The sequence below is a fragment of the Canis lupus genome, chromosome 11 (assembly GCF_048164855.1).
Source record: "Canis lupus baileyi chromosome 11, mCanLup2.hap1, whole genome shotgun sequence".
NCBI classification, from domain to species: domain Eukaryota; kingdom Metazoa; phylum Chordata; class Mammalia; order Carnivora; family Canidae; genus Canis; species Canis lupus.
Genome location: NC_132848.1, coordinates 39,852,357 through 39,924,445, shown reverse-complemented (window position 1 = coordinate 39,924,445; position 72,089 = coordinate 39,852,357). Strand labels below are relative to the sequence as shown.

The window sequence follows — 72,089 nt, the reverse complement described above, 5'->3', positions numbered from 1 at the left end:
ACATAGCTAGAGGAAATCATAATTCCTCCTCCATCTTTATTATTATTATTATTTTAAGTAAGCTTTATGCCCAGCGTGGGGCTTGAATTCATGGCCTTGAGATCAAGAGTCACATGCTCCACTGACTGAGCCAGCCTCCTCTACCCTGGTGCAGGGGACCAGCAGCAGCTCTTTGGGGCAGTGGCCCCATCTTCAGTGAAGTTGATCCTTAACTCTTGCTCATCTTTTCTCCTCTTGGGCCTGTGATTTTACCCCTTAGGATGTTTTAAAAGCTGCAGTAGTTAAGTAATTAAACATCTCACTATCCTGTATTTAGGACTAGTAATTCACTCTTGATTGAAGTTAGTGTTTCAGACCATGACATCAGAATTTCTAGAAACGCGATAAAATAACAAGAGTGATTTTCCACTTTTTTTTCACAACGGGTTTGCTGCCAGAAAACAGGTGTCATGAAAACCACCGCTAAACCTAAACCAAAATGGGAAAGGAAAAGACTCACATCAACATCGATGTCATTGGACACGTAGATTCGGGCAAGTCTACCACTACTGGCCATCTGATCTACAAATATGGTGGGATCGACAAAAGAACTATTGAAAAATTTGAGAAGGAGGCTACTGAGATGGGAAAAGGCTCCTTCAAGTATGCCTGAGTCTTGGATGAACTGAAAGCTGAACGTGAACGTGATATCACCATTGATATCTCCCTGGGGAAATTTGAGACCAGCAAGTATTACGTGACCATCATTGATGCCCCAGGACACAGAGACTTTATCAAAAACATGATTACAGGCACATCTCAGGCTGACTGTGCTGTCCTGATTGTTGCTGCTGGCGTTGGTGAATTTGAAGCAGGTATCTCCAAGAATGGGCAGCCCCGTGAGCATGCCCTTCTGGCTTACACACTGGGTGTAAAACAATTAATTGTTGGTGTTAACAAAATGGAGTCCACTGAACCACCCTACAGCCAGAAGAGATACGAGGAAATCATTAAGGAAGTCAGCACCTACATTAAGAAAATTGGCTACAAACCCGACACAGTAGCATTTGTGCCAATTTCTGGTTTGAATGGTGACAACATGCTGGAGCCAAGTGCTAACATGCCTTGGTTCAAGGGATGGAAAGTCACCCATAAAGATGGGAATGCCAGTGGAGCCACTGCTTGAAGCTCTGGATTGCATTCTGCCACCAACTTGTCCAACTGATAAGCCCTTGCATCTGCTTCTCCAGGACGTCTACAAAATTTGTGGTATTGGTACTGTCCCAGTGGGTTGAGTGGAGACTGGTGTTCTTAAGCCTGGCATGGTGGTCACTTTGCTCCAGTCAATGCTACAACTGAAGTAAAGTCTGTTGAAATGCACCATGAAGCTTTGAGTGAGGCTCTTCCTGGGGACAATGTGGGCTTCAATGTCAAGAACGTATCTGTCAAAGATGTTCGTCATGGCAACATGGCTGGTGACAGCAAAAATGACCCACCAATGGAAGCAGCTGGCTTCACGGCTCAGGTAATTATCCTGAACCATCCCGGCCAAATCAGTGCTGGATATGCACCTGTGCTGGATTGTCACACAGCTCACATTGCTTGCAAGTTTGCTGAGCTGAAGGAAAAGATAGATCGTCATTCTGGAAAGAAGCTGGAAGATGGTCCCAAGTTCTTGAAATCTGGGGATGCTGCCATTGTTGTTATGGTTCCTGGCAAACCTATGTGTGTTGAGAGCTTCTCTGACTATCCTCCTCTGGGCCATTTTGCTGTTCATGACATGAGACAGACGGTTGCTGTGAGTGTCATCAAAGCAGTGGACAAGAAGGCAGGTGGAGCTGGCAAAGTCACCAAGTCTGCTCAGAAAGCTCAGAAGGTTAAATGAATATAATCCCCAATACCTGCCACCCCAGTCTTAATCAGTGGTGGAAGAACAGTCTCAGAACTGTTTGTGTCGGGATCCCTGGGTGGCGCAGCGGTTTAGCGCCTGCCTTTGACCCAGGGCGCGATCCTGGAGACCCGGGATCGAATCCCACGTCAGGCTCCCGGTGCATGGAGCCTGCTTCTCTCTCTGCCTGTGTCTCTGCCTCTCTCTCTCTGTGTCTATCATGAATAAATAAATAAAATCTTTAAAAAAAAAAAAAAAGAACTGTTTGTGTCAATTGGCCATTTAACTTTAATAGTAAAAGACTGGTTAATGATAACAATGCATCGTAAAACCTTCAGAAGGAAAGGAGAATGTTTTGTGGACCATTTGTTGTTGTTTTTGTTTTGTTTTGTTTTGTTTTGTTTTGTTTTGTTTTTTGGTGCGTGTGTGGCAGTTTTAAGTTATTAGTTTTTAAAATCAGCACTTTTTAATGGAAACAACTTGACCAAAAATCTGTCACAGAATTCTGAGACCCATTAAAACAAAAGTTTAATGAGAGAAAAAAAAAAAGAGTGATTTTCCAATAATATGTGCTCAAAGATATTCTAATAACATATGCTCAAAGATATCCCAATAATAAAGTGCCAGAAGCAGAGCCGTGTCTGCAAGTGAAGCATAAGTTAACAATTCCCAGGGAACATGAATCACCAGTTAAATCAAATTCAAATTCAAGTTACAAAGTTCAAAATCAAGTTCTTTTTCCCTTGTGAGTCCAATGTCCAAAGGCATCGCAGTGAAAAGGCACTGTTCTTAATTCCTTATTCTGTTCCATCTTAGTGGAGGGGTTCTTGATGCTGGCAGAGCCAGGTCCAGGCTCCTGTCAGCAGCTGCTGCCTGGCTGGCTTCTCAAGGATTCCTCTGGAATCTTAAAGTTGAGTTGATTCAATCCCAGGACTCCGATGTCCTCACTCTTGAAGGGGCCCAGGAGCCACTGGGACCCACATGTCACAGCACCAGCCTTGATCAAAATGGCCTTATATGAAATGAGCCAAAACATGTTCTGTACCAAAACATCAAGACTGGGTGGCCTGTAAACAACAGATACTTACCTCTCACAGTTCTGGAAGCTGGAATTCTGAGATGAGTGTGCCAGCATGGCCAGGTTCTGGTAAGAACCCTCTTCCTGTTACAGGCTAACTTCTTGTTGTGGCCCCACATGGCGGAAGGGGCAGGGAGTTCAGCAGGGTCTCTTTTACGATCAGGGTGCTGATCCCTTCCATGAGGGCTGCTTTCCCATGACCCAGCCACCTCTCACTGGTCCCACCTCCAAATACCATCACACTGGGGATTAGGATTTCTGAATTATGAATTCTGGGAGGACACAAGCATTCAGTGCATAGCATATTCCCTATACAGTTAATTCAGGTAAAATCATGTACTGAGGTTTGCAAAGACCAGAGCAGAGATGGAGTGACATGAATGAGAGGGGCATCTCGCTCGGGCCCTACTGGATCCTGGGCAGTCTACAACAGGTGCTCAAAGTCCACTGTCCAGGGCATGCAAACCCCAGTTTATCAGGAACTTAGAGGCACACGTGGCTTCAAGCTCTGTTATTGCTCCCTTAAATTCTTAATGATTTTAAAAAAGATTTTATTTATTCATGAGAGACACAGAGAGAGATAGAGACATAGGCAGAGGGAGAAGCAGGCTCCCTGAAGGGACCCCAATGTGGAACTTGATCCCAGGATCCCGGGATCACGCCCTGATCCAAAGGCAGATGCTCAACCACTGAGACACCCAGGTGCCCCCGTCCTTTTTCTTTTTTATTGTGATCAAATACATATAACATAAAAATCAGCATTTTAGCCATTTTAAGTACACAATTCAGCGACAGGTAACACATTCACAATATTGTACAACTATCACCACCATCTACTTCCAGATATTTGTATTACCTTCAAAGGAAACCCCATGCCCATTAGCAGTCCTACCTGTTGCCCTTCCCTAGTTTCTGGCAAACACCAATCTTCTTTCTGTCTCTATAGAATCACCTGTTCCAGAGTCAGCAGATTCCCAAGCCAGGGTGTTTCAAAGTACTTCCCTGGCCTTTGAGTTTGCATTAATTGCATTGATGCAGAAGATGGCATGTTCTCTGCACAATAAGAGGTCTGACAACTTTTTATTTGTGTGTTAATAAAGCCGATAGCATTTCACTGCATGAAACTGTAATTTGGCTTCTGTAATCTAAGAGTCAAGGTCTCAACTCATCTAACAAATTTGAAAGAGGACTTCAACTACCTCCATTTTAACCTCAAACTTTCTAATTGAGTTCTCTTTCCAGCTTACATCAACTCAGGCAAAAGACCCTGCAGGCTAAGTATCCCCTGATGGGAACGGAAACTGCCCCAAGTAGTAATGATCATCCTGAACCTCGAGACCTGCATGACTGACCCCAGGATAATGGACAATCTGACCTGTACTGCCCACCTGCAGGTCCTCACTGGCCTTGGTCCTAGATTCGTCTTACATAAACCTAGAAGTATTTTCAGCACTTTGGAGAGGGTCTTTGAGACACAAGTCTTCCCAGTGTCAGCCTCACTAAAATACTTTTCTTGAAACAGCTGGCTTCTCTCTGCCTTTGGATTTTATCATCAGCAAGTGGCCAAACCTGATCTGTTTGGGATTCCTCACACCAGCTGCTTTGCACCTTGGAACCCCAGCTACGAAGTTAGAACCAACTTGAGGCCACATCAGAGGGCAGCCCTTAAGGGCCATGAATAAACCCCATAGGCCCCAGAGTCTGAGCCTTCTAGATCCTTTATAGGATCTGAATATATTTGAAAGCAACACAGAAAGAAAGGAAGCCCATCTACACTGTTCCCCTGGACCCAGCACTTAAAATGTCAAGTTGGCATCCTAGACTTAGTGTTCTGTAGCAAACACAGGACTTGGCTTCTGTAGAAAGATTTGGACTAGAAACCTGATCGAAAACACAGTGAGATGCAGCCAGTAAGCTTTGCAACCTTCTTGTGCTCAAAGGCTTGAAAGCAGAAAGATAATCTATTTTTTAAATTGAATCTTGGCTCAGTGTTAGTGTGTCTAATTGGTGTCCGTATTTGGTTCTGGAGGAGGGATTTGTGTCCTCACTGCCTTTAGGAAAGAGGAGATCCTCCAACAAATGGGGTTTGTTTAGAAGCATGAGGGATATGGTTGTTGACTGGCTGCTCTGCTCAGAGGGAGAAATGAATTAAAAAAAATCAAAACAGTAAGTCTACAATTACTGTGTGTGATAAGTCATATAAAAATTTGGATGTGGGGGTGAGAAAAGCCCTGGATCTGAAGGACAAGTGAGAACGAGCATATGGTGAATAAAGGGAAAGGCACTCAGGCTGATGTGTTAAAAATCATGTTTATTAAGATTTCAATAGGACATTTGCTGCATCTGGGGAGGGGAAGTGGTTCAGAAAGTGAAACGACAGTGTCATATCCTCTCAGAAAGCCAGGTAGGACCTGGAAAGGGGCGGGGGGTAGTGGGGAACCTACCCTCCTCTGCATTGGGCTCCTTGGGCTCCAACAGGGGGATCTGCCTTGGGCAGGACTAGGCATCCATGAGTGCCAAGGGGTGGCACGAGGTCCCCCAGGAGACTAATGCTCAGTGAAGCTGAGCTCATTGTCCAGCAAACCGAGTCATGCTGCCTGCACCAATGCTTGGTGATGATGATCCAAACAGATTAATCAATGATCCTTTATTGCATGGGGGTTAGAAGCTGAGAATAGGAGCTGAGATTACAAAACAACAGCCCTCCCATGTGTTACACATCACACCTGGCAAGGTTAGATGTGGTAACTTCACGGTGGGGGGTAACTTTTTGCTACAATATAATGATAATTATTAGTTGCAACTGACATGTCTTTTTGATTTGTACTATTAATTTTTGGTTCTTGTAAAACTTATTTACTTTCCCATGTGACTTTATTTGCCAAATAGATAAAATATAAAAGAACATATTTAGTTAAATTTCATCCTCTGGTTTTTCATGCTGCTTGCTGTAAATGTGCCCCTTTCTATGTCACAATATGTGGATAGGACTGGTCTGAGCCAGAACTCCAAATTGGGAAGGTTTGTCTGTTTTGCCCTTAACACAAACTCCTCCAGTTTCTGTCAGAATTTCCCTGGTATTTCCCGTGGCAAGGCTTGTCTCCCTGGAAATGACCCTGTTCAGATTCTGAATAGAAAAAGATACTTTGTCATGAGCAAGAAGGACAGCTTCCTAACTGACCAGAGGCCTTGTGGGAGAGCATTAATTAGGTGACACCTTGGCCCATGGAACTCTTTCAGGATGGCAGTCTCCGATACCGGATTTTGGTAGTAGACAGAGATGATTTACCTCTATCAGGATAGGGCTCCCATTACAGATGACAAAAACCTAACCAAAACTTAAAGTAGAGCAAAAAAGGTAACTTTTGGGCCCATGCAACTTCCACCCAAGGTGGGTGGAGTTGTTCAAACTATATCCAGGAGCTCTGGATCTCAGTTGCTCTGGATCCACTCACCTCTGTTGGGTTTAATTAATTCTACTGGCAAGTTCTGTGCAGGAGGTAAGATGTCTGGTGGCAGCTCCTTCAGAGATTAGCTATAACGTACATCCTTAACTTACCATATCTGAAGTTAACTTGTTTATTTTAGAACACATTTACCTGCCTCCTGATTTCTATACTGCGTATATTTGTAAACCCCATAACATATGATCACTATAATTTATAGAGAACATTAGATAGTTATTTTCTTTCAGGACACTGAGAATACCATTCCCCTGTCTCTGGCTTCTGTTCTTTTTTCTTTTCTTTTTTTTATTTATGATAGGCACACAGTGAGAGAGAGAGAGAGAGAGGCTGAGACACAGGCAGAGGGAGAAGCAGGCTCCATGCACCGGAAGCCCGACGTGGGATTCGATACCGGGTCTCCAGGATCGCGCCCTGGGCCAAAGGCAGGCGCCAAACCGCTGCGCCACCCAGGGATCCCTGGCTTCTGTTCTATAGTCAGATTTTTTTTTTAAAGTAGTTTATCTTCTTTCTCTGGCTGCATATAATATTTTCTCTTTGTCCTTGGTTTTCTGAAGTTTCCCTGTGATGCTTCCATAGATAAATTTCACTTTACTTATCCACTTAGGATGTGTTAGGATTTTTTTAAAGATTTTATTTATTTATTCATGAGAGAGAGAATAAAACCATACTTAGAGGCAGAGACACAGACAGAGGGAGAAGCAGGCTCCATGCAGGGAGCCTCTTGTGGGACTCGATTCCGGGTCTCCAGGATCACGCCCTGGGTCGAAGGTGGCATTAAACCGCTAAGCCACTGGGGCTGCCTGGATTTTTGAATCTATGGATTGTTATCTTTCATTACTTCTGAAAAATTCTTAGAGTTTCCTCCTTAAATAATGTCTCTGTCCCATACTCTCTCACATCTGCTTCCTGGGTGAAATTAAATGTAAATTAGATCTTATCATTCTTCTCTCTGTGTTTTTTGCTCTCCCATCATTATTATCTATTTTATTTTTATTTTAAAAGGTATTTTTGTAAATTTCTTTTGACTATTACTATTCAATATTCTATTTCAATATTTACAATATTCTATTTACTAATTAACTTTTAATTGAAATTAATACAGGGACACCTGGGTAGCTCAGTCAGGTAAGCATCTGCCTTTGGCTCAGGTCATGATCCCACAGTCCTGGGATCAAGCACCATGTTGGATTTCCTGCTCAGCACAGAGCCTGCTTCTCCATCTGCCCCTACACCCACTCGGGCACTTTTGCTTTCTCTCAAATAAATAAATAAATAAAATCTTTAAAAAGAAATTAATTCCAAACTCATTAAGTATAGTGAATATAATTATTTTATAATCCAAGTCTAATCCAATATTTTGAAATACAGATCTTTCTTGACTTACGTTGGGAGTTATGTCCCAATAAACCCATTGTAGGTTGAAGATAACATAAATTAAAATAAGTTTAACACACCTAATCTATCAAACATCACAGCTTAGCCTAGCCTACGTTACAGGTGCTCAGAACACTTATATTAGCCTGTAGTTGAGCAAAATCATCTAACACAGAGCCTATTTATAATAAAGGGTTGAATATCTCATGTAACTAATAGAAAACCGTCCTGAGGGTGAAAAACAGAATGGCTGTATGGGTACAAAATGGTTGTGTGTTGGTTGTTTATTCCATGATTGTGTGGCTGACTGGGAGCTGCAGCTGCCCGCTGCCCAGCATCATGAGTAAGTATACTGCCTCTCACTAGCCTAGGAAAAGATCCAAATTCAAAAGTTGAAGTATGGTTTCTACTAAATGCTATTGCTTTCACATCATCATAAAGTCAAAAAATCTTAAGCTGAATCATTGTAGGCTGGGGACCATCTGTATATGCAATTCTGTTTGTTTCTCTCCTGGTTTTTGCTTGTTTCTGTTTCCTTGTGCACTTGGTTATATTTGTATACTGGTCATTGTATTTGAAGATGTTTATACAGAAATAATTTAAGACCCAGCTTGAAGAACTATTTCTGCATAGGGAATTTGTGTGTATTTTCTGTAGGCTTAATTAAGCCAAGGTCAAGCCTTGAGACTTCCTGGATGATTCAAATCCAGGCTGAAATTCTGAATGAAGATATTTGAGTTCTGGTTCCATCTAATTCTGGGGTTTGGTCCTTTAGGAACATTAGTTTATTTTAGAAAATTTCCTTTTATATGGATGTAGACTATAATATTTGTCCATTTCATTCTTCAAGCTGTTAGAAGTTCAAAATCTTTTAGATCTTCAAGGCTATAGAAATTACAAATGTAGTTTAAATATGCAAGAATACGGGGATCCCTGGGTTGCTCAGCGGTTTGGAGCCTGCCTTTGGCCCAGGGCACGATCCTGGAGTCCCGGGATCGAGTCCCACGTCGGGCTCCCGGCATGGAGCCTGCTTCTCCCTCCTCCTGTGTCTCTGCCTCTCTCTTTCTCTCTGTGTCTATCATAAATAAAAATAAGTAAATAAATCTTAAAAAAATAAATATGCAAGAATACTGTACTCATGAGCTTTTATGAAGAGTATCGTAGAAGATGAACTTCTATAACCAATAGATAGCTGGGCAAAAGGACAGATGATGAACATTAAACATATTTAATAGTAGATCTGAGACCAAATGAAGTAGGGACTAGTGTAGAATAATAAATAATAAAACAATAAAATGGTGCATACCATGACAAAGCAGATATAACTCAACTGAAAATTTGTAGGAAAAAAAGAGAGAGGAAAGTTGAAGAAATTCATTGATGGTTACTTAGGCAATAAAAGGGAAGTCAAAGGATATCCTTAAAAATAAACAACCCAGGGACACCTGGCTGGCTCAGTCAGTAGAGCATGTGACTCTTAATTATAGGGTCCTGAATTCAAGTCCCATGTTGGGTATGGAGCCTATGTAGAATTTAAAAAAACAAAACAAAACAAAACAACTAAAACAAACAAAAAACCCCAATAGTCCAGAAGGTAAAACATTATGTAAGAAAACAAGGGACTAAGGGCATTATATAAGGTATAAATACAAAGATTATTACTAGAACAAAAATTAGCTTTTGAGGGATCCCTGGGTGGCACAGTGATTTAGCGCCTGCCTTTGGCCCAGGGTGCGATCCCGGAGACACGGGATCGAGTCCCGCGTCGGGCTCCCTGCATGGAGCCTGCTTCTCCCTCTGCCTGTGTCTCTGCCTCTCTCTCTCTCTGTGTGTGACTATCATGAATAAATAAATAAAATATTTTTTTAAAAATTAGCTTTTGGAATGTTTCTATTGCTTTGAAATGAAGCTTCTTTGTTCTAGTTGATTTTTCAGGGCAGAGAATTTGTCACCTGATTTGTTTGTATATATAATTCCAAATACTTTAAAATATTATTCCATTAAAAAATAGCTCTATTGAAATATAATTTACATACTGTACAACTCACCTATTTAAAGTATACAATTCAATGACTTTTAGTATATTCACAGAATTGTACTGCCAGTGCAATAATTAACTTTTCAACTTTCGGACATTTTAACTACCCCAAAATAAAACCCCATACCCATTAACATTTATCACTGTGTACTCTCAACATCCCTGTCCCTTCTCCCTCTGGTCTCAGAAAACCAATAATCTACTTTCCATCTCTCTCTATTCGCATATTCTAGACATTTCATATACATTGAACCTTACAATATGTGGTCTTTTGTTCTTTTGTGTTTGACCTCTTTCACTTTTCGAGGTACATTCATATTATAGCATCTCTCAGTATTTAACTTCTTTTTCTTTCCGTTCTATGGATATGCCATATTTTATTTATCCTTTCATCAATGAATGGACATTTGAATTGTTTCTACTTTTGTGCTATTATGAATAATGCTACTATAAACATTTATTTGTGTACAAAATTTTCACCACTCGAAGATATACACCTAGCAGTGGGACTGCAGGGTGAGATGGATCTCTATGTTTAATGTTTTGAAGGACTGCCAGCCTGTTTTCCCAAGTGGCTGCACCATTTTACATACTTAGCAGCAATGCAAAAGGCTTCTAGTTTTCACACATCCTTGCCAAACACATGTTTTTATCTGTGTGTTTAATCATAGCCACCCAAGTGAGTATGAAGCCATATCTCACTGAGATTTGAGTTTGAATTTCCTAATGGCTAAGGATTCTGAACATATTTTCATGTTTCATGTGCTTATTGGCCATTTGTATATTTCCTGTGGAGAAATATCTATTCAGATCTTTTGACTCTTTTTAAAATTGATTTGTCTTTCATTGTTGTTGACTTGTAAGAGTTGTAACTGAGACTTTTAAGTATATATATATTCATATATATTCATATATATATATATTCTGACTTTTTTTTTAATATTCTGACTTTATTTTTTTTTATTTATGTATGATAGTCACACAGAGAGAAAGAGAGAGAGGCAGAGACACAGGCAGAGGGAGAAGCAGGCTCCATGCACCGGGAGCCCGATGTGGGATTCGATCCCGGGTCTCCAGGATCGCGCCCCGGGCCAAAGGCAGGCGCCAAACCGCTGCGCCACCCAGGGATCCCCATATTCTGACTTTAAAGAGTGTATGTATATATATTTTGGATACAATCCCTTAGCATATATATGACTTACTAATATTTTTTCCTATTCTGTGAGTTATCTTTTCGTTTTCTTGATGGTATCCTTTGAAGCACAAAATAATTTAATTGATGAATTCTATTTTTTCTTTTCTATTTTTATTCTTTCTTTTCCTTCCTTCCTTCCTCCCTTCTCCTTCTGTGTTTGTCCTGTTAGTGTCATATCTAAGAAATGTTTGCCTACCCCAAAGTTATGAGGATCTACTCCTATGTTTTCTTCTAGGATAAAAAAAAAATTAGCTCTTACATTTAGGTTTATACCCATTTGCAGTTAACTTATGTGTATGGTGTAAGAAAGTGTAGCAACTTATTCCTTTTGCATGTGGCTGTCTAGTTGTCCCAGGACCATTTGTTAAAAAGAAATGTGTTATTTTCCTTTGCCGGGAGTAGAAGAGATCATACACATTTGATGAGCTCAAAGGAGAAGCTGGCAGTCTGTTCAATGGAAATCTAGGTCAAGACTTAAGAATAGTGAACATAATATAATGAAGAAGCATAGTTAATGAATTATTAAATGATTTATATTTTATTTTCTTTAACTATTGATGAATGTTTACTTTGTATCAATGAATTATGTAGCAGGTACTCTGGGTCCCTCAGTTACAACTCTTCCCAACTTCCTTCAAGCATTCAGCAGGTTGGAAGGCTCTGAGAGATAATGTTTCCAAGTCATTGAGGTTCTACCAATCAGACGCATATGCATGAGACTTTGGTTCAGAAATAAACCAAGGTGAAGAGCTACAGGGCAGATTGTGGCAGAAAACAGTATCATTCTGGAACCCAGAGCTGAAAGTATTGATGCCTGGCTTTTATTTTTATTTATTTTTTTTTAGGCAGAGAGATTGAGTGTGCACGCACATGAGTAGTGGGAGGGGGCCGAAGGAGAGAGTGACAGAGAGACAGAGAGAGAGAGAGAGAGAGAGAGAGAACCTTAAGCAAGCTGCTCGCACACCATGGAGCCCAATACTGGGGCTCAATCTCATGACCCTGAGATCATGACCTGAGTGGAAATAAAGAGTTGGTCACTTAGCTGGTGGAGCAACCTAGGTACCCCTCTTTTTCTTTTTCTTTTTTTCTTTTTTTTTTTTTTAAACTGCTTCCAGATTTGGTGGCTTTCTGGCTCTGATCTGGGAGCTGGCGGGTGGAGAGGCAGCTTCTATGTCCTCCAGCTTCTTACTGGTGAGAGAGGCAGCAGTTCTCTTGGTAGTCTACTTTTGTGGTGTGTTTCTAAGTGTCCTTGAAGTTGGGTTTACACTTTCCTGTGAACCTCTGAGTAACTTACAAATTCATTTCTGCTAAACTAGCTAGAGAAGCTTCTGTGGCCTGCGCTTAAGACTGATTATAATAGAGTAACTGGTAACAGGAAAGACTGGCAGGAAAGACGCTCAAGGAAATGGAAATCCGAGATGAGCCTGCTGGCTTGGGCAGATTTGAGAATACACAGATACCAGTTACCATTAGCAGATGGAGCACTGCTATCCTTGCCATTCTGTTGTAGGACTTAAATGGTCACCTGCGGTCATCTGGAATGGAGACCCCACTGAAAACAAGATTTGGGCAGATCCAGTGTCTGCTTTGATAATCCAGCATGGAAGGGATAAGAAATAAGTGTTAGGTGGGCTGTCTTCTGCTAATTGGCTTTAATAATTTAACTAACTCAGTGATTCAACATCTCAATTTAAGACATGCAGTTTCTGTTACTGCCCGTGTTTGTTTGAATTTCTCCAGAAGCAAAGTCAAATGTGAGTAGTTTCCTTGAGATGAGATGCCAAGCATCACAGTAAAAAGGTGAGTTGGGAAAGGGACAGTAGCTAATGAGTGATGCATTATCAAGCAAGCTATCAATAGAGGTGACTCTGGGTGGCATTCTGAAATGTGCCCCAGCTTTCTCATTGGGATGAGGAAGGTCTTGTCAAACATGAGTGGATACAGGATGCTTCCAAAGTGATGCAGTCATTCCTTGGCACTGCCAGCCTTCCTTGTGTGTGGGCAGAATGGGATGCATCAGTCCCAGGATGTCTCAGGCATACAATCACTGATGATAGCTTGTGGAAACTGGGGTGCCATGCAGGAAATGGCAGGTGCTGAGGGATGTCTATGTAGCATCAGTGGAATCTGGTACATTTAAATGAACTTATAATAAAGTTGTAGATCAGGCCCGGAAACAGTGTACAATTGGACACAGAGACTGATTCCATGGGTTTCTGGCTTATAATGCAGTTGAATTTGTAGCTTTGCTCAGTTTCTTAGGTGACTGGTTATTAATGGCTGAGATCCAGAGACTTTGAATGATGACATTTGATGAGACTCAAGTGAGTCGTATTATCCCGGTTCTCCCAACCTCACTGAACTGTCATTGCCAGGAGAAGTAAACCCTCTGTAGTCTAACAAGGCCTTGCCAGACGACCAGACAGTGCTGACCTGAAGTAGTCTCTTTGGGGATGTTCACTCTTCCACCATAATTGACCTGTAATGAGAGTTAGATCCCAACATGCCTCAGGGCCTAATTACACAATCACATCTGGGAGCAGAAGTCTAATGTACTAAAAGATTTATAAGATTTAAAAATTTATAGTAGCACAGCCCAGACAAGTATGTGTAGGATGGATTCCAAGGGTGCTAATATGATTTCTGGTCCTGCTGAATTTATCTCTATGTATCAGCTTACCAAAGATTCTGCATCTAATGAGCTGTCATGTGTACCGGGAAGGGGTTTGTTTGCTTGACTATTGACTGTAAGTTGGAAACCTTGATGCATTGAGGAATATATGCTCAGAGGAACACTAGCATTTTCCAAAAAAAACAAAACAAAACAAAAACAAACAAACAAAAAACCCTGTAATGCCCATCTTCCATAGACCAGAGGAGGAGATGAGAGTTGCTGCCCTTGAAATGGGCTCCTGAATACAACAGGGATGATGAGGTTCTATGGGGCTGAAATCAAATAGCAACACACATAACTGACAGCAAGGCAGGTCTCATTGCTGTAACAGGCTGCAGGGATGTGGGTGGCGAGGGGAGGTATTAGCATTCTTTGAACCACAGAGATCTCAGGTGGTGAAATCAGTGGGCAGCCCACTAAAGTCATACTTCATACTTGATTTGACTTGGGGCATCATGAGGGAAAGTCATGACCTTCTCAGACTTCGCTTAGTTCACTGACCAAAGTTCCTTGAATAAATGGGGAGTCAGGGGACCCTTGAAGAAGAATCATCTGGTAAGAAGACAAGTACAAATTGAAAATCTTTCTCCTCCTTTTTGAAAGGGATCTGCAGCCATTTACTGGAAGCAAGAGGAAAAAAAAATACCCAGGAATTTCTGGAATGGTTGGATTCTGGCTCAGAGTCACAGGACTCAGGATATCACTGTGGTCTGCTGGTCAGAACAGGGCTGCTTATGTAGGTCACGAGGTAAAGGGAGGTTTCACCTGAATCCCACCATGTCACAACATGTCTTCCACCTATTTATTTCCTGAATGTAGAGGTGGAATGGGCACACTCAGCTGTCAGCTCTGTGGAGGGGAGCCTAGGACTTAATGAAGGGTCCAGGACAACTCACTGATGTGTCCACTCCTCACCAACATTATAGGCCAAAGGAAATAGCCAGTCATTGGCAGGAGGGGTGCAGACATCAAATCTTGAAAGATTCAAAATAGTGAAAAGGGCTTTGTCCACATAGAAGACACATGATTCTTGGAAAGTAGTAGTAAAGTACCAGAAGCCTAATCCCACTCCAGGGAAAGCCATGTGATCATCTTATCAGAATAAATCAGCATGGCTCCCAGTTTGATATGAAGTTATTATCCTGAAAATTATCACCCTCCCCTTGTATTCTAGTAAATAAGAAACAATAAAAGCAGTTTTCTTTATTCTAGGTAGCTTAAGGACTTGGTTCTCTCATGATCTCACAGAATATCATGTTAATCTGCTACATGAACAGCATCGTGGTGATAACTAGGCTATATGGTACTAGTGATTGGGTTCTGAGCAAAGCCATACTCTCCTTTGGAACATAATCATTCTCTTTTAAGGAAAGCTCTTGGTTTGCTTTTGGGCCCTGGTAGAGACTGACCTCTGCATATCAGTAGACTATTTAACCTGAACTTTCCCATCATGGACTGGGTATTGTCTGAACTATAAAGCCACAACTTTGAGTATATGACCATAACTTTGAGTATTTGGCTAGCACTCCCTCATCACTTGGAGGTGGCATGGGATCTTACAGGGGTGAATAAACTGAAGAACATGTGGCTCACAGTATCAGTGTGGGTCCTCTTGAGGTCCCGTCTTATTCTCAGCCCACTGCTAAGCCTCCGGGGGGATTCCTGATGGCCAGTCTGATCAAGGGGGAGAAGTTTTGAGCTGGGTTTACAGAATGGTGCCACAGATATGCTTGCATGGGTGTGAACTGGACTATTGTGGCTTTGTATTCATATTCAAGTATGGCCTTGGAGGACAGAGGGAGGAGAATTTCGTTCATGAGAAAGAATTGTGAATGATACACATTGTCTGCTTTCCTGGGGGGAAAGGTGGCCTGAAATCAGAATGTATGTTATTTCATGGGCTATGGTTTACTTTTGGCTGGATGGACAGAGGTTTTGAAAGAAAGAGCCTAGAGGAAAAAAATGACAAAAAGATCTAGGGAAGAGAATGTGGGTAAGCCTCTCAAAATGGTGTGTGAGGATGTGAGAATGTTTGCAGCCCGTGTAGTTTTTCACTAAGGGGTGCTCACTCTGAAGGAGTCTTCTTACAACCAAGTAGACAATTGATTGTGCCCTGTTAATACCAATCAGCCTCTTTCCCCCACCATCCCACTGGTGTTTTGGTGGAGCAATGGTGGGCAAAGTGAACCAAGTGGCCATGGTGGTAGAATGAGAAAGATGGATCTTATTCCTTAAGTGAGGCTGACATCTTCTACTAAAGCTGAAAGACCAACAACCCAGTATCAGAGACCAACTGGAAGCCCTATCCTTGGAGTGGAGGAAGACCAGCCAGCTACTTGGAGGCAGTTAGATTATATTTGAACTTTTCCACTGTGGAGGGGTCAGTGATTCATGCTTACTGAAATAGACATTAACCCTGGGTATGATGCTTCTGTGACATCAAGAGGGAACTTACTAAATGCCTTATTCACGGTAGTGGTGTCCCACAGAACATTTCCTCCGACCAAGGAAATTATTGTACAACCTCCTTCCTCCTGCCAAGCTCAGTGGATTCACTGGTATTCAAAAGGTGCTTCATCACCCATATAATGGGGACCTTTTAGTGTGATGAAATAAGCTATTAGAGACCTAATTATAGTATCAGCTGGGAGTCAGCACCTCGAGAGGTTGGAATGGTGTCCTGCAGGGTGCAGTATATATTTTTAATCAGTGATCAATAGATGGTGGTGTTTTTTGACACCAAAAAAATGACCATCTGCGAACCAAAAGATAGACATGGAAGTGGAGCTGTCATAGCTACCCAGACATTTGTACATATTTTGCTTCCCATTCCCACAACTTCAGTCTCCGGTGGAGGTGGTTGTTTTCCACGCCAGGGACACAGAGATGGTCCCAATGAACTGGAAGTTGAGACACCACCCAACTCACATATCACTGGGTGAGCCCGCCAGAGCAAGGATAAGCATACTGGCTGGGCTGGTGGATCCTGATCATCAGGGGCGATATAGCTTTGCTATCACACAATACAGGGAAGGCAAGCATTTCTGGAACTCCAGGATTGACAGTGTGCCTCTTAGTAGAGCAAGTCCACTGATCAAAGTTAATTTTTTAAAACAACTTAACCTCATGAGGTGAACCTTTTGAGATGGAAAGTCCAGGTCATGCAGCAGATGGAGAAGTCTTGGCAGCAGCCATGCTTTTGAGCAAGTGGAACCCGCATTGTGTAGGGGAAGGAAGATAAGGAGTACAGTAAGGTTGCTGCCTGCATGAGAACCATAGACATTATTTACAGGTCTGTCCTCCCCTTACCTCCTTAGATGTGCTTGTAGCATTATAACTAAGTGACCCCATTGTGCAAAAGCATCCCAGAACTAGAAGACACTGTGTGGATGCAAGCCCAGAAATCTGAAGGAGGGTTTTGAAATTTCATAGACTTTGAAAATGAGGTATTTTAGCCCATTTAACTTACATTTCAATAACTGGGAGTCTCTACCTAATATCAAAGTTTTAAGCAGCAGAAATTGCTCTATGGCTTAGACCAGGAGGGCTCTTTGGGTCATCCAGAAAGTAATTTGGTTTATAAGAGTCCAAAATCCAAAGAGATGGTCTATGTGTTGAGTGACTTTCTAATGGTAGGAGAACAAGATTACACCCCTTGCTTTGACTTTGGAGTAGGTATTCTAAAAGGCTCCCAAATTCTGGAACATCAGAAGCTGAGCTGCCAGGTGCTCTATTTTTATTGTATTTATCTTCACTTCCCTGTCATGCAGATGTTGAAACAAGGCTTCTGGGAACTTTCCATTTCCTGCCCTTAGGGTCCTAATCATCATATTGTTCTTGCAGGGAACAAGTGTGGTGTCTAGTAGGCTGGGCTCATAGGTTGCCATCGGCCCCTGAGGTCTGGTTAGGGCATGAAACAGGAGTTGTACATGATTCACTGTTGGATCGTACCACCTACTCATCCTCTGATCATTACTGTGGTCGTCCCCGGTTCCTCTTCCCTTCAGGGCAATCGTGACACCCTCTCAGTTGCCAGCACCCCCCTCCTTTAAAATCCTGGTGCTTCCTGCATCAATGTCTTCCTCAGGCCCTGAAGAAGGAGACCTTTGAGAATGTGAGTCCATGTGGGTAAGTGGAATGAATGCAGCCCCTTCCGTAAATGCAACCATAGTATATAGTCAGTTTGGTCTATTGAGAATGTTCCATACTATTTGGTTGAGCGCTCTCAAAAATCCACCGCCACAAATATCTTTCAGATTCTGGTACAAAGCACATTTCGATATCCCTTTTTAGACACTCTGTCTCTGGGACTTGAATCCTGAAGGACAGGTTGTCCTTCTAGAAGGTTGCTGGAGCTGAGGATCCCTGGCTCCTAAACCCAGTTATCCAATTCCATAAGCTATGCTGTATCCTCTGTACACATTCTTTTCTAAGGAATCTCCAGTCCCAGGGCATTGGATACTTCAGGAAAGAGCAGCTGGGGGTGCTGCCTGGAGGGGCCACCGAACTCTGGCCAATGGCAGGTGTCCAGTGCTTTGCCATTGTGGAAGCACCCAGGAGACAGAGGAGCTTGGGGGCAAAACACCTGAATGTATGGTTTTCAAATCCAGAAACTTTTCGAAGTATGATATCTTTCATATAATGCCCCCATAGTAGCTTTTTAAGAAATGCACGACTACCCTTTCCTTTCCATTTGTATTACTCACAGTGTCCAGACAGTCCTCTGGGGACAGTCACTTAGTGGAGGAGACAGGCACTGAAACTCAAACACTTAAATTTTCGGGCTGCTGACACACATTCCGTCAAAGAGGCCAGGATGGGTAGGCTGTGTTTATTTGCATAGGGCCAGGGGTGCCACCACCTTAGAGAAAAGATGGATACTAAAATACAGAGTTGAGGGGAACAGAAATAGGCTACCTTTCAAAGAAAGTCCTTGTGTAGGAAATTGGAGGTGTTTGACCACGCGGTGGCTGAGTGTCCTACCAGCCTTTACATACTTTATTATTAGAACAGTAAGGCACATTTATAATTTGGACAGAGAAAAAAAATAAGCCATAATCCCATTATTGTAGTGTCTTAAAAAATTCCTTATGTGTTCTTTGTTCCCACGGATAGATATATTCTTTTTTTTTTTTTTTTTGTATTTGCATAACGCCCTTCTGCTTTTCCTCTACTCAACGGGAGAGGTGGATGTTCCTTCAGGTTGTTATTTGATGGTGATCATTATTTTAAACCGAAAGCTCATAAAAGATTTTAGCTCGCTGGATTCCTACTAATAACTTGGGTACAGTTCGATGGCAGAGAGTTCCTGAAACATATTACAAATGAACCTCAGATTCATACTGGAACGTGACTTTGTTGTATTGGGTGTAGCAGAAGGCAAATAGAAGGATGGAACGCATAAGGAATATTAAACGTGTGTCATAAGCGGGCTCATTGTTCAGGAGATACTGGGGAATCTCAGAGGGCGCCTTAGGGTTAGACGACGAGCGCACAAGTGGCACGGGCACCATGCCCGGGACCCAGGAGCGCGATAAATGGGGATGGCGAGCCAGCAGCTGGCAAGGCCGGGGAAGAGCGTGGGAGTGGGAGACTGGATGACACCAGCTAGAGGGGCCGGAAGATGAGGATGGTCATGCCCCCCGGGCTGGAAGCTGTCACCCCTGGACGGGCCCAGGGCCCACTGGCAGCACCGCGGCTGCTCGTGGCAAGCTGCAGGTGCACCAGGTGGCGGCCTCTCTGGGGATCGAGTCCCCGCGTTTCTCCAGAAAAACAGAAAAAAACGAGCCTGCGTTACTGGCTCTAGGCCCCCGGTCCCCCCGCGCCCCGGCCTGCTGGCCCTGCTCACCCTCAGCGGGCCGGCCGGCGTGGGAGACAGGGCCCGGCCAGGGGGTGTCGGGCCCCCCGCGCTGCTGGCTGGTTACCCACCTGGCCTCTCCCCGGGCTGCGGGCTGGCACTGTGTGTTACACGCATTTAATAAACTGTGTGCTTCTAGCACTTTCATTTGGTGCGTGGACCTTTTCATTTCCGACGGTTAGGAGGGCCTGCCTGGTGGTGCAGGTGAGGGCGACCCCTGAACCAAAGGGATCATTTCCCACGGGACAGGTTGTCAGAAGGTGTCCTACCCTGGAGACGACTGTCTTTGCCTTAAACTTTCACGGTTTTCCCAGTAAAGCTCAGACATTTGAGTTTACTTTCCTTGTAGGGCCATAGATTGGAACTAAAAAATGTAATAAATCCTTATGCAATGCCACAAAGGCGCAATATTTAAAACACAATATACCTTACTTATTTTTTAAGTGTGGACTAAAAAAATCCCCGAATGGGTTTAAGAGCAAGGGGTGTGCTTGGCACACTTGCACATCTGTTTTTCATTTGAATACATGGATGCTTAAAATTTCTCTCTTCTTCTTTTTTTTTTTTGAGAGACAGCGAGAGTGAGCAGGGGTGGCGGAAAGGCAGAGGGAGAGCGAGAGAATCTTAAGCAAACTCCTTGCTCAGCACAGAGCCTGATGCAAGGTTCGATCTCATGACCCTGAGACCATGACTGAAATTAAGTCAGAACTTTAACTGACTGAATCACCCAGGCACCCCTAAAATTTCAATTTCATACTTAGCACTGGTTTCTGAAGATACCCTTTGACTCTATAAAGACCAGATTTCAGCTCTTTACAGAACCCCCAGGTAATGACAGATGACATAAGAGGAAATGGCTGTCCTTGCTGAAGCAACACTGGATTTCCAAAAGGCCTTGCAGAGTACCTGCTGAGTCACCTCTAATCAACACTGCTGGGGTTGAACTTATGAAGAGGGCTCTGAAGAGTGGAGGGAGAGCACCCGCACTGGCGAAGCACATTCGGAGTCAGTGGGGGACAGCCATCGTGTTTCCTTGTCGCAGTGCCAGCCTCCCGCGCCCTACTTGGGAAATTAACAGGTAAATGAACATAAAATGAACGAGTCATCTCCGTCTGGCTCCTTCTCCCATCCTCACTAAATACTGACAGGTGCATGGCCCCACAAAGTCCCAGGCTTGGTGAGTCAGAGGCTCACAGACCTCCAGACCCCAGAGCATTTGTCACCTGTCTGGCTGTGCCCAGCCAGCGCTCGGGGCCCCGGGAAGTGCACACCGTTACTCTACCACCAAAGGACTTGCAAGCTTCTTCACGGTGGCACAAAGCCAGCTGATATAACACAATTGCCAGAGCAGTTTAAAAACAGGAAAATGTGGTATAGACATTTTCTAAAATGGTCAGCACAGAGGGCTCAGGCCTGGGGGAGGTGGGGCCATCAAGTGGAATTGAAGACGGAGGCTTCAACCTGCATAGAATACCTCCAGGTAGAGACCATTTGTCTTGCTGCAACGGCTTTAAATAGTCCATAAACACCCTGCTTTTCTCTTCTCTTTTCTCTTCCTTGGCACTCATCAGAACTTGGCTTGTTCCACAAGGTACTTAGGACCTAGGCATCTACTATTTGTGGTGCTGAAGTATTCCATGAATAATAATGACAATTATGGTGATGTGTGAATTGCTTGATCATTCCCAATGTGCTCTGGTATTGGGAAACTCAACCTCGTGCCCTGACGGCCCAGCGGGAATTCTCGTCTACAACTCCCCATGCCCCCCGGTTCTCACCTGCACATCATCTCTGGCAGTAACTGACTTCCAGGAGTCTTGACCACATATTTGCAAGGGGCTGGTTCTCTGCCTCTGCCTCTGCCTCTGTGCTCAGTGTGGGCCTCCCAGGCCCCTTTCGTATACTCCACGCAACTTTCTCAGCCCCAGGTCTCCCCGGGGGGCCCTTTTTGTCCCTCCCCCATCAGATAGGGATCTCCCCACATCTAGCATGTTTCCTCCCAAAGCCTGCATGGCATGTGCTTGTTTATCCACAGGACTGTGAGTGGTCACTAGCATGTGGCCTGTAGTTGGGGGGCACGTGGGGGGACAGTTGTTCTTCCCTGCTTTATACAAATCGACAGGATGTGTCCCCCCCAGACACCAAAACCTTTTTGACAGTTGGCCTTATCTACTGATGCATCCCCTTGTGCTTGGCCCAATGCATTGTACTTGAAAATATGTTGACTTGAATTCCAATTTCTGGATAGATATAAGGGTTGAGAATGAAGCTGATAAAATGAGAGTGAGATCTGACATTTAAAAAATTATTTAGGCTTTGCCACATTAAAAAACAACAAACAGAATATGCAGTCCATTTTCAGATTGTCAAGGACACTGGCCAACTACATCACTCTTCTGGTCCCTGATAGCCTCCTTTTTGTTCAGGGGGTTCCCTGAAGTTCAGTCCATTTTTTTTGGTAAACATTAAGTGAATTTTGGTCTATTGTTTTGCTTGTATTTTATTGAGAATGAATATCAAGTAGAAATTCTACACTTAATGTCATGTAGATGAGATTAACCTGACTGTAATATCCCAACACTTTTATGCTTTAGAGGAAGTTCAATTTTGTAATCGGGAATCATTTCCTAATGATGAAAAGAGAAAAAGAGAGTTTTAATTATCAAGGAAAGAACCACACTGAGAATGGTCTATGTAGACTTTTTAAGTAAAAGAAGAAAAAAAAAAAAAAAACAACCAAACCAACCCCCAGGTATTGCTGCTTCTTAATTATGCAGTCTCAAGATAAGTGTTGGAATAATTCTTTTATTAGAAACTCAGCCTCTGTGAGAAATTCATAGTTTTGTTATTTGAAAAGCTTTTAAACGTTTCTTAAAAGGAATGATAATTAGAAGGAGACCAGCTCACCAGTCAGTCTCTAAACTGATAGGAATAGGAGCCATAATCAGGTTAACTGGCCGTACCTGCCTCCTCATTTAGAAATTATTGGTTTTGGCACTGCTCTGCATGAGCAAAGTGGACAATGCCCCTGCTCTCCTGGAGTTCACGCTTTTAAGAAGTAAAGGGAACACGATAAGCAAATAGTTACACAAATATACATATAACTACTTTCCTTTTTTCTTTTTTTTTTTTTAAACTACCTTTCCTAGTAAGTATTAAAAGGACGAGTGGAACGTCTCCTGGGAGCACACCAGAGAACTTTATTAGGTTGGGGAGTAGAAATGCCCTTTGGGGTACTTAAGATGAACCTGGATGGTCAATAGGGGTTGAGCAGGAGGAGAGAGAAGACGGGTGTTCTGGGCAGAAGGAAGTGTATGTTCAAAGGCCCTGAGGCTGATAGTTCAGGTGATTTCAGGAAACCAAGGCAGGGAAGTATGGCCTGTTGGTGGACCCCGAGGACAGTGGCTTGCTGTGTGCGTGACAAGGTAAGCAGGGACACATCACATAATATGCCTGCTTGTATCTGTTGATGCCAGGACCTTCCACCATTGCTAGAACTACCCCCAGTTCACTCTTGAGATTTGTCAAATGTCTCTTTTGGGGGTGGTTAGTAAGCCTGTGGATGCAAGGCCATTTGCTCTTGAAAGTGAAGCCAGTCATCTTTCCTTCAAACCAGGTCATTTCCATTTTTCAGTTTGTTGGGAGCAGCAGGGCTTGACTTGGGGCAATTTTGCACCCCAGGGGACATGTGACAGTGACTGGAGACACTTTTAGTGGTCAGACTCAGGAGGAGGATGCCTCTGGTGTAAACAGAGGCCAGGGACGCTGCTAAACATCCGATAGGAGCAGAACCATCCCCAGGCCCCAAATCATCCACCCATAGTGTCAGTAGTGATGGGCCGAGGAACCCTGTTTTATTTTTCTAATGTATTTTTAAAAATTTGTACTTATTTGAGAGAGAGAAAGAGAGAGGGAGAGACAGCCCAAGTGGGGGAAGGAGCAGAGGGACAAGCAGAAATCCCAGGATCCTGAGATCATGACCTGAGCCAAAGACAGATGCCTGAACAACTGAGCATCCCAGGTGCCCCAGAACCCTGTTTTCGAGCAGTGTTTTCCAAATTTTAAGTTGCAGCCTATTACTGGGCTGTGAAATTTCCCTGCTGACAACATAGAGCTTACACAGACCTGAGAGTGTCACGTGTTGTAACTCTGCTCTATATGAATGTATAGCAGACGCAGGTGTGTTTCTGTATAGTGAGCTGCGCTGTCAAGTGTATCCTTACTGCAGGTTAAACAGTTTGAGAGTCACTGATGGAACCTACCAACCCCTTCCAGCCAGGCTGTCCTCCCAGCTCCACTACCCACCCCATCGACCTGGGCATGGGAATCTGTGCCTGCCACCCCCACTGCCCCCAGTGGGAGTCCAAGCTAGCGTCCTGGCTCATCACTCCTGAGGTGACCATGGTGGCCCGAGGCTCAGCCCTTCTACCTTCACCCCACTTCGGCTTCCCACTCTCCATGAAATTGTCCTTGACATTTCCCTCTGTCCGATGCACCACTCACCACCTTTCCTGGTCAATTCCTATTTAATCCTTGAAGACAGACCTCAAGTCCCACCTCCTCTGTGAAGCCTCATCATACTCTGTCCCTTGTAGAATTCATGGTCTCCAGCTCTGTTATCTTCACAGGATGTTGTCCCTTCCTCCATTATAACAGTCACCATCTGTGACTGTTCAGATGTTCATGGCTGCCCAACCAAGAGCTCCCTGGGGGCAGTAAGTGTGACTCACCTTGCTGTCTTTGAACCTGAGAGAGTGCCTTTCGCATAGGTGAGGCATATGTCAAGTAAATGCATGGATGGAGAGTGTCACTGAAAGTCCTCATCTTGTGAGCACCTGGGTGGCCCAGTCAGTTATGTGTCTGCCTTCAGCTCAGGTCACCATCCCAGGGTCCTGGGATCCACGTCCCTGCTCAGGGGGGTGTCCGCTTCTCCCTCTCTCTCTCTGCCCACCCCCTAGCTCGTGCACTTTCTCTCTCTCTCAAATAAATAACATCTTAGAAAAAAAGTAAAATCCCCATATTGCCAATTATTTCATAAACTGAAGTATCTTTTTGAGAGAAAAATCTTTGAAATATATTTGCTGGATTTTCATGTCATATACATTTTCCTTCTGTGTTTGTGGAGTCTATATATTTTTCTGATTATTCAACAAATGCATGCCTATTGAAGATACTTTGGACAGAATAGGAAGATGTAAAAGGCATATATATGTGTATATATATACAATACTATTTCTAAGGATATGATCTATGTGTATACATCAATAGATATAGATATATAGATACAGCTCTATCGGTATAGCTATGGATATATACATATAGCTCTAGCTATAGATACGTAGATACGGATATAGACACACAGATAACAGTCCCACCATCCGCTGGCAGGATTAGTCTAAAATCACAAGGTTTGGGTGCCCTGGTGGCTCAGAGGTTGAGCATCTGCTCTGGCTCAGGGCGAGATCCCGGGGTCCCGGACCGAGTCCCCCATCGGGCTCCCCGCAGGGAGCCTGCTTCTCCCTCTGTGTCTCTGCCTCTCCCTGTGTGTCTAATGAATAGATAATAAATCTTTTAAAAACATAAAATAAAATGACAAGGTTTCCTTCCTGTCAGGGATTTGGATGGATTTAGCCATCAGCCCAGCGCACAGGCACAGCGAGGGCACCGCGGTCGCAGCCACCGGATGCACCCGCGCACTCGCCTGCTTCCGCGGCCCCCGGCCCCCCGGCCCCCCGGCGCCCCGGCCCCCCTGCCCCCTTGCCCCCCTGCCCCCCAGCCCCCCAGCTCAGCAGGACCCCGCAGGCCGCCGGGCGCCGGCTGGGGCGGGCCGCGCTCTGCTGCCCCCGTGCGTCCCCGCGCAGGAGTGCAGGGGACGGGGAGCGCCGCGAAGCCCAGGGACGCGCCGAGTCCCCGCCGCGGGCTCTGCAGCCCCGGGAAGAAGCGAGTGTTAGGTCGTGATTGTCGCCCGCTCGTGGGCTCGGCGCCCAACCCAAGGAAAGTCGGAGGCTCTCTCCTGGGACGAAGGGGCGTCAGGGGGTCCGGGCTCGCGGCTCCTGGGAGGGCCAGAGAGGAAGGCCGTGTGTCCCCCCGTGGGGCGGCGGGAGCTGCGCACCTGCAGGGGAAGAGCCCGCCCGCAGGAGCCGCCTTGGTCCGCTGGGGCGAGCCGTGCCCGCCGTCCCGCCGCCGGTGCCAGGGCAGTGGGCTCGAGCGCACGGCCCGACGGTGCGGGACAGAGAGCATCCGGCGGTGTGGGTCGCTGCCCTGTCCGCCTTGTCCTCGAGTTTGGATGGATCGGTCACTAACGTGTCAAAGGCTGGAGATAGACATCGCCGGCTCATCCCTTCCATCCGCCTAGAATGTTCTCTACCCGCCAAGACCAAGTGGCCCGGGCAGTGTTCTGTGCTCCCTGCGAGCCCCCCTCACCGGCGGTGGGCAAGGGTGCGAGGTCCCCGCGGCTCCTGAGGCCCCGCGTGGCCGGAGTCCAGGGCTCTGCAGAGGACCCGTAAGTGGGTGCTCCCTTGCCCTGAGCGTGTGCTTCCAGTGCCCTCCTGAAACCTAGGGAAGTTGTTAACCTTTCCCAAACCTTTCAAGTCATTTTAATGATTTTGTGGACGGATTTGGAATATGGGTAGGAGTTGCAGAGGGAAATGTCTAATGGTTAAATATAACTTGGATATATTTTTGAGGAAATTCATTTATTTATTTTGGAGAGAGACCGTGCATGTGCAGGAGTGTGAGGGTGGGATAGAGGGAGAAGGGGAGAGGGAATCTCAAGCAGACTCCCCACTGGGTGTGGACCCGGACAGGGGGCTCGATCCCACGACCCAGAGAGATCACAACCTGAGTTGAAATCAAGAGTCAGGGCAGCCCAGGTGACTTTGCGCCGCCTTCAACCCAGGACATGATCCTGAAGACCCAGGATGGAGTCCCACGTGGGGCTCTCTGCATAGAGCCTACTTCTCCCTCTGCCTGTGTCTCTGCCTCTCTCTCTCTCTCTCTAATAAATAAATAAAATCTTAAAAAAAAAATCAGAGTCAGAAGCTTAATGGACTGAGCCACTCAGGTGCCTCTGTATATAACTGGGGTATTTAGTACAGTTGCACTGAGCTTTCCTCGAAAGGAAAGACCTTTCAATGACTGGAGCCTTCGCTTCAGGTCATAAAGGGAGCAGCTCCCAGCAGCGCTCACCAAGCCCAGCCTCTACTCTGCTTCACTGGAGGACAGAAGCCCTTCAAGGCTTTCTTTTCAGGACATGGTGTCTTAGTTGAGTTCCTTTCTTACCTGTGATCCCAGCCAAACCACTGAAGTCTTCTGAGTCTCCACAACCTCATCTGCAAAATGAGGGGTTGGGCTGGGTGATCTTCAAGAACCTCATGCAACTCGGTGATTCTGGATCCTAAACTGGGAGATGACACACGCGAGGAGGTCACATGTGATGGGAGAGAATGTCACAGATGGGAGTGGAATGTTTCCACTGGTTCTCTGAAGGGCGGTAAAACTGGGGCAGGAGAACTTTAGAAGCCAGATCCCCCCAGGGAGTTTTGGGAAGTTGACTGTTCGAGAAGTTCTCAAGGTGGTTCGGCATATTTCTAGAGTCTCAGGCTGCAGCGGGGCTCCTGGGAAGCTGGTCCCCCAGGAAACGGGCACTGAGTGCAGGCAGACACTGAGCCAGCACTCCAGGACACTCAGAGGAGGAGTGCCAGAGACCGTACTAGGATGACCAAGAGCACTTCACCCCTGGTGCCATCTTCACTCCATACGGCTGTGTCCATCATCAGAGAGTTTGAGTGTCATTTCTCATCTGACATGACTACCTCTGTACAAACAAATCTGCTGCGTGCCAGCAAGAACCTGGCCATCATTAAGTCCTATGGAAGAAACGTCCAATCTTATTTAGTCTGCAACCATCTTCCATCCATTCACATCACTGTCCCACTGCACCACAAGGAAAGCAGACCCTGGAGATCTTGTACGCAGTAGCACTGACCACTGAAATAAATGAAAGTAGCCTTTACAATAAGAATTATAGGGAGCCCTACTTCTGCAGGCCATTCATAGGCACCACACTCTTGACCTCACCATGTGGTGCACAAGGGATTGGGAACCATGAACAGATAGGGCTGGGTCCCAGCATACATGGTGGGATGGCTTCTCAGTGGTCCCCAGCACCAGTGGCTACTATTTCAGGCCTTTGCTGGTTGATTTGACAGAAGTCTATTGTGGTGTCTACTTCTTCCCTAAAGTGCTTTCTGCTTTACTTCTGTGACTGTACAATTTTCTCTTACTGCTCTTGGCCAAATCTACTTCTTGTGACCATTCTCTAAATAAGGATGGTCAACAAACACAAGCTATAATAATGATGAGTATTATCCATGTCCCACTGCCACCATCTAGCTGAGGCCATGACACACTGTACTGTAATTATGGGCACGGCCTCCCAACGGATTTCTCATCTGTCCTCAGCTCAAGCAACCCCGCACCCCATCCCTCCTTCATATCATTCAAAGGGATCACCACTAACGGCAATTGCGGAGGAGATCTCTTTTCTGCTTAAACACTTTAATGCTTCCTAATTGCCAGCAAAATAGATCTGAACCCCTTTTGATGACCCAGACTTTCATGGACTTTTTGAAAAAGGAATTGAAAAAGAATGAATTATTTTATCTTTGCAGTAAGAAGGACATGTGGATGGGGTTCACGTGGCACCTGGAGAAATTTTTGGTGGAGTTATGAGAATTGCTGCCATTTGTTGAATAATAACTATGTTTTAGGAACTTTAATATATATTTCATTTATTTCTCACGAAAATTCTATGAGGTTCATCTCAAACTATTATATCTCTATGTCACAGACAAGGAAATGCAAGCCCAGAAAGGATCAAGTGAACTGAGCAAAGTTGTTCAGGTGGTAGGTGGCAGAGCTGGGACTTGAATCCAGAGCAAGTAACTACCCAGAGCCTGAGGCCACTACCACCAACCCAGATTCTGTGAGGCACATAGGACTGTCGCTGGGCACTGAGCAAACTGGAATTTTTACTTATTTATTTTTTTAAGCTGGGCATGGAGCCGAACATGGGGCTCAAACTCATGACCCTGAGATTAAGACCTGATCTGAGATCAAGAGTTAGATGCTCAACTAGTGGAGCCTCCCTGATGCCCCTGAGCAAACTGGAATTTCCATGACTTTGGAGATAAATTCCTAAACAGAAGAATTCTTTTGTATAAGGAAGGAAAGAATATTTCCTTAACAAATTAGATATAACTTCTCCTCAATGGAAAGTCATGAAGACAGTGACCAAGCAAGAAAACATTGCCTTATTTTCCGGGTTGTGCAAGAGAAACCCATAGAATGCCAGCTTCCGGCTTCTGTGCTGCCTGAGGAGAACTGCAGCCCATCAGTGCCATCTTAGGCTCTGAAATTTGGGGCCTTTCTGACTGTTTACTGCAAAATGAATATTTTACATTTCTAAGGCAAACGCCTGTGGAATGAGAAACGTACGTTTTTAGTTTTAACTTAAATGTTTTAAAATTTAAATACAAATGTTCTTGTTTAAATAAACATACCCATCTGTTGTAGGAAAAATAACTTATTCAGGGTACATTTTCTTCAGAACACAAACATTTTGTTTTCAATATAACAATACTAGTCTGTGTTGTGATTTGTGTTTCGGTCATCTATTGCTGCGTGACAAACTGCCCCACTGCTCCATGGCCTCAACCGGCAGCAGTGACATGTATTTTGCTCATGCATCTGCAATTTGAGAAGGGGTTACCAGGTCCACCTAGCAGCTGAGCAGTGTGAAGGCTGTCTGTTGGCTGAGACCTTCGCTGGGGCTGCTGGCTGGGCTGCTGGCTGGAACTGTGGCCTCTCCGGGACCCGAAGCTCTCATAACTTGGGAGACGGGTTCAAAGGGATAAAAGAAGGGACCCCGGTAGATGCCCTATCAGTTTTTCTGAACTAGTCTCTGAGATTGTGTAGCATCATGTTTGGCACATCCTATTCATTACAGCAGTGACAAAGGCCTGACCAGGACCAGAGGAAGGACAGTAGACACCATGATGTAGGAGTGTCATCCCTTTGAGGATAGAGGTTTTGTCTACCTTTCCTCTGATGCACACAGCACGTGGCACATGGCCCATGGTTGCCCACAGTAGGTCCATGTTTGTTGAATAAATAAAAACTCTGAACATTAAATAATAAATATTTAATAATAAAAATTCCAATAATGAATTTGGAAAAGGTTGGGGCAGACACCTGACCAAAAAAAAAAAAAAAAAAGAGATGAAAAGATTCTAAACATCATTAGTCATTAGGGAAATGCAAATTAAAATGACAGTGAGAGGGGATCCCTGGGTGGCGTAGCGGTTTGGCGCCTGCCTTTGGCCCAGGGCGCGATCCTGGAGACCCGGGATCGAGTCCCATATCGGGCTCCTGGTGCATGGAGCCTGCTTCTCCCTCTGCCTGTGTCTCTGCCTCTCTCTCTCTCTGTGACTATCATAAGTAAATAAATAAAAATTAAAAAATAAAATAAAATAAAATGACAGTGAGATACCACTACATACCTATGAGAGTGGATAAAATCGAAAAGACTGGCCACATTAAGTGTTGGTGAAGATGTAGACCAATTGGCACTTCCTTATGTTCTGGTGGGAAAGTAACATAGTAAAACCACTTGGGCCAACAGTTTGGCTGTTTTGTTTTGTTTTAACATGTTAAACATATAAAAAAAACCATGTTAAACATATATTTACCATATGATCTGGCTATTCCACTCCTAGGTATTTAAACAAAGAAGTGAGAACATTTGTTCATACCAAACCTTGTACTCAAATGTACAAGCTGTATTTATATAGTCAAAATCAGACAAAAATCCAAGAGTCCATCAGCAGATGAGTGGGTAAGCAGATTGTGGTATATCCACGTGATGGGACACTGCCAGGCAATGAAACAATGAAGTACTACAGAACAAAACAAGATGGGTAAAACTCAAAATAATGATGTAGACCAAAAGAGGCCAGAAATAAAAAGGTATGTACTAAAAAAAAAAAAGTATGTATTAAATAATTTCATTTATAGAAAACAGTGAAAAAAGCTAGAAAATGGCAGGATACAAAATCAATGCCCAGAAATCAGTGGCATTTCTATACACTAACAATGAGCTGAAGAAAGAGAAATAAGGAGTCAATCCCATTTACAATTGTACCCAAAAGCATAAGATACCTAGGAATAAACCTAACCAAAGAGGTGAAGGATCTATACCCTAAAAACTATAGAACACTTCTGAAAGAAATTGAGGAAGACACAAAGAGATGGAAAAATATTCCATGCTCATGGATTGGCAGAATTAATATTGTGAAAATGTCAATGTTACCCAGGGCAATTTACACGTTTAATGCAATCCCTATCAAAATACCATGGACTTTCTTCAGAGAGTTAGAACAAATAATTTTAAGATTTGTGTGGAATCAAAAAAGACCCTGAATAGCCAGGGGAATTTTTAAAAAGAAAACCATATCTGGGGGCATCACAATGCCAGATTTCAGGTTGTACTACAAAGCTGGGGTCATCAAGGCAGTGTGGTACTGGCACAAAAACAGACACATAGATCAATGGAACAGAATAGAGAACCCAGAAGTGGACCCTGAAGTTTATGGTCAACTAATATTCCATAAAGGAGGAAAGACTATCCATTGGAAGAAAGTCTCTTCAATAAATGGTGCTGGGAAAATTGGACATCCACATGCAGAAGAATGAAACTAGACCACTCTCTTGCACCATACACAAAGTCAAACTCAAAATGGATGAAAGATCTAAATGTGAGACAAGATTCCATCAAAATCCTAGAGGAGAACACAGGCAACACCCTTTTTGAACTCGGCCACAGTAACTTCTTGCAAGATACATCCACGAAGGCAAAAGAAACAAAAGCAAAAATGAACTATTGGGATTTCATCAAGATAAGAAGCTTTTGCACAGCAAAGGATACAGTCAACAAAACTCAAAGACAACCTACAGAATGGGAGAAGATATTTGCAAATGACTATCAGATAAAGGGCTAGTTTCCAAGATCTATAAAGAACTTATTAAACTCAACAGCAAAGAAACAAACAATCCAATCATGAAATGGGCAACAGACATGAAGAGAAATCTCACAGAGGAAGACATAGACATGGCCAACAAGCACATGAGAAAATGCTCTGCATCACTTGCCATCAAGGAAATACAAATCAAAACCACAATGAGATCCCACCTCACACCAGTGAGAATGGGGCAAATTAACAAGGCAGGAAACCGCAAATGTTGGAGAGGATGCGGAGAAAAGGGAACCCGCTTGCACTGTTGGTGGGAATGTGAACTGGTGCAGCCACTCTGGAAAACTGTGTGGAGGTTCCTCAAAGAGTTAAAAATAGACCTGCCCTATGACCCAGCAATTGCACTGCTGGGGATTTACCCCAAAGATACAGATGCAATGAAACGCAGGGACACCTGCACCCCGATGTTTATAGCAGCAATGGCCACGATAGCCAAACTGTGGAAGGAGCCTCGGTGTCCAACGAAAGATGAATGGATAAAGAAGATGTGGTTTATGTATACAATGGAATATTCCTCAGCCATTGGAAACGACAAATACCCACCATTTGCTTCCATGTGGATGGAACTGGAGGGTATTATGCTGAGTGAAGTAAGTCAATCGGAGAAGGGCAAATATTATATGTTCTCATTCATTTGGGGAATATAAATAATAGTGAAAGGGAATAGAGGGAAGGGAGAAGAAATGGGTAGGAAATATCAGAAAGGGAGACAGAACATAAAGACTCCTAACTCTGGGAAACGAACTAGGGGTGGTGGAAGGGGAGGTGGGCGGGGGGTGGGGGTGAATGGGTGGCAGGCACTGAGGGGGGCACTTGACGGGATGAGCACTGGGTGTTATTCTGTATGTTGGTAAATTGAACACCAATAAAAAATAAATTTATTATTTAAAAAAAGCTAGAAAATGCAAACAAATCTTTAGTAATAAAAATGAGGGCAGTGGTTTCCTGGGAAAGGGGTGGGGGTAAGGAAGGGTGGGAGTGGGGTGTGCAGGGGCCAGGAGGATGGTTTCATTGTCGTTATCTTTGTTCTCTCTTGCTGCTGTATCAAATTGTCATAAATAGTAGTTTAAAACACCACACATTTATTCTTTTCCATTTCTGAAGGTTAGAATTCCATAATGAATCCTAGGAGCTAAGCCTCAAGGTGTCAACAGGGCTGGTTCCTTTTGGAAGCTCCTGGGAGGATCTGTTCCTGCCTTTTCCAGAGTCCAGAAGCTGCCAGCTTTCCTGTTTCCTGGCCCCTCCCTCACATCATCCGACTTCTACTTCCTCTTATAAAGATCCCTGTGATCACAAGGAGCCCCTGGATTATCTAGGGCCATCCCTTTATCCCAACACTCGAAGGTCCCCACATCTGCAAAGTCTCTTTTACCATGTAAGGCAAAACACTGGAAGGTTCTGGGTGGGATAAGGGCACCTTTGGGGACCATTATTCAGCCTGCCATAGTAACAATCTTTTCATGGGTGTATACCCATGTCAAACTCATCAGCTTGTGTAGTTTAACTATGTGCAATGTACTGTATGTCAGTTATGCTCTAATAAAGCTATTTTAAGAGAGAGAGGGAGAGAGAGAGAGAGAGAAACGTATATATCTTCCTGAAACAAAACCCAAGCCCACCTCTGAGCTCTGAAAACCACACTGCATAAGAATGATAGGAAGGGGTGTCTGAACTATCATCTCTCTGAATAATTATATAAATTTCAATTTAATCAGATATGCTCTATCATCAGTGCACAATAGAATCCAGACGTTTTAGACTTTCCAGCCACCACTGTGGTAGCCTTACTTCTGTTTCTGTAGGATACTATGAGAATTTTTAAAAAGGGATTAATCTAATGCAATCAACATAAGTGTTATAACAATGTATGTAATATATAATATATGGCATCGCAACTAATGCATTATGTAATATGATATATATTATATGATTATATGTAATATACTATCATGACTACTGGATATCCTGTCTTCTTAGCATTCTTTCACATCCAATGTATAATCTATTAATTGGAGAGTTTTTTCAGTATTCTAACTACATTACTGTTGATGACATTTCTTCTTGCATTCGCTCCACTCAGCTTCTTAAGAATAATGGAGTCTTTGGTCTTGCAAAATTAATCCTTACAAACTCATTAGCTGATCAGCATTCCATTTAAGGCTTTTCCCCCCCCTGCATCGGTCATACAGATTTTCTCCGTTTCATGACCCACAGAATGCTTATTCAGAAGAACGTTTTATAAAAGAACCAGGGTTTCTTTGGGAAATTCATGTGTTGAAGGCCTAACCCCAGTGCCTTGGACTATAATTGTATTTGGAGATAGGGTCTCTAAGAGGTAGTTAAGGTAAAATGAGGTCATATGGATGGGCCCTAAGCCTGTCTGAAGGGTGTCCTTATAAGGAGAGGAGATAGGAACACAGACACATTTGGAGGAAAGATCAGGCCGGGACACAGGGAAAGCAGCCCTCTGCGAGATAAGGAGCGAGGCCCCAGGAGAAGCCAAACCCTGCTGACATTTTGATCTTGGCCTTCCAGCCCGCGGACTGTTGTGTGAGCCGCTGGTCTCTGGTTCTGTGTCATGGCAACCCAAACGGGCAGAGGTGGGGAGAGGGAGACTTGGAAAGACATGTCTAGGACTGTAGTAGGTGCACAGGCTCACACAGTCACAGGCAAAGAGAAATCGTATCACTTCCGAACATTTTGGTTTTGTTTTTTTCTTCATTAGGTAAAATTTTGTCCCCGGCCCCCCAGCAAAGATTTGTCCTACCCCTAATTTTGCATTTCTCATGGCTCTCATGACACCCAGCACTGACCACATCCCTCCTCTCCCTCCATCCACCTTTGTATCTTGCCCGGTGTCTTCAGGACTCATCAACATCTTGGCCTGTCCAGTCACAAGAACTCACATGAGCCCCAAGCCAAGAGAGGCTTTACCCCCTTGGGAAGTCCCAACCTCGGTGTCTGCAGGGAAGACAGGGCCTCCACCATCAAGAGGCCCCTGGGAAATGCATGCACTGTAAGAATATGATTCCTTTCAGGATAGAGGAAGATCATCCTTCCATCAGCTGTGGTTCTGGTTCAAGGAGATGCTGTGTCTTCTGAGGTAGTACCCCGGGACATCTGTGAGGGGCTCCTAATGCTTGTGAATCTGCCCTCTTGCACACCCCAAAGATGTAGCATAGCGAGCCCCACACTGAGCCACTTTGCTCTTTCCAGCTCATCTTTGCATCCAAATCCAGCTGAATGCACACCACAAGGAGGTGATGCTCTTACTGAGAATTAGCCACAAACCCATGATTGCTGGTGATTATTGTTTCTATTCTACTGTGACTGTGTTTGTATACGCCATATGGGAACACGTGTACACACACAAAGCCCCTTGCCAGGACCTTGGAGAGCCCGCTACGGAAGCCCCCTGGCAACTTATTCTTTACATGGAACTTCAGCTCATCATCTCTGGGTGTATCTTACAAACGTGTGCTCACTTCATCTCTTAGCCATGTCACTATTACTGGCTCTGTAATGTCTTGTTCTTTTCTCTCTCTCTCTCCCACAAGAAGCCATCCCTGGAAAAATCTACTTGCCTCTGCTCTGCATACTTCCCAATCCTCCCACCTCTCAGCACACCTTTATTTCTAGCCTTCCACATGCATTGTTCCTCATGACAAGGTGATGCTTGCTAGCACCAAGGATCGGCCAAGAGCATCCTAAATTCATAAAATGTTTCTCATCTATGACATGGGAGCCTGAACTGTCTAGGAAAGACATGATAACTTCCTTCTAAGGGGTTAAACATTTCTGTTGGCCGTCAGCAGGATGGGCTGGTGTACGCTGTGACTTTCCTCTGGGAAGATTAATGCTAGAGCCATTTATCTTTGAACATACCTTTGAAGGGAAACAAATGAAAAAGTGGAGTTATAGTCCAATCTAATCTAATGAATCCCATCTGATGTAGAAATAACTTCAGAGAGGCTGGGGAATGGATACAAGCTGTCCAGAAGCATAAATCATCTGAAATTGTGCCATTGGGCTGGACTGCAGGAAAAGCAAGAACACATCTAGCTATATTCTTATGAGGTGAACTACTAAATTGTATTTATCTTTCTATGTATGGCCAATTCAGAAAAGTGCAAGTCTCCCCCACATTTTTCATTCTCTCCTGGGCTTTGAAAAATAACTTCCTATAACCCATTCAGTATACCTGTAAGGGGAGAATTTGCTGGCATGACTATCCCATCACCTTTCAAAAGGATTCCCAGTAGGTGCACCAAATTCTTAGTTCTAGTCTTCTTTCCTTGCCTTCTTGCCCTCTGGCAGCTAGAAATCCAGGATATTGTCATGCAGGTCACATGGGGACCAGAGCCCTGAAGATATGGATTTGGACAGGATTCTGACTTTTACTGGAAAAGTGATTTTGAGCAAGGAACCCATTTTTCCTCTTGTATAATTGAGGCCTATGTGAATGAGTGGTTCTCAACCAGTGGGGTTGGGTGGGAGGCAAATTTGGCCACAGAAGTCAATTGGCAACATCTAAAGACATTTTTTTGTTGTCACAATTCAGTAGTGGGGGGAGGATGCTATGGACTCTAGAAGGTTGAGGCCAGGGAGGTTGCCGAATGTCCGGCAATGCCCAGGACAGCCTTTCTCCACAACACAGAATTATCTGGCCCCAAACATTAATAGTACCGTGGTGGAAAGTAAATGATCATTATTCAAATAATGTAGTGCAGGGTGAGGAGTGAACACCTGTCCTGTAGCAGACGCGGCACCAGACACATAAATCCTCCTCAAATTAATGTTCACAAAACTCTGCAAGTGTGGATATCAGTGTTCCCATTTCACACACGAGGCAGACGAGGCTCGGAGATACTAATCAATAGTTGTATTGCTACCCTGTGCAGGATCCCAGACCTCTACCATGGGAAGGCATCTTGAACGTGTTCTTGTCTACTATTCTCATCTTCCCGATGAAGAACTGAAGCCAACAGGTCGACCCTGGCGAGAGGCAGAGGCTGGCCGGGAGCCAGCGGCCCAGCTCAGCGAGGGCCCAGGTCCTCTGACCAGTGCTGTGTGCAAGACAATGGTGGTGGGAGGACCCAGGTCTCCTGGCAGGGCCCATTTGGAGCTTCATCACCGGCCACTGTAGGCCTCGGCAGATCTCCAGATGCGCTGGACAGGTGCTCCTTCCCTGGCTCTGGGAACAGTAGCCCTGGCCCTGCAGGTGTGCTCCTGAGCGGGCTCAGATGCCGTGGGCAGTGCCACCGGGCTCAGGATGCCTCCCGCCTCTGCCTAGCTCTGTCCCTCAGCCATACCTCCCCTCCTCAGTTTGCATCCCTCTTACTCCTGCAGCTCTGACTGTAAAATAGACCCAGATGATGGGTCATTAGTTAGAATGTCTTGAAGCAACACACAAAAGCGTTAAGTTTTAAAAAGCTGAATCCCTGCGGTAAGCGGTGGCAGATAAAGGGCACGGAATATGATTTTGATGATGAGGTGACACTTGGGCCCGTAGGCGTGAAGAGACTCCTGTAGAGAATAGACACCCAGGGCTCTGCGGGACAGGTGACAGGGCATGGGCACACCCCCTGCAGGCGCGGCCTCTGGGGCCCACCGTCCCCTGCTTCCCATATTTAAAACTCAGTGTTTTGCCCCTCATTCCTTCATTCACATCCTTGTTTTCTTCTCCTTTATCTTACCAGGCTTTAGGAAGTTCAAAACTATTTCTATGAATTACTTTTTGCCCTCTCTGAGAATTTGATGCACTTTCTCACATGAACTTGGAAACACAGATTTAAGGCAATTTTTTCAAGAAACTTTGCTGGGAGAGTCATCTTTTCCACTTGGTGGTACAAAAACAGAATTTTACTTATTTGCCATTATTACCATTTATGTAACATAACAACTAATAAATACCATATTAAAATGAACGTTTAAATGAATGCTGCCAATTACATAAGAGACATCAATGTAGCTTATATTTTTTCTAATTTAAAAAGTAATAGCTGTTTCTGTGTAATGGTGACAGGCACATAGTAGAAACTCAAGAAATATTTCCTGAATTAAATTGAACGTGATATGGAAAATCAGAAAGATACAGAAAAATATGAAATTTACCATCCCTACAAAATAACCCTAATAAAAATTGATGTGTATCCTTTTATCCTTGTGCTTACACACTTCTATATCATTTCTATCTACAAATGTACACACACATTTATAAGATTAACAAATTTGGGATCACAGTTCGCAAAATACGTAGTATTATAATGTTTAGAAAGTTGTGGTGTTGTGTAGCAGTTACAATACGAGCTAGGAGCCAGACAAACCCCAGGGTGATACCGAATCAGTTTATTTAACTTGTTGGCATTGCAGTTTCTTTCTTATTGTTAAAATAGGGATAATCATATCTACCACACATTTTTTGTGAGGATTCAATGGGAATCCTCAGGGAGGATTTAACATTAACATATTAAATACATTTAATATTAACATACATAATATATGTATTAACATAATACATTAAATGTATTAACATACATTTGATATTAACATATTAAAAATGCTTATGACAAGGTTTGACACTTAGAAGTTTTTTCTCTATTGTTAAAAATTCCATGGGGGAACTTCCTGGTATCAACATCTTCAAGCTCATCTATTTTTGTTTGTTTGTTTGTTTGTTTGTTTGTTTTTAAGTAGGCTCCACACCCAGCACAGGGCTTGAACTCATCCCTGAGGTCAATACCTGAGCTGAGATCAAGAGTCGGACGCTTAACTGAGTCACCCAGTGCCCCTCTTTTTGTTTCTTAAGCATTGATTCCTGGAAGTAGAATTATTGAATCGGAGAAGGTGATTATTTTCTCTAGAAAATTTCTACCAATTTCAGATGTTATAAAAGGAACTTCTATGAATTATTGAATATGGGCCAGGCACTGCTTTAAGTATATGCTTTAACTCATTGATCACAGTGACAACACCTGTGAAGTAGGTAAGATTATTCCCCTCCCCCACCCCTCCCTGCCCTTTGCTGGTAACTGATGCTCAAGGAACCCAAGTGATTTGGCCACGGTCACACTGTTAACAACTAGTGTAGACAACATTTGTGTCCAACGGCCTGGCTCCAGACCCCGTGCTCTTCCCTGTGACAGATTCTTATGAAGATCCCTGGCAGAAAATCAATAGGAAGAAGCATATTTGGCAAATCCTACATTCAAAGGAGGCAGCGAAGAGCAACTGCAACTTTCAGATTAGATGAGGAGGTGATGTTATATCCAGGGTCCTTGAGAGAGGGCTAAGGTGATGGATTCGGGGTGGGGAAAACCAAGGTGAAATCTGTGACTTGTGATAATGCCTATTGATTCCTCCTTGTCTCAAATTAAATAAATAACTTTGTTTACTTTGCTTGGGTTGCTTTGCATCCTGAGGATTTCATTATTGGCTCAAAACAAACCACATGCTTTTCACTTCCCACTGACTAGTGTAATGAGAGAGCATTTCCTACAGTCCCTTTTTTTTCCAGGACTCTGTGAAAGCCTGGTGTTCTGAGGTCAGTCGGCCATTGAGAAAGGGTTCACTAACTATTCTTTAATTCTGCTTTTGACCAGGGAAAGTCACTTAATAGAAAATAAGAATCCCTGTTGCAGCCAGAAGACTATCCATCTTGTGTTCACATCAATAGCTGTCTCCACCCTGTCTAGTTATTTCATATCCTGATTATATACACAGGCATTTGAAATAGACCGCGGTCTGGCGCCAGATCCTTTTTATTTGCTTCAGTGACTAGTCAATTGGGAGGCAGAGTTGGAAACCTTCATGGTAAGAATTCTTGGTTCTTCTACAGAACCCTCCTGCACAATCCATCACATTCCCCTGAGCTCTCAAGAAGTCACAAGGGCTTCCAACTCACTCCAAGTAGGGAGCTTGTTCTCACATTCTCTGGTCAGAACTCTAAGCCCAGGACTACAAGATTTCAGAGGGGAGGGCGAGACCCATAACTTGGAGCTGAGAACTGTGAAGAGTCCTTTGCAGATAAAATAGGGATTTTATCCTATCTGCAAGCTAAAGAGTTAGCCTGCTACAGTTTCATCGATGTTGGCAAGAAAAACACAACTTCCTGGCTCAGAAATTAAGGATAGTTTATTGCTCATGGCAACGGTGGTGGCCAGAGCACCAGTGTGGGTATGCCAATCCCTGGTCCCTAATTCCAACAAGGTCGAATGAAGGTGACCCTGCGCACTCAGTGCGTTGAGTTTCAGGAGAGGAATCCTCAGCTCACCAACCAGTGCCTGGCTCACAAGCTGGGGAGGATCATGTGAGGCCAGTGTCCCAATAATGTCTGTTCCTCATTACTCTGCCATCTTATCTTGGATGTCAGAGTATCTCCGTGAGCGCAGCACTCCACTGGCCTCTCTGACTGATCTGACCTGCAGACGCTGGGACAAATCCATTTCATTGGCCTCATGCAGTCTCCAAATCCAGAGCTCCAGATGCATGCAGGCATCACGTGCAAGTCCGATAAGCCACCAGGTGTGCCTTAGGAAGCCAGGTAACCTTACCCTTCAGTTTCTGTACAGCATATTTTGTTTTAATGATTTAATTATTTATTAGAGAGAGAAAGTGCTTGTGTGTGCGAGTGGAGGAATGGACAGAGGGAGAGATTCTCAACCACACTCCCTGCTGAGTGTGGATCCTGACGTGGGGCTCAATCTCATAACCCTGAGATCAAGACCTGAGCTGAAACCAAGAGTCAGACACCCAACCGACTGAGCCACCCAGGCACCCCATGTTCAGCAGGTGTTTTAGTGATTGGACAGACACTGCCTGTGGCCAGCTTACAGCTGCTTTACAAAGTTGCTGAGCCTGATGACCAACTCAGCCAGGCAGCCTGGGAAGAAATGATCATGCCCCAGCAGCAGTTCCCTGGAGCCTCTGCCCCAACAGACACAATCCCCTCTGACACTTAGGGATGGGTGACATAGAAGCATATGACATCGCAAATCCCCATTCTGTCTCTAGTAGTAGAATCATTAAGAACGGTGCATTGAATTGGTCTGAAGGGCCCTGCCCATGATGTCCTGTTATTATTTCTCCCCACTGTGAACACTCCCCAAACTCTCTTAGCTGAATCCTGTGCCTCTTTTCCCCATGGGTCTGGGTAGTGCCCCTTGGCCTTGGGTAGTGCCAAGGTCTTGTCCCCACCTCCAATCATCTTCTCCTTGAAGTAGCTGAAGTCAGGGTAGAGAGGACGAGGGGCTCAGGGTTTGTGCAAGTGGCTCTCGGCCATTAAACCAGACTCCACATTTACTTGGGTTTCAAGTAGTGAGGCAGGAGCTTGTGGCTCAACCAAATGGCCTTCCAGGGTGTTTGGCTGACCCTGTGCTCTCTATGAGGAGATCCAGGTGTTTCAGGAGGCTGTCAAGAGATATTTCTCAGATCCCAAGGTAATATACTCTACAACTGGGCTTGGGAACTGCTCAAACTACTGGTTCTCAAACTTGCTCATGCACCAGAATCTCCTGATAGGCTTATTAAACATGGTTTGCAGAGCACCTGGGTGGCTCAGGGGTTTTGAGTGTCTGCCTTTGGCTCAGGTTGTGATCCTGAGGTTCTGGGATTGAATCTGGCATTGGGATCCCTGCATGGTGCCTGCTTGTCCCTCTGCCTGTGTCTCTGCCTCTCTCTGTGTGTCTGTCATGAATAAATAAATAAAATCTTAAAAAAAAAAAAAAAGAACATGGTTTGCTGGGCCCCTCTATAAGAGTTTCTGATTCTGATTCAGGAGGTCTGGAGAAAGGTCCAAAAATGCATGCTTCTGACAAGTTCCCTGGTGATGCCAAGTGCTGGTTGGGAACCCCACTTAGAGAACTTTCAGATAGAAGCTGAATTTTCCATGAAAGAATAAGAGAGAGTGATGTAGGACCATGACCTCTCTTAGTAGTTTCTACTGCTGGTGCTTCTGTCGCTGACGCTCTCCTACCCTGTGCCTCCTGGAGCAGCACCCCCTAACGCTGAAGTGTTCTGCTTTAGACAGAAGGAAGGACGTCCTCTCCACATAGCTCCACTGGTGCTTCCCCAAGTCTCAAGTACTCTGGTGGAAAACCCAGGACAGGTCCTTCTGCCTTATTCCCCTTCACAGATCAACTTTAGTTCTTCTGAGGCAGAAAACAGTTCAAACCAAGAGTGCTTTCCCAACAAAGGCAATGTTTTGTGGGGTTAGCAGGGCCTTGCCTGTGGGCACTGAGAGAAAGGCATGACCGGGGGCCGCAGGGGAGGGCCCCGAGGAGACCAGGAAGGAGTGCTCACAGAGATAGGCAATTTTCTAACAGGTGTGCTTTTCACGTATGTCTAGGCATAGGGAGCCCAGGCGGGGAAAGACCTGGGCAGATTCAGGGTCTAGTCACACAGGAATGTGGTGGGTGGCTTGGCTTGCAGCAAAGATAGGACTGAAGGTCCAAGGAAATAAGGCAGGGGCTCAACTATCGGAAATATGGCCACAGAGGGTTCCATCAAGACCCGCATTCGAGTCCCAGCATCTAGGATGGAGTGAGGGCACAGAGGGCTTCTGTGGTTTCGTCACATCAGTATTTTACATTTGTGCACATTTACAGGTTATAATGCACATTCATGAGGATCTGTGTGCAGAATATGGGCACATGTGGCATGTGTGTCCTGGGAGCCTGTCCTCTAGTGAAAGACCTGAAGGGCGGCCTGCCTCACAGCTCTTGGCACCCTCCCTCAGCCAATCACCTGAAGCAGCATGAGCTGTGAAGGTGGGCTCCTCCGAGCCTCATCCCCCTGACTGACAGCCCAGGAGAGATCCATAAACAACTAGTGCTGAGTAATCTATGTTCTACTGACGTGGTTTATAGTCTATGTTCTACTTATATTCTTTCCAGATCGCTCATACCATTATCGTTCACAAGGCCTTGTTAGCAGGTGTCACCCTACCTAGAGGCTGTGGAAGCCTCTGTAATACAATGGGAATTTTGCCTGTCCCCAGACAGTACCTCAGGCTTGACCCTTAGGGACTCTGGGACTCTCTCTTGGCGATGAAAGAGGTGCCCTTCTTGGCTAAGACTGTTTCCAGAAGAGCCGTGTTATGGTTCAGGTTTCCAGCAGAATTTGTTCTATAGAAGGGGAAGCAGCACATCTAGAGAGCATCACGCCAGAGGACATACTTAGAATGGTTCTTTTTTTTTTTATTTTTAATTTTTTTTTTTAAAGTAGGCTCCACACCCAGTGAGGAGCCCAATGCAGGGCTTGAACTCCTGACCCTAAGATCAAGACCTGTGTGGAGATCAAGAGTCGGATGCCTAGCTGACTGAGCCACCTAGGCCTCGGAACAGTTCTTGAAGGATGAGAAGTTTTTCTTTTCACAATTAACATTAAAAATATTGGGGCAGGTGAGCCTGGGTGGCTCAGTGGTTGAGTGTCTGCCTTTGGCTCCGGGCGTGATCCTGGGGTCCTGGGATGGAGTCCTGCACCGGGCTCCCTCTGGGGAGCCTGCTTCTCCCCCTGCCTGTGTCTCTGCCTCTCTCTCTGTGTCTCAAATAAATAAATAAATAAATAAATAAATAAAATCTTTAAAACACAACAATTACAACAGCAACAACAATAACAACATTAGCACAGTTTGCCGTGTGATGTTGGTTTTGACGCATTGAGCCTGCCATTTGGAGTAGATAGCATTTGTCTATCTTTCTAAACCAGTGGTTCTCAACCAGGGCAATTTTGCTTCCCAAGGGATATTTGGCAATTATTTTGGTTGTCACAGCTTGGGGTGGGGATGCTAGTGGTGTCTAGTGGGGAGAGACTAGAGATGTTGCTAAACATCCTGCAGTACCCTGCAACATAGAATCATCTAATCCAAATGTTAATACAGACTGAGAAACTGTCCTAAACTGAAAGGATTCTACATATATAACTTTAGTAATAGGGAATCCTAACTGATTTCTGATGGATTGTCAGTGCAGTTTTGTTACATCTTTAAATCGTTACTTGTTTAGGTTCTGTAAAGAACTAAGTATAACTATATGCTAGTGAATAAACCACAGGAGTTGGCCAACTATGGCCTGTTGGCCAGTCTGGCCTGCCACCTGCTTTTTAAATAAAGTTTTATTGGAACATAACCATGTGCACTGATCTATATATTGTTTATAACTGCTTTTGTGCTATAATCCTGGAGTCATATATTTGTGACAGAAACAATATGGTTTGTGAAACCTAAGATATTTGCTATCTGAACCTTTGCAGGAAAACTTTGCTGACCTGTGAGCAAAGCGATACACTAAATTACTCTCAGCTGGTGAAAACACAGCGTAAGGAATAAACTTTTATTACAGCTCTTAGTACAAGTCCTCAGGCTTCTGTAAGATCTTTTTAGATTCTTTGAAATTATTATCTAGTTTCTGACCTCCCTTTGACCGATTATCTGAAAAAGAATGCCTGAGTGTTTATTCCTGTTACCTCCAGGAGAGTAATGTAACTCCAGACATCTCTCTTATCGGCTCTCCACAGCTCAGCATTGTACTCAACTAAAAAGAATGAACCAGTAAACAAGAGCGTTAATCATCGAGGTGAACTGGAGATGGCTCCTCAAAGCTCCTTAGCTGGAGTTTGTTGGCTCTGACTCATCAGCCCCCAAAGCTGGTTCTGAATTTAGGAGAATACTAAAGATGTCAGCCCCACAAAACTTGGCCACACCTGTTGGGCTTCCAGATATCTTGAGGCCTGGAATTAATTGGCTTCTATGGGGAATGTGGATCTATTTTGGGGAAAACATCAATTCAGAAAACTGTTCTGTGTTATCTTGGTAGAGATCAAACTTGTTACACAGTTTGATCAGAAGCAACATCTAGACTCAATTTCCCAACGTCTTTAAAGTCAAAACAATATAAGGAATTAATTCATTCACTCACCAATTAATTTTAAAAGATACTTGGCAACTGATGTGTGCCATGCATGGTACATAAGGATCAGAGAGACAAAGTAAAAAGCAGCTCACAGACTAGTGTGAGAGACGAAAGTAATAAATATTTGCAACATGGTGGTTCAACTGGTAGCCACCAGGGGGCGTGCAGGTTAAAGGAAGGAGGTGTTGAAGCCGCCAGAAGATGGGGAAGGCCAGGGAGGTGGCCAGGCTTGAATAGGACTCCAAGGGGGGCTAAAGAGATCTGAAAGGAGCCCTAAATGAGAAGGGAGGAAGCAGCAACGGGAAGGCCAAAGGCCACCTACCATATTGAATGACCGGTAGCCTCAGAAACTAGAGCCTCGGTTCTTGGGGTTCATCACGTCTAGGTGTGGCACTAGCTCCCACTGACCAAGCTCACAGAGAACATATTTAATGTCTGAATCCTAATTGTTAACTGATTAAAAATATGACTGCCAAGAGATCTCTGTAATTGTGTTGACGTTACTAGTACATTCCTTTAACAGGCAAATTGTACACCAAGTTGAACTATCACAAAGTTCCTTAGTGACCTTGCAATTAGCCTAAAATGAGAACTTTACAAAATAATAAGTAGGAGCTACCCTTGAGGGCCCACTCTGGGCCAGACACCAAGAGAAAAGCACTTTAAATGCATTGTATCTTTTGAAAACAATGAAATTGCCTCTTTAGTTCTATCTTCTCACCAGACTATGAGTGTCTTGAGAACCTTGGCTATATTTGTCCTGTTTGGTATAATAATTCTAGTATCTGACATAGTGGTAAGTGTCAATCAATATTTTGTTGAATGAAAGAAATGAATAAATGAATATGCTCACAAATGGACATAAAAAGAGGAGATGTAGCATATCTTTCTTTATGGATCCGTGGCTCTCCAAATTGGCAACTGCATCGCAATCATTACAACAAATGAGCTGTTTGCAGAGATGCTCGCCTGAGCTTTGATGTCTCACTGCCAACGTTGGTCCTTAACACGGATTTTCCTTTGTGGGGGCCATTCCTCTTGATGAACATGTTCCTTCTCTTCAGCTTTTTACATTTTTGCATGTGAAAAAATCATGCAGAAAATTACCAAAGTTGTGTATATATTATAATGAATAATCATGAGGGGGCACATCCAAATACCACTCCTTGTTCAAAAACCAGACCAGTTAGTCAGAAAACATCACAAAGTCCCCAAGCATCTCTCCTCGATGGAGGGGAATCACCACCCCAATAGTGGTGAGAATTATTTCCTTGCTTTCCCATATAGGCATCCACCTTTGATGCATCCCTGAGCATCGCACTTGACTCTGGCTCGCTTTGATTCTGATGTAATGGAATAAAAGGGCATCTATCTCTCTGTAACTCTTTTGTGTCTCCTTTTCCATCTCCACACTGTGTGTGTGTGAAATTGGTCCCTGGTGTTTGGGGTAGCTTTGGTTCATTCATTTTACATTGCTCCATGCTATTTCATAACAGGGACAGACCACATTTCTTTTTCCATTCTACGGGTGGGCCGTTTCTGGCTTTGCGTTTTTGAGGACAATACTGATACAAGCATTTTTAAACAGGATGCACATGTGTGCCAAACTATCTGCCAAGGTACACACCCATAGTGAAGTTGCTGGGTCATAAGGTATGTCTATATTTTACCTAAATATATAATGCCAACCTGTTTCCATGGTGGTTGTACCAATTTATGCCCCTTCCAGCAGCATATGAAGATTGCTTCCTCCATAGGCTCTGCTTTCAGACATTTTAACTTTGGCCCACTGGGTAGGAGTAAAACAGTGTCCTGTTGTATTTTAATTTGCTTTTCTCTGACTACTAATGACATTGAGCAACATTTGTATATTAATGGCCCTGTGCATTTCTTCCCTTATGCTGGATCAACTATCTGCACATTTTTTTCCTAATGCCTGTACTTTTTTCACTGATTGGTATAAATTATATATTCTAGAACATATATTTGTTCTAGAATATATAATTTATATATATATATTTATATATATATAATTTATATATATATATATATTTGTTCTAGAATAGAAAACATGCAAAAGTTTCTCTAGGATAACTTTTCTTTTACTGTTAATGTTTTTGTATCTTGTCTAAAATTTTTTTAAGATACCTTGAAGACATGATTTTTTCTGTATTATTTTCTGTAATAATCTCCTCTACTGTTTCCTAAAATGTTTGTAGTTTTAACTTTCAGATTGGGGCCTAAATTTAGTTGAAACTGATTTGAGAATGGTGTCATGTTAGGGTCTTTAACTTTCCCTATAAGGATACTTAGTTGCCCCCACTCCAGTTAATGTAAAGAGCGTTCTTTCTCCATCCATCTGCAGTGCCCTGTCTTCTATACTGAGAGTTCACAACTGTGTCAATGTGTGGCATTACTTCTGGGCCTTCTATTCTATTGGCCAATTTATCTTGCATAGTGATCTATCGACCTTCTTCCTTCTTGTAATATAATGATGTATAATAAATATATATTTACTTATTCAGATGGCCAAAGTATATTTCTCAGATATATTTGGTCATCATCCACAGAATGCCAGAGTCATAAGAATGACATGGGTGTCTTGTTACTAACAAAGGTGGCTTTTGACTGTACCCAAGGGAGGACCAAGAGGACCAAACATGTGATTGAGGGCTTGGAACTTTCAGCCCCACCCCCAGACCACAAACCCCTCAAACCCCCAGGTCCTGACCTCAGGGGCAGGGGGAGAGGGGTTGGTGGTTGGATCAGCTGATGGACAATGACTTTGTTAATCATGTCTCTGGAGTGAAGCCTCCATAAGAACCAAAACTGACTGGGTTTGGGGAGCTTCCTGGTTGGTGAACATGTGGAGATTGGAGACAGCTGTGGTCTGCAGAGGACATGGAAACTCCCCACCCTTTCACTATGACTCAACTTATGGATCTCTTCATTTGGTTGCTGATTCATATCCTTTACCATATCCCTAATAGACTGGTAAGTGTTTCCCTGTATTCTGTGAGCCGCTCCAGCAAATCAAAGGAACCTAAGGAGAAGGTCGTTGGAACCTCTGATCTGGAGCAGGTGACAGCCTGGGGCGTGCAACTGGCATCCACAGCCAGGCCTGGGGGAGTCTCATAGGACCAAGCCCTCCCCTTTGGAGCCTGATGCCGTCTCCGGTAGTTCACGTCAGAACTGAGTTGAAGTCTCACCAGGAGGGTGACGGAGAACTGTGTGTGAGGGACCACTCCCCAATTTAAAATTAGGTCTGGGGGGTGCCTGGGTGCGGCAGTGCATTAAGTGACTAACTCTTGGTTTTGGCTCAGGTCATATCTCAGGGTCTGAGACCAAGCCTGATGCTGGGTTCTGAGCTCCACAGTCAGTCTGCTTGAGATCATCCCTCTCCCTCTCCCTCCACCACTCTCTGCCTTGTGCTTGTACATGCACACACTCTCTCTCAAATAAATAAACCAATAAATAAATAAATAAATAAATAAATAAATAAATAAATAATCTTTAAAAAAATATATTAGGTCTGAGAACCCAAAAAGAGCTGGTGTCAATGGACCTCCCTGCAACTCCAAACAGCCCCATGTCCTGGGGAGCAGTCTTGCACAGTGGTTAGGACAGCCTTGATTCCCAGATTGTCCCTTCCTGGTTATGTGTCCTTGGGTAAGTTCCATAACCTTCATTTGAAGAAGTCTCCTGGACTCTGATCTGGAATGGAATCGGTCACTCATGGCGGAGAACTATTTCTACATTTTGCAAGTTCCCACTTTGTAAGTCCCACCTTTTCAAAATGAAAATGTAACCCTACAAAAGCAGCCCATCTTCTTCAGTCCCCCTTGGAGCACAGGTGTAGCTTCAGGTCTAGTTTCTGTGGTTGGAAGTGTTGCACAAGACACGAGTGTGGCGCAGGTGGGGAGGTGCAGCTGCGGTTGCTCCAGTGGGACTGTGGCTCTCGGGGAAAGGTTTCAGTGCCTGCAGGTCAAGGTCTTGAGGGCACCTGTGTGCTCCCCCAGTTACCATCTCTGTGACTACTGTGGATGAATTGTCTTTAGTTAGATACAAGGAGTGGTGGGGACTAACCCTCAAAATTATTAGTGATGTCTACTGTACAATTAATCATGATTTCCAAAAAGGCCACATGCTGCCAACAGGTGGTGAAAGAAGGCAGAGGGCACTGAGCCCGAGGTGGATGGACAGCATGACAGGACAGATGGGGACTCCACACAGAAGTTCCAGACACCAAAATGCAACCGCTTCAAATTTTTATTTTATCTTGGCCTTAGGAGTAAGGAATAGGAGCAGGGCCACTGAGCAAACAGCCTAATCCTCTCGTAAATATCAGAGGTTTTTCTTTATGAGGAGGAACAACCAAAGGAAAACAAAAGAGAATCATGTTTGGAAACTGTGATATTAAACAAAATCCAAGTAAAGTTAGAAGGTTGGAATATTGGGACATGGGCACTCATGTGAAAACATTACACATCTTCCCTTAAAAAAAAAAAAACTCTTTACTCTTTGATACAAATGATCTAAAAAGATGACAGCATGTAAATAAAGTTTACTTTGATTCTTTTAATAACTGAACTTCACCCTAAAGCCCCTCCTGGAACAAATACAGAGGAAGGTAGGAAACATTGTGTAAGTAGCTTTGGAGAGAGGAATCTTTGAAATTCTCAATAAAGAAAATTTAAAGTTCAGCTATTTCCAGTTAGCCTTGGGGGACAAGAGCCTGCTTGTTCATTTAATAAATACTTTGTAAAAGGTCAGCCATTCCCATGGTGAAGACATTTAATTGAGGCAAGTGCTCAACTAGCGGCAGGTGGGGAATGGCATAGAAAAGGGGAAAATCAGTGCTTTACTCAGGGGGCAGTATGAAATGGGGGTACAGTATGAAATGGGGGTACAGTATGGTATAGGGGCATAGTAGGATATGGGGATGCAGTATGGTATGGGGTATGGAAGGCCTGGGGTACAATAGGATATGGGGGTGCAGTGTGATATGTGGGGTTCAGTATGGTATGGGGTACAGTATGATATAGGGGTACAGTATGAGGCTGCAGTGTGATATGTGGGTGCAGTATGGTATGTGGGTACAGTATAATATGAGGGTGCAGTGGGTTATGGTGATGCAGGAGGATATGGGAGTGCAGTATGGTATGGGGTGCATTATGATATGTGGGTGCAGTATGGTATAAGGGTGAAGTATGAAATAGGGGATGCAGTATAGCATAGAGAAGCAATAAAATTCTAATGTGAGAATAAGTTTAATACTAACTAGTTTCAAAAAGTATAGACAAAGTTAGTACAACAGATTTTCCTGGAAAAGAAATCAGGAAATTGGTTTTAGTCTGGTAACTACATTGAACGGAATTGCTTTTCCTAGAAGATTGGGTCAAAGATTTTTGTTATTTACTTTAATCATGAAACATCATGTAAAGGAATGATTTTAAAATCCTATGAAGCAGGGCACCTGGGTGGCTCAGTCAGTTAAGCATCTGCCTTTGGCCCAGGTCATGATCCCGGGGTCCTGGGATGGAGCCCCATGGTGGGCTCCCTGCTCAGTGGGGAGTCTGCTTCTCCCTTTCCCTCTGCTCCTCCACCTACCTCTCTGTCTCTCTCTCAAATAAAGAAATAAACTCTTTTAAAAAATTCTATAAAGCCCCATCAACAGCATTCAGGTCTTTATCAAGTAGCTACTTACTTTGTTAGAGCCTGAAACCAGTAGCTGAAGAATAACTGACCTGTTCATGAGTCAGTCCAACCTCATTTATTGGATGCCTACCTCCCAGAACCGGCACAGCTCCTGCCAGGCCGAGGCTGTCCCGTGGGGACAGGGTGGTGACCGTGATTCCTGGGCTCCAATATCACCCACAGTGAAGTGTGAGGAGCACCGTACATTTTCAAGAGCAGAGAAACCAAAACCACCCATGGAAAGGCTCCATTCTACAGGAAAGGTATTGTGTTCGGGCCCTCGAGAGGGAACCCACAGTGGTCCCCACAATGCCAAGCCCACAGTGGGCCGCCGTCAGCTCCACACCGTGAGGATTCAATCCTATTCTGAAAAAAAAAAAAAAAAGGTAAGAAAGGAAAAGAACATTTGTAGCAGCCAAATCTTGCATATTGTGGCCTCCATGTGTATATTTCTGATTATGTGCTCTCTTCATCTCTTTGAACAACACAACGGAATCCTGGAATCAATCCTAGGATTTTGATGTCTGTGGGAACTTGACTTTGCACATCATCCGATTCACCCTCCCATCTGAAGCCAGAATTCCCCCTCAGCATCTCAAACGAATAACTATGCTCTCCACGTTATGAAGAAGGGCATTTCGTTTTTGTCTTCTCCTTTTGAGCAGTTCTATTTTATTTTTTTTAAAAAGTGTTTCCTTAGATTGAATAAAAATCTCTGCAATTGGGACGAGTAATGCCTCCTACAAATGAATATTTCAAATCACATCACTCTTCCACATGAAAACCTATCAACTGTATTATACTGGACATGTTTTATTTATTTTCCCCTCATCCTTGCATCTTTTTCTTTGGAGAATCACCTGTCCTCTGTCCCTTAGCAATCCTGCTCTGCATCCGTGGTCTGGGGGCTCCCCTCCCCTTGCCCCTGTGTGGGTACAAGGACCGGCCAAGCTAGTAAGATCCTATCATCACCCTGACCACCAGGATTAGTTTAATGAGGGAAGGAGGGTCTCACTGGGTTTCTCAGTGTTATCCTGGAAATCTGTTTTCCACTGTGGAACAGGGGGACAATGAGTCCGGATGATCTTATTTTCTACCATCTGGAATGTTCTAGATTTTTGTTTCTGCTAGAAGAACACTAAGATAACTTGGAGGGGGGCACATCACTCAGCTCCTTCCATGGGATCATGGCCTCACCTACATTCCGACTGGTAACAAAGGCCTGCCCCATGAGCAGCCCCCCTGGTGCTGTTCCCTGCCTTGCCAGCCTGGTGCCAGTGGCTCAGGAGCTCCCATCCACATGCCTCAAATTCTTGTCTCCCTCTTCACTGCTGATCACCGCCTGGCCCATGAACAGACACCACCGGACCAATGTGACAGTGTTTTCCCTGCTTGATGTGCTTTGGCATCATTTTTCCTGGTTGCTGAGCTGTTTCAGGGTGGCCATATCTCCTGTGCCCTCGTGGCCATACAGTTTCTGAAATGGGGGCTCAGATGAGTTATCCCTGTGAAGGGGATATCGTCTCCCTGGGGTAGACTGAGTACTCCCTTTTCTATGTTTAGCGCTTATCAATTTAACTGAAAGAAGAAACTTATCAGCCTTCATCCTAACCACAGACTGGGGGTGGAGTGGGGCGTACTTTGGCCAATCATTTAATTGGGCCCTCACATAGAAGGGTTTGGAAGCTTTTGCTGAGTCTTTGGTCATGGACTGACCGTTTAAAGATTTATCTCAGCTATGATTCCTTTTCTTATTTAGAATACCTTGGCAGCATATATTGAAAATGCACCAAGGAAGAAGAAAGATAACTGCATGTGATTCGCAGAAGAATGTGAAATCTTGTGAGATATTAATGCCATTGGGATCCAAGTGGCCTCAGATAACATGGAGCCATTAAACGGTGTTCCTTAGATCGTGCTCACTCTGAGAAATGGATCCTCGCCATTGGGAAGTGTGTGTGTGTGCATGTGTGTGCGTGTGTGAGCATGTGTGTGTGTGTGCCTGTGTGTGAAGGGGGCAGTCTCTCTGTGGTAGCTTCAAGAATAAAGTCATGAGATCTCAGAACTACAGCCTAGTGCGTTTGGGATCACAGCTGGCACCGAAAGGGTGTGTCCATGCCCACTTCTCAGGACTCCAGACGACAAAGGTCGCTGTCCCTCCTTTTGTAGCTCAGGTGTGTTATTTCAGACAGAATGACTCAGACCTGGGGGACATGTACTAATGGGGCCTGGGGTGCCCAGGGTTGGAGATGTGGTTTCTGAGGCAGTGGTGGGGACTGTGCAGGCAGGACTCACCCTCTTGGAGGATGACATGGGACTGAGCATTGTCGATAGTCAAGGACAGGGATGTGGGTTCAAACTATCAGTGGCTTCATGGTTTGGCCATGGACTAATCAGAAGAGATGATGCAGGTCCACAACTGGCCCTTCTTTTATTTTTAGTTTTTAAAGATTTATTTTTATTTATTTATGAGAGAGAGAGAGAGAGAGAGGCAGAGACACAGGGAGAGGGAGAAGCAGGCTCCATGCCGGGAGCCCGACGCGGGACTTGATCCCGGGACCCCAGGATCACACCCTGGGCCAAAGGCAGGCGCGAAACCACTGAGCCTCCCAGGGATCCCCTGGCCCTTCTTTTAATGACCTTTTCTCCACTTTTCCCCCATGCATTACCAAACACCTCCTCTACTCTTGTTTTCTTCTCTTTTCAAAATACACTAAAAAATGCCTAAGCCATAAATTAGAATTATTTGATCTTCAGGATCGATTACTAAATTATGGGAAGGAGGAGGATGTTGAATGTCTGAATTTTCCGCTTTATTGGATTTTGGCTTCTCTGCAATATTGTGGAATCAGGAATTAGATAATTCATGTAAAACACCTGTCACAGTGGTTAATCTATGTGGCAATCACTGATACCATTACTACAGTTGGAGACTCTTTATCTGGGAATTTAAATGTGAGAGGCATCCAAATAAATAACTGGTCCCAAATAACTTTAAACATGGTCCTCTCCTGAAAAGGACCATTTTCTGTAGCTTCTAGGGCTTGTGGAGTGGGTGATCTGCCCATGACTGCCAGGAGTGGGTGGGGGCCCAATGTAACAATCTATGCAATAGGGACAGGACTGCCTTACTTATAGCAAATGTACACAAACCAACTCTGTCTGAGGCTGTTGAATGCTGCTGAGCATGTCACACATCTCATGGAGCAAGATTCAAGTCCTAAGAGGAGGACCCGGCATAGATCTTCAGGGTCTGAGAAATGTGAAAAGGAAAATCACAGCATAAATACATGGAGGATGCTGGTGGATCTTTTCAAGAGAGCTGTGGGATCCTCCTCTCCTTTAGATTATGCAGAGGTTATGACGACAAGCCTTGCTGATACCTGGCTCTACCACCCTCTGCCCTTGGACCAGTAAGGATTGCTCAGTGATCAAAACTTTCAGATGGATATGCTTTCAAATTCTCATTTTTATGCTCAAATTGATAAATAGCAAGCAGTCATCATATTGGTCATGAAAAGTTTAGAATTTACCATTTTCAGAAGGCACATAGTAAGGAGACATTAGAGCCCAGAAGGCAGTGGGCAAGTCCACAGGGGGCTGTCTGGGGTGTAATGGGCTATATGTTTGGGTCCCTCCAACATTCATGTGGAAGCCCTACCCTCTCAGGAGATGGGCTTGGAGATGGGGCCTGTGGGAGGTCATCAGGGTGAGTGAGGTCAGGAGAATGGAGCCCCCATGCTGGGACTCATGGTTTTGGAAGAAAAGGAAGGGACTAGAACTCTCTTTTTGGCCATGGGAGGCCATAGTGAGATGGTGACGGTCTATAAATTGGGGAGCAGGCTCTCAACAGATACTGAATTTGCCACCTCCTTGAGCTTGGACCTTCAGCCTCCAGACTTTGGGAAGTGAGTGCCTATCATTTAAGCTCCCCAGTCTGTGGCATTTGGTCATAGCATCCTGTGCTGACTGAGGCATTTGAAGTATAAGAACCTGGAGAGGAGAATGTATTCAGCGTGAATGAAGAGCAGCAGAGCCCCGTGTTACTGGGAGGTGAGCACGGGGGGCAGGGTGGGGGAGGCAAGATGGCGGAGAAGTTGCAAGGCAGGGTCACTGTGAGAACTCTGACTTTAGCTCTAAAGTGAGATGAGCAGCTATTGAAGGGTTGAGTCAAGGAACATGATGCAACTTAGGTTTTTAGAAGATCACATTTGTTGCTATTTTGAGAACAGCCTACGGGAAATGGAAGTGGACAGGAAGAACCAGGTATGAGCCAGTCAGCACAACCTAAGGCCAAGTAGCTAGGGAGAGGTGACATTAAGAGATGGAGAAGTGGTTGAATTCTGGGTATATTTTGAGACAGAGTAGACAGAATTTGCTAATTATGTGAAGAGGAGTCAAGGCCCAAGGTTACTGCTGGCTTGTTACTCACCAAGATGGACGAGATTCTAGAAGGGTTTTGCTTATGTGAAATTTGAGGTTCTTTTGGGATGATTTCCAGAAGGAGACATTGTGTGGGAGGTTGAAGATGCATGTCAGAAGGGAGGGATCCAGGATAAAGACATCCATTGAAGACATCCATTATCATCAATGGAGAGATGGGGTTTAAAGTCACAAGACTAAAGATATCACTTGGGAGAAAGTGCGAATAGGAAAGAGCAGCTGACCAATGCCTGGACTCTGGGGCCTGGGCACATTCAAGGAGTTGAGGATGAACTGGTGACACAGACGGGGAAAGAGCTCTTATGGAGGCACATGGAGAATTAAGAAAGGATATGTTTTCTGAAGAGAAGGCTTTCCAAGAAGTAGGAGGCCATCAACCTTCCCCCAGCAGGAGGCACAGAACACAGGAATGTGAAGGTGACCTTGACAGGGACCAGTGTTGTGCAGTGGATTCCAGAGCAAAGGGGAAACGAGGTGACGAGGTGACGGAGTTGACAGTAGAGGAAACTCCCTGAGAAGCTTGTCATGAAATAGGACATAAGAAAGGGAGCAGAATCAGAAAGGGAGACAGAACGTAAAGACTGCTAACTCTGGGAAACGAACTAAGGGTGGTAGAAGGGGAGGAGGGCGGGGGGTGGGAGTGAATGGGTGACGGGCACTGGGGGTTATTCTGTATGTTAGTAAATTGAACACCAATAAAAAATAAATTAAAAAAAAAAAAAAAAAAAAAAAGAGAAAGGGAGCAGAGGTCAGAATGAGATGAGGTTAACAAAGGTTCCTCCCCCCTCCCTCCCTCCCTTCCTTTTCTCCTTCCTTCTTTCTTTCCTCCCATCGTTCTATCCCTTCCTGTCTGTCTCTCTGTGTCTTTCTTCAAGGATGAGAGAATTAAGTACTTGTCTTGATGGGAGTGACGCCAAAGAGGAGAAATCCAACAATACAGAAGAGAATGGGAAGAGAATTACTGGAGTCCCGTCGTTGAGATGATGGAAAAAGATGGAGTTTACTGTCCAGGTGGGGGATTTGGCCTTGGTTAGGAGAAGAGCAGTTCACACACAGTAACACGAGGGAAGGCCCAGTTCGAGCAGACACAGGTAGGCAGGTGGATGCAGATGTCCTCTTTTGATTGATTTTTTTTCAGTGATTCCACTACTGGGTATTTACCCAAAGAAAACAAAAATTCTGAGTCAAACAGATATTTGCACCCCTTTGTTCATTGCAGTATCATGTACAATAGCCAAGAAATGGAAGTAGCCCAAGTGTCCAACGATAGGTGAATGGATAAGACAGGTGTGATATATATATACACACAAAGGTATATTATGAAAGCACATAAAAAAGAATGAGATCTCATTTGTAACAATACGGATAAACCTAGAGGATATTGCACTAGGAGAAATAAGTCGGTCGAAGACAAATACCATATGATTTCCCTCATAGGTGGAATCTCAAAAACAAAAAGAACAAACAAACAAAAAACAGACTTTAATTTTTTATTATTTTTTTTTAAAACAGACTTTTAAATACAAGGAAACAAACTGGTAGTTATCAAAGGGTGGGGGATGGGGATAGGGGATGGGGCAAAATCGAGGGAGGGGATTAAGAGGTACACACTTCCAGGTTCAGAAGTCATAGAGAGTAAAGGCACAGAACAGGGAATATTGTCAATATTGTAATGACGCTGCATGGTGACAGAGGGTGACTCTTTCAGGGGTGAGCCCTGAGTAATGTGTAGACTTCCCCAAATCGGAGTGTGCGGACCTGAGACTAGGATAACATTGTATGTCAATTATATGTCAATAACAGAGGAAAGAAAACGGGCTTACGTGATGAGATTGAGGTTGGGGGCAGGAGAGCTGTGAGTCTGAGGAGGGAGGGGAACAGTGGCATCGCCCTGTGGGACAGGGGGCTTAGGGGCCACGGGGAGCGGGAGAGGCCACAGGCTCCGGGGCCTCTTCTGACGTCTATGCTCATCAATGTCCTGAGCTCGGTTAGTTCAGGTGGGTTGTGCTGCAGTACGTCCAGGTGCTGGTGCAGATGGGCCCCCGGTGGTGCTGGACCAAGTTGGGTTTGGGGGTTCTCCAGGCTAACGACCGTGGGAGGACCCGCAGGAGCATTGGGCGAGGTGGAGGGGGATGGTTACAGAGGTGGGCTCTGGGATCCAAGCTGCATGGGGAGGGAAGCAGGAGGAAGGGGGGGGGAGTGGGGGGTGGGGGGTAGGGACCGACGGCCCAGCTGGCAGCAGTGGTTGTGGGTCCCGTGGGGATCAGAGAATCATGGGTGAGCAGGTGCATTACTGGGAAATAAGAGGTGGGGGCCAGGGAGGGGTGCCGGAAATAGAGGTGTCCCCGGTGCACAGGTCTGGTCACCCTCAGGCCCGTGATGTGACTGATTTGGGGGAGTGGTAGGATCCTGGAGCTGAGGAGGAGGTGACTGGGTGGCCAGGGGGCTCAAGGAGGGGGGTCATCCTGCAGCTACGGAGACACTGGATGCAGCCGGCGTGCGTGCAGGGGACTGACCGGGGCAGGGCGGCCTGAGCGGGAGCTCCAGCCTTAGGTCAGGTGCGGGGGGCCAGAGCGTGGGCCCGGCACGGGGTAGGCGCAGGAAGCAGCAGGAAGACTCGCAAGGGACAGTGAGGAGCCAACAGGTGTGAGGACAGCAGCTGCCGCAGGGCGGAGGACGCGGCCTCCCAGAGCCGAGCCCCGGAGCAGCCCCACGTTCAGCTCAGCTCCCGCCAGCAGGTGAAGGGACGCCTCACAGCGCGGATTTCTGCACGAAGCGAGAAATTCACAGCTCACCGATATTTTCACGTGGATTCACAGGGCCTGTTTATATTAAATAAACATTGAAGACGCATCGATGTCTCAGGTACCTCACAGCCATGCATTTTTATATTTTGCACTTTACTAAAATATTTTTACCATCACTGTTCTCTTTTGGAATTAAATTCACGCTCTGGAACTGTTGTGATCTGCTGTATCACAATACATTACTATTTAACTATCAGATCCTTCTGCAGACCATTCAGTTTTGCTCCAATAACAAAGCCAAATGCCTTGGCTCCGTTTCCCTGGAGTTTTGCTGCTCCGGCCGGTGTAACCTGTAGGACAGCGTTGCTGCCCCCTGCTGCTCGTGCAGGAGCACCGCACCCGCGTCGTGTAAAAAGTCTTGTAAAAAGTCTAAAAAAAAAAAAAAAGATGCCCTCTGGCACGGGCTGTCAGGCCCTTTCTAACTTGCTACAGCTCAGAGAAATGATTTGAAGACTAATGAGTATAGTGTGTCATTCTAGCTGATGAAAGCAATTACTTATTAATTGACAACTTTAAGAAAATAAGTATTTTCCTTCAAAATCCACTGCCTGAATCTACAACCACAGGTGTAGGCATGAAAAGAAACACACTGATATTTTCAATTTTATGGCGTTTAAATTCGAGACTGATCATGGAGATACTTAAGAACTTCCTTCCTACAGGACCTAAAATGAGTATGTAAGGAACCCCTAAGTGTTATCAACAAACACATCGTGGTTCTCAAAGTGTATCCATAGACCAGCCGAGCCAGTCCACCACTCCCGCCTCCCCACCCACCCCAGATCAAATTCTCAAGCCTCTGACCAACTGGATCAGAACCGCCCGGGGTGGGGGGCGGGCTACCAGTCTGAGTTTCAGCCAGGCTTCCAGGTGATTCGGATGGGTCACAGTGTGAGGGGCTGCAAATGAGATTCCAGTTTTATAACTGGTTGGAAAGCAGGGCTGTCACTTTTAGAGAAGAGAATAAAGGAAATTATTTTCATTGCAAAATTTCTCTACAAATTGCAGGTGCTAGCTTCTCCAGGTAAAATGAGTGCCACCCTCATGGGCAAACATACCATATAGCTCCCTTCCAGCATTTCTGGACTGAAGATATGAGCCTGCTTGTTCCCTAATGGCACTTGGGGTGGGATTTGCAATGAGCCAGAGGTGGAGCTTCTGCTCACCCTTAGGATCTCCAGCTTGAACAGTCTGCTCTTTCTCAAAGACTAAGATTTAATCTAGGCTTGCTCTCTGGAGAGCTGCTTAACTACTGGCATTAATGAGGTTCATAGACCTGCCCACTTCACACAGATGCTGTGAGCTCCAAGTAAGATGATCTGTGCAAAGCTCGTCTGGGGACTGCTAGTGCAGTCTGAACTTTTGTGTCCCTTCCCCCACAACCACGTGTTGTAATCCTAACCCCCAAATGTGATGGTATTGGGAGGTGGGGCCTTTGGGAGGTGCTTGAGTCATGAGGATGCAGCCCTTATGAATGGGATTAATGCCCTTATAAAGAGACCCTAGACAGCTCCCTAGTGCTTCCACCACGTGAGGACAGAGGGAGAAGTCTGTGTGCTGGTGGGGGGCCCTCACCTGACCCTGCTGGTATGCTGACCTTGAACTTCCAGCCTCTGGAACTGAGCAACAAATGTGTATTTGTGCATTTTGCTACCCAGTCTGTTATAGCAACCCAGAACGACTAAGACAACTGCAAAGGACAAAGTAAAGAAAGGGAATGAGAATAACTGTCTCAGTTTTTGTGTTGACTTTTTCAAAATGCCATTTTGAAAAATTTACAGCAATTAACTTTCCAAGAGAGGAAGCAACTATCTGTGAAATTTATCAACTAGTGTCTCTGAAATGCTAATTCTTTCCTTATTTGAACTCAGGTCTCCTTGGTTTATTATATTCTCTTATTCCTTCAGGAAAGGGAAGTGGATTTGGGTCTTCAGTTATATATGAACTGCACACCTCTTTTATTTCTTAGTAGCTCTCCAGCCCTAGTGGGGAAAAAAATAAACGGTAGAATCAGTTTCTAGCCAGAGATATTACTTTAATTCAATGTAACAAGATGGATTGTGTCTCTTCAACATGATGGGGCCCCGGGGGAGAAAAAGATGCATCAATTATGATAGCTTCCCTCCAAAAGCTTGTGGGCTGGTGGGGGAGTGGTCATAGATGTTTAACAACCATAATATCTTAGATACAAAGAAAAACAACCCCCTTTAGAGGCCTTAATCCCCTCAGCAGCTCCCACAGCAGTCTTCCATTCTAGAAAGAACTCCAGGGAAATGGGAGGTTTTGAATCTCCCGGATGGACTATAAAAGCAAATGAGCACCTGGAATAGTACAGCCAAAGTCAGGCAAATGAAATCTCCAAGAGACCCAGGGGCAAGGAATACCCCCCCCCCCCCCCACAAGCTGCACAAACAGTATGAGGATCAAAGCCCCTGCAGCCCAGACCATTGCAGCCCCACTGCTCCTCCAGAGAAAGCAGAGAGAAGGCACCTGGGCTGGGAGCAGAGCCCTGAGGCAGGATCTCTTTCTTCTCTGGGGAGGGTGGAGGCTGAGTAGAGGCCAGGGTGGAGGGCAGGGAGTGAGGGGTGGGGGGTGCGGTCTTTGTGAGGAGCCTCTGATGTGGCAGGTCCAGAGGTGATGGAGAAGTCAGATTCTCCAAATCAACAAATTAAACTTCCTTTCAAAACAGAGATCTTCATGGAGGAGGGAAAAACTTTGAGTAGAATCCAGTGAGAGGGGGGCGAAGGAGGGTGAGAAAAACTAAGGGAAGAGAAGATTTAGATTCAAGTCAGGGAGGGAAGACGAGGAGGCAGATCTGAGAAGGCTCAGGGCCATTTTTCATCACTTTGCCAAACAACGGAAGTTAGAAAAGCTGTTGGCTCACTCCTCCTGCCAAAATGCACAAGGAAAAAAAATGCACAAGGAAAACTCTTTGCAAAATAAAAACAAAATAAATAAAGCGACAAAAAGGAATCATGGTTAACGTCTTCTAAAATTGTTATAAGAAAATCAGGAATGGGAGCAAGAGAAAATCCCTTCGGACAAAGAAAGAAAGCATGACAGGGACCCACAAGACCTCCTCTTCTGGAGCTGCACCCTCCAACCTTGAGGGATGAGCTGCTATGATGTCTGGGGGTTTGCTGCAGAAGGAGATGGGGTGGAGCAAGTAGCCTAGGGACATAGACCGACCACTTAGGGGTGGTTGGTGAGGCTGGGTGGTGAGGCTTCGGGTTAGCCACCTATTCCTTATGAATGCTGGAGGGTCCGTCTGCCTCTCATTTGTGGGCACCTGTGAGAATGGGCTTACTCTTCGGCTCTCTTCCCCCTCATGTGACAGAAACTGAGCAATTTTATGCACCCTTAGGACCTCATATTGTGCTCACATGCACATGACTACCCAATCTTCACTTCCGGCCTTGATGTTGCAACTGAATTCCGGGGTGTAGATTCACCCACCAGCCCCTCAGGCACCTGAAGTTCAAGATGTCAATTGGCTAAACACATTGTCTTCTCCTCCAACCAGTCCCCTCTCTTCACTGCTCCATTTGCGAGCACCTCAACATCGACCTCTTGCTCAAGCCAGGAGCCTGAGAGTTATTGTGGATTTGATTCTTTCCAAATCGACAAACCTACAAGTTTTTCAGCCCTATGCATTCTGCTTCATGAGGACTTCCCGTATCTCCCCTCTTCTTCCCTCCTCTCCTTTGAACTCTGCAATGGTCATTGTATCCCGCATCTGGCCTCCAGTTGGACCCCTGGGTACTCAGCTCCCAAGGATGCATTTCAGAGATTTTTCCATGACATTCGGCGCGATTTTCCCTTGTCTCCTGCCCACCTGCTTGGCCTCATCTCCCTGACTCTGTGCCTCTTCCTGCCTCAGCAGAATGCAACGGTTCAAACTTTTCAGTGTCATTGCTTTCATTCCTAGATGCCACTGCATGTACCACCCCTCCACTCCACTGTCCTTTCCCAGAACATCTTCCCTCTTGGACAGTAAAAGCCATGACTTCATCTTTGTTTCCTCAGTACCAGCATCTGTGATGCTTGGTAAAATATTTTTAAATGTTTTTGAAAAAACAATAAGCTCATAACCATATTCCTAAAATATCACTTTTATTGAGATGTATGTCTGTCATCCTGCTTCATCAATTAGTTAGCAACTACTTTCAAAGTTCGATTCTTCAATTTGAGACTCAAATTGGGAAACATTATTGAAATAAAAACCCACTGCACATCAAACATTTCTTAGATGTCTGTGTCATTTGGAAATGAGGACAAGACCAAAGTTATGTATCAGCCACACTGTTGGAAGCTCTCTAATTTTCTTATGAAAGTATCTATCAGTTGAAAAGCTGAAATAGGGTAGGTTTTTTTTTTTGTTTGTTTTGTTTTTATGGGCGATGCATGGGAAACTGGTATAATTGGCTGCAGATTTACGGCAAATGGTATGAATGACATGACAATAAATATAGCAAAGTGGATATGTTTTTGAGGCAGCAGCTGTTGTGAAACAAAAAAAATGAGATTGATATTTTTCATCTCGAGCTGATTATGTCGTAGACTCTGTTTAGCGATCATCTATTATCAGACGCTCTGAATGCAAACAGTCAGAGAAATGTGTCTTCCACTTTCAAAGGCGGTTGAGACGACTCAAATTGGACCGGGAGACAAAAATTCATCAGATTACACATACCATTTGCAAATGTAGACATTTAGCTAGTGTTAGGCTTGACCAGGAAACAAGCGAAGGGGGAGGTTTGGTTCAGCCTCAGTAAAGAATGTGAAAGAATCTGTACAAACTACAAACTAAGTTGTCAATATGTGTTTTTATGATGCACATAAACATAATGCATGGGAGTTCTGGCTAGCTTGAATTTGTAAAAACTCCCGACAGCATGCAGGATAATAAGAAAGAAACAAAAGAGCTACATACTGCGCTGCCTCCTGTTGGCACATCCTGCAGGTCATCTCTCTCTGGGGTGCAGTCAGAGCCAGCTGGCAGAAAAGACTTGCCCACTTTTCATCTTGGGGCTTGCTAAACTCGGTGACCCGGGACAAAATCGTTGCTGGAGATACCTTCTGACAAAAGAGCAGAGTGGCAGTTATGTAAATAAATCCAACCAGCTATCACTGAAACAGAACAGCTCTGTTTCCGGGAGAGAGCAACTCTAAATGTAGCCAAACCAATAAATGGCTTTGAGCACCATGACCCAGCCAGTCCAGGGTGGCACTGGCGGTCTCCACCATCATCTTGTATGTTCGTAACTGGTGGGTTTATAGCATGCAGGCTGATTTCTTACTTAGTACATAGTAGAGGCTGTGGTGCTCAGAGCCCCTCAGGAGTGGCCCTTCATGTATATTCTGGAGGCTTCCTGCCTGCAAACACCTGAAGTCCCCCCCATCCCTGGGCCAAGGGCTTTCTCTGGCATGCTCTGCTTGCTCAGAATAAAGCCAGAAGTGCTGAGGAGTTGACACCAGGAGCAGCCATCAGCCAACAGCTAACAGGACCAGGAGAATAAAATGCCTATTTCCTTGCCTCTAAGGGGGGACAACTGAGGTGTGCTCAATATCACTTCCCAGAGCACCTTGGGGGATGCCCACAGAGGGAGCTCCTCTACACTTGCTGTAGGCTTCCTTCAAATAGACTTCATTGTAAGACTTGTTTAAAGATTCTCACATATAAATTTCTAAATCAGAAAAAATTCTATGTCCTACCATGTGTATAGTTTCCCCTAAAAATATGGTTTCTGCGATATTAAGTTTACTTCCACACAGGTCATATTTAAACTTAAATAGTACTTCTAATCTGAGTACCCAGTTCTCCTCCAAATAGCTGCAGTTTTGCTAGGAGCCTTTTAACTCAAATTTGTGGGATATGTGGTCTTTTCAGCTGCCGCTATGACCTGTTGCTCCATATCATCCCAGGGGGCTTGCCCCCAACCCCTTACCCCCACAGCACCCACCTCCCCATCCTGCTTCTCTTGCCTCCTGAGTAATCCTCATGCAGACCCCAGAGGAAAGCTGAGTGAGGAGCCCCCGTCCTCCTGCAGGAGCTCCTTGCCCAGGTGATGGGAGAGAAGGAAGAGAAACCACATGGAACAGAGGGTCCCCACCGAGTCCTGGGTTTGTGACTAAACCTGTATGTCTCAAATTCTGTCAAAGCTTCTCTCCAGGGAGGACATGTTGTGGATATTTATCTGATTTCCGCGGGGAGCAGCTTAGACGTGGTTTTCATTACCAAGGCCCTTCAGATCTCTGCGCTGATGGATGGAGAAAGAACCGCTGGGCTAATTTCTTATCTGTTCTGCATCTTTATTGCAGCTTAAACCCAAATCCTCGAGCCTGTTAAACATGTCCTTTTCCTTTGTAGATGTTTCATTTTCACAACCTTCAGGAAAAGCTGCTTGGAAGTAATCCGTTTCCATCTGTCACGTTCTTTCACGTGTGCAGTGTCTGGAGTCCTGGCGGTGGTGTTTCTTCAGGTTCCTTGTGCAGAGCAGCACGGCCCTGTCCCGGGGAACAGCCACACTCGGGTTCACGGGCAGCCCCGCGCTGAGCACCTGTTCCTCCCTGTTCCCTAAGGAGATGAGAAGCTCAGGTGCATGTACGATGCAAGAGGGGAATGGCAGGATTTTTCTTGCAGCCGCTCCTATCAACCACCCCCGACCCCGCCCTTGCATTTATGCAGCAATTTTATCCAGCTCCTTCCTTGTACTTTGTCTGGAGCATCTGCATGAGAGACATGGAGTGGGAAGAGCGAGAGAGAGCTTCTGTAACCATTTCAGTTCGTTCCACAGATTTTTATGCTACATGATGAATCTAGTGCCTTCCAGATAACCCTGTGCTTTTCAAGGCTTCAGTCTATATTGCTTCCGCGAGAGTTCATTTATCTCTATTTCCACCACCTGCCTTTGGGCCTTGCTACCCTTATCTCCTATCATTGCTTTCTGTCCCATTTGGTATGTAAATGTCTTTTTCATGCTGTCCAGCGAGGGCTGGTGCTGTGCCCAAGATTGCGAATCCGAGAAACCACCAAGAAGCCGACACTGATGCAAACACACGAGGGTTCATTTACAAGCTCGAGCTTGGGTCCAGGTATACCCGACACAGTGGGGCAGGGACTTGGACCCCGAGGCTAAGAGGAGTAACAGCTTTATAGGGGCCAGTGGCCAATGGGATTGTAACATATGCAGAAAGTTGCACAGTCATGTGGGTCCACACGCAGGTGGCCAATTGAATGACATTTTACCCTATAGTATCCATTTGAGCTGGCCTATCACTCTGGTCAGAATTGGTGGCAGTTTTGGCGGGCACAAGGCGGGGTTACATTGTTATGAGCCGATTTCCGATTAGGGTGTGCCCAGCGGCTTGACTAGGGTGGGGCAGCGCCTTAAGCAATAAGCAGGTCATGTGGGGGTGATACAGGAGGTGGCGGGTGCAGCACAAAATGGAATTAGTCCTGCTCTGCTTGTCCAGGGGTAGGGGATTTTGGTTAAATTTCCTGGGTCCCACATTCCTCCCGTTTTCAGAGGATCCTATGCAGGATCCAATCATGGGTTCTGGGTTTCTGTCGAAAGAGGCAGTGGTTGGCATTGTTGCCTGAGTACCATGAGTTGGACTGTATTGATTCGGTCCTTAACAAAAGCTACTGGTCTATTAATGAGGCAGGGTCCGAAGGTTAGAAGGAGGAGGCGGATGACGAGTGGGCCGGTCAGGGAGGATAACATGGTAGTCAGCCAGGGGGAATGATTAAACCAGGATTTGAACCAACCTTGTTGCTGTTCTCGCTCCCATTTACATTTCAGGGAAGAAGCAACATCCTACGTTTAAGGCAGCACATAACCCCCGCCCCCTCCTTTGTTGTAAGAAGACTAAGTCTAATCCCCTTCTATTTTGAAGGACAACCTCAGACTAGGGAGTCTTGGAGGTGGGAAATAAGTGAGAACGGCGCAGTCTTAGCTTTAGGGGATTGTCCTTGTCCAGTTGACTTTTCCATTCTGGAACAAAGTCCTTGAGAACGGCGTGTGGGTCAGCTGGCCGGACGTGGGTGTAGTGGACCCAGGGAGTAATCCCGTCGACCTTGAGAACGGTGGGAGTGGTCAGGATCATGATGTAAGGTCCCTTCCAGTGAGTTGAAGTGTCTGGTGTTGGTATCTCCGCACGTACACCCAGTCACTTGGCAGATATCGATGGGTGTCCGAGGATGGCCCAGTCTCATAGAGGGCCTCAGCTTAGGCCACACCTGCTCATGGGTTTGTTGTAACATTTGGAGGGAGAAAAGAAGTTGGTGATCATCAAATTCAGCAAGCGCCTTAGGTTTTAAATTGGGGATAATAGGTGGAGGAAGACCGAACATGATCTCGTAGGGAGTCAGTCCCATCTTATATGGGGAATTCTTCACCCTATATAGGGCGAAGGGGAGGAGAGTCACCCAGTCCCTGCCAGTCTCCAGGGCTAATTTAGTTAAGGTCTCCTTTAATGTTCTGCTCATCCTCTCTACCTGTCCTGAGCTCTGGGGCCTATATGCACAATGTAATTTCCAATCTGCCCCACATATTTGTGCCTCTCCCTGTGTTACCTTAGAGATGAATCCTGGGCTGTTGTCTGATCCAATCCTAACAGGAAAACCATACCTCGGTCTTCCAGCAGTTTCTTGGTCATGGTCTGTGCCGTTTCATGTTTGGTGGGAAATGCCTCTGTCCATCCTGAAAAAGTATCTACAAACACTAGTAAATACTTGTACCCATATTTTCCAGGTTTTACTTCAGTGAAATCCACTTCCCAGTAGGCTCCTGGGCGGTCCCCTCGGAGCCGGGTGCCGGGTTAGATCCATGGCCGGGGGCATTAGTTGGTTAACTGGCATGCGTGGCAGCTTGCCACAATCTGCTCGATCTTTGCTCGAGAGTCTTTAATAGTGATCTCTGCATGTCGTATGAGGTCTTCCACCTTCCTTGTCCCCACGTGAGTACTCCGATGCATTTTGGTAGGACTCGCCGTCGTAGTTCCTCTGGCAGGATGATGCTGGAGTCTGCGGCCCTCCACCAGCCACGCAAGCAATGGGTCATAGGCAAGCGTTTGATCCAGTGTAAATCAGCATCAGTATAGTTGGGGGTGTCGGGCAGGGTCGGTGCCTTCAGATCAGGTCTCCGTTTCCATGGTTACTGCTGCCCCCACGTATCTGATTCCTTCTTGGATGAAACTGCTGCCGTCCTTGTACCAGGTGGCGTCCGCATTTGGCAGTGGCTGGTCCTGGAGACCAGCTCTGATTCCGTGGACCTGTGCCAAAATTTCTTGACAGTCATGCAGAGGGGAGTCCCAGTCTGGGTTAGGGAGTAGTGTTGCCGGATTTAGAGTTGTTGGTGGCTTAAATAAAATTCTGGTGGGGTTTAGCAGTAGGCTCTGATAATGAGTCAGACGGGCATTGCTGATCCAGCGGTCTGGGGGCTGTTTGAGTACCCCTTCAATAGTGTGTGGGGTGGTAACATGCAGTTCTTGCCCCATGGCCAGGTTTCGGGTCTGCCGGTCACTTAGTTTGGTTTGTTGTTCTTCTGGACTCTCTCTATTATCATAGACTCGTTCTGCTATTATCACTAAGTCCTGCAAGCTCTTTTCTCCCAGTCTCTCTACTCTTTGCAATTTCTTTTTAATGTCCGGTGTGGCCTGATTAACAAAAGCCATGATAATTGCGGCCTTTGTTTCCGGGGCTTCTGGGTTTATAGGGGTGCACTGCCTAAAAGCCTCTAGGACTCTCTCTAAGAGAGGCTGCTGGACTCTCATCCTTACCCTGCCTCACATCGTAGACCTTGGCCAGATTGGGAGGCTTGTGCGCGGCAGCCTGGAGACCTGCCAGCAGGGTCTGGCGGTGGACCCGGAGTCTCTCCTTACCTTCAGCCGCATTGTGGTCCCAGGTGGGGTGGGTTAAAGGGAAGGCAGCGTTTATGAGGTCCGGGTTTTGAGTCAGCTGTCTGTCCTCTCCCAGGACAGACTTCCAGGCTTCCACCTGAATTCGTTCTCTCTCCTCGGTGGTGAAGAGAACCTGCAAGAGCTGTCGGCAGTCATCCCAAGTAGGCTGGTGGGTAAAGAGAACAGGATCTAAAAGCCCGATTAGATCTCTCGGATTATCAGAGAACTTTGCATTTTGGGTTTTCCAATTATATAAATCACTGGTGGAGAACGGCCAATATAACATTAGCTGTTCGCCGGTCTCGTCGGGGGCCCCATGGCATGGAGAGGAAGGGCGGTAGAGTCCGCTGGCCCCGCATTTGGAGGTGGGGCCGACCGGTGGGTCTGACCGACTTCATGTCCCCACTGCTGGCCCGTGCGCAGGGACTCCCCCGTCAGGGAGGGCTGGTGCCCATTCTGCACCCCCCTCCCAGCCCCGTGCCTCCAATGGGGGGAGGAAGGGGGAGGGGGTGCCCGGTAGGGTGGCGGGAGAATCAGGTCCTCTGGGGAGGAATTCTGGAAGACCGGATAAAAGGGCGCTTGGGGCGTAGAGTCGGTCTCCTTCTTGGCTTTCCACAGGGCTAGAATCTCAGTGTGTCCTGCTTTGGGGGGTAAAAATGGTTTTAGCCAAGGAGGGGGATTCTTGATCATGTCTTGCCAGATCAGGATGTAGGGAACCTGATCAGAGTGGCAGTCCGGTTTGTCCCTGAAGATCACGGCCTTAACCTGTAAGATAATAGGTAGGTGGAAAGTTCCTTCTTGGGGCCATCCCACGTCAAAGGTTGGCCATTCTGATATGCAATAAATTTGGAATCTCTCTCTCCATATGTCTATGCTCAGAATACGAGCTCTTTCCCTAACATCTGAGAAGTGGGAGAGCATAGAGACAGGGGAGTGGTTTCTGACTCCCCCATTATGTCCCCAATCCACACCAAGACAGACAGTAAAGACAATTAACAAGGACTCAACAACACACACAAACATTCCAATGTGACTGCAGAGACAAAACAGAAAGTAACCCGAAGGGCTGGCAGTCAGCCCTCCTTATAGTTGAGGACTCCCATCCTCCTTACAGATGAGGACCCCATCCTCCAGGCGGGGGCAAGGACATCTCCTCAAGACCCCTGGTCGACGGCCCGCCAGCGCGTCCACCTAAGCCAATGTCAACCCAATACAGATTGGAATTCCTACAGGTAAAAGTACAGTTTAGAGCTCTCAGAGAATATGCGCGCAAAAGGTGGGAAAAGTTGAGTGCACTCACCACGCATGAAACCCTCCGGATACGGTCTTGGGGGTCTTTTGGATCCCGGACGAGCCCCCAAATGTTGTGCCCAAGATTACATATCCGAGAAACCACCAAGGAGCCAACACCGATGCAAACACACGAGGGTTTATTTACAAGCTTGAGCTTGGGTCCAAGTATACCCGACACAGTGGGGCAGGGATGTGGACCCCAGGCTAAGAGGAGTAACAGCTTTATAGGGGCCAGTGGCCAATGGGATTGTAACATATGCAGAAAGTTACACAGTCACGTGGGTCCACACGCAGGTGGCCAATTGAATGACATTTTACCCTATAGTATCCATTTGAGCTGGCCTATCACTCTGGTCAGAATTGGTGCGCAGTTTTGGTGGGCACAAGGCGGGGTTACATTGTTATGAGCTGATTTCTGATAAGGGTGTGCCCTGGGTTTGACTAGGGTGGGGCAGTGCCTTAAGCAATAAGCAGGTCATGTGGGGGTGATACAGGAGGCGGTGAGTGTAGCACAAAATGGAATTAGTCCTCCTCTGCTTGTCCAGGGGTAGGGGATTTTTGTTAAATTTCCTGGGTCCCACAGCTGGGCTCTGCAGGCACGGGGAGGGTCAGCCTCTAGAGTAGAGGCTGGGCAGGTTCCCTGCCTTCCCTGCAGGGCACTGGTGACCCTCCATGCCTGCGAAGGAGGGCAGAGGAAGGAGACCACCTTCAGGCTCACACTTCTGTCAAGGGCTTGACCCATGTGTCCCCCTTGGGATACCATCCTATACTGGTGTTTCTATTCCTCCTTGGTGTTTGCATCTGTTAGGCCAGGCAGTGCCGGTCTGCAGTAAGGCATTGGTAGCACTCAGCAACTAGCGGGCACATTTCTGGCCCACTTGGTCAGTACCAGCCTCCTCACCATATAGACCACAGCTACCTCTCCTACCTTAAAAACACGCTTTGCTAGGTTGGTTTATACACGGTGGGTAAATGGACCAGACGTAGGTCAGATCCTTCCCCTGGGCATTTCTTCAAGGGTGGTGAATTCTATTACCTGTCACCAGGTTTGAACAAATTTATGCACAGGAGAAGTCCTTCTAGTTGCCTAACTGGCTTCAATTTTAATTTTTTATTTCAAAGATTTTTAAAATTTATTTATTCATGAGATACATAGAGGGAGAAGTAGACTCTGTGTAGGGAGCAGGACTCAATTCCAGAACCCCAGGATCACAACCTGAGCCAAAGGCAGATACTCAACCACTGAGCCACCCAGTGTCCCTTCAGTTTTAATCTCAATAGTTTTCCTAGATTTTGTCTGAGCAGAGAAAATGGGTGAGACCCTGCCCTCTAGAGGCGAGTTTGGGTAAAGTGACCAAACCATGTAGGCCAGATTTGAGTTTTTATTTCTTCTTTTATTTTAGAAAAGCTTTTCCTTCTTACTCATTATTGGTCTCATAATCTTGTACCGGGTTGTAACTGGAGGAAAAAAATGAAATGAATGGGAAGACCTCTGTCCTTAGCCCCCTGGTTATTTATTCCTATACCTACCCACATGGGTCCCATGTATGACATTCACCATGTCAGAAGTTCCTCCACCTGCAAGTGGAGAATAAATATTCTCACATCAAATAAATTGTTACCTAAGGAGACTCCCTAAATTAATTATTAGAAACAGATGAGTTTTTCTTTGAGAAAGTTTTTTTTTTTTAAGTATAATTGCTGTGTCGTTGGTTATGTGCCTTTAAAATGCTTGTGTATTTTGGCAAACTGAATTCCAAATAGACTGTGCTTCTGTACATCTCATTAGGTACGGGAGGGTTTGTTCCTCTTTATTCCTGAAGACACTATGTATCATCTAATATTTTTTTTATTTTGACTTGGATAGGTGAAAATGATCTCTTAGAATGTTTCTGAATTTTAAACTGTGGTCTTGAAATTCCTTAGAAGCCTAATTTAAAGTCAGTTATTCATTCATTTGTTTATCTACTCAGGGTTACACCCTTTCACGGTCTTTGCTCATTTTATTTCTAGTACGTTGGTTGCTTTTTGCTCTTGATTTAATAAAGTGTTTTTTTTTAATGTGGTAAGGAAATTAGACTTTCACTAGATTTTCATAAGTATATTTTCTTCAGTTACCATTTGACTTAATTATGTGGTTACATGTATTAGTCTTTTCCCTTATGGCTTTTGCCTTTGGTAGTCTTGTCAATCTTGATAAAGGAATAAATAGATTGATTACTTGGCACCTAGTCAATGATGTAGTGGAGGGAGAAATTTCTTTCTTTCCCCTCAAGGTTCTTCTGGCTGGTTTAAGAATTAAATTGATATGAGGTAGATTAATGGGAGAGAAAATAAGTTTTAAAAAAATATTTTATTTATTCATTAGAGACACAGAAAGAGGCAGAGACACAGGCAGAAGGAGAAGCAGGCTCCCTGTGGGGAGCCCGATTCAGGATTCGATCCCAGGACCCCGGGATCACAACCTGAGCCAAAGGCAGATGCTCAACTACTGAGCCACCTAGGTGTCCTGAAAACCAGTTTTTTAAAAAGATTTATCTATTTATTTTAGAAAGCAAGATAGAAAATGAGAGAGAGACATAGACAGAGACAGAAGGAGGAGAGGAGTCCCAAAGCACTCTCCACTGAGCATGGTACCTGAATTGGGGCTCGATCCCATGATCCTGAAATCATGATCTGAGCCGAAACCAGTCAACCAACTGAACCACCCAGGCTACCACCTCCCCCCCCGGAAAACAGTTTTTTTATACATGAAGAGATCCAATACTGAAATTGAGACCCGTAGGAATGATCAAAGCAGGCAGTTTTTATACTTTTTCAATAGACAAAATAAACTTGTGAGGAATTGATGGGATTAAAAAAACAGGTGCTTGGAAGCTTTAATTAGTAGGGGAATTCTAAGCAGAATTTGGGCTGAAGTAGTAGATTAGAAAAAAAAAAAAAAAGAAGAAGAAGATTTGTGTCTACAGCTTTCTTCAGTTGAAAGTCCCGAAGTCTGGTGATAAGACTCACTTCTTAGCAGGGAGAGTATTTTTCATACAGGAGATTTGTTTCCTGCTTGTAGGGGAGCAGAAGGCATTCTGGGGAGGGTCTTTCTCTGATTGTTCCCCAAGTAGCTTTTATTTAAAATAATCAATATGCCATTTTGGCTGGCCTGCCCTGGAGCCCTACAATGATAAAAAATAATTTGCTGATTGAAGCTTTCTTGCAATACCCTGATTTACCATCATCCAGAGACTCACAGGATGCTTTCAGTGTCAAGAAGTAGATGCTGCTGGTCAAACTGGAAGACACTTGGTCCTCTCCCATGACCAAGACCGGACTGGTTGGGCTGGCTTTGGTGTCTACCTCAGGGCTCCTGCCCACTGCCCCCCACCCCCACCCCCCGTGACTCTG

At 45.1% G+C, this 72,089-nt stretch overlaps 1 long non-coding RNA gene across 1 annotated transcript; it reads left to right on the top strand.

The window, feature by feature from the left end:
* The first annotated feature begins 22,714 nt into the window (after positions 1–22,714).
* LOC140642264 (uncharacterized) lies at positions 22,715–39,040 on the top strand. The gene is made up of 2 exons (XR_012038749.1): positions 22,715–22,975; positions 36,544–39,040. It is a non-coding gene; the product is annotated as an uncharacterized lncRNA (long non-coding RNA).
* Positions 39,041–72,089: the final 33,049 nt, after the last annotated feature.